The 72089-nt window shown below is 33.8% G+C and overlaps 4 protein-coding genes across 7 annotated transcripts in view; 1 reads left to right on the forward strand and 3 right to left on the reverse strand.

The window, feature by feature from the left end:
* Nucleotides 1-12790: 12790 nt before the first annotated feature.
* LOC115713332 (uncharacterized) lies at nucleotides 12791-13177 on the reverse strand. The gene has a single exon (XM_030641812.1). The coding sequence runs from the start codon at nucleotides 13175-13177 to the stop codon at nucleotides 12791-12793; it is 387 nt and encodes a 128-aa protein (XP_030497672.1).
* A 12545-nt stretch (nucleotides 13178-25722) lies between these two features.
* On the forward strand, nucleotides 25723-30379 carry LOC115712505 (E3 ubiquitin-protein ligase ORTHRUS 2). The gene is made up of 9 exons (XM_030640792.2): nucleotides 25723-26374; nucleotides 26699-27231; nucleotides 27375-27500; nucleotides 27600-27699; nucleotides 27777-27838; nucleotides 27919-28021; nucleotides 28144-28279; nucleotides 28384-28601; nucleotides 29493-30379. The coding sequence occupies exons 1-9, from the start codon at nucleotides 25946-25948 to the stop codon at nucleotides 30072-30074; spliced, it is 2289 nt and encodes a 762-aa protein (XP_030496652.2). The 5' UTR covers nucleotides 25723-25945; the 3' UTR covers nucleotides 30075-30379.
* LOC115712506 (uncharacterized) lies at nucleotides 30231-31754 on the reverse strand. The gene is made up of 4 exons (XM_030640793.2): nucleotides 31031-31754; nucleotides 30877-30947; nucleotides 30646-30744; nucleotides 30231-30533 (listed from the first exon to the last, which is right to left on the reverse strand). Exons 1-4 carry the CDS (start codon nucleotides 31623-31625, stop codon nucleotides 30438-30440), a joined length of 861 nt encoding a protein of 286 aa, XP_030496653.1. The 5' UTR covers nucleotides 31626-31754; the 3' UTR covers nucleotides 30231-30437.
* A 39494-nt stretch (nucleotides 31755-71248) lies between these two features.
* Nucleotides 71249-72089, reverse strand: part of LOC115715113 (ethylene-responsive transcription factor ERF113) — a 3485-nt gene continuing 2644 nt past the window's right edge. For all 4 annotated transcript variants that reach the window (XM_030643922.2, XM_061113298.1, XM_061113300.1 and 1 more), the window contains exon 2: nucleotides 71249-72089. This exon is cut by the window's right edge. In XM_030643922.2, the coding sequence (XP_030499782.2) occupies nucleotides 71462-72089 (628 nt within the window). In that variant the 3' untranslated portion in view covers nucleotides 71249-71461.

Consider the following 72089-nt stretch of genomic DNA (forward strand, 5'->3'; position numbering starts at 1 on the left):
AGGCTTAATTATTAATCTCTAGTTTAATACTAGAAAAAATATACTTAAAATAAATTGTACCAAAATTAATTATTTGAATAATTAATTTCACAATTTATAATATTTTCCTATTTAATATTAGAAATAATAAGTAGTCTAGAAATAACTATCTAGATTATATCTTATTTGACTAAGTATCTTTTCCATAAAATTTGAAAAAATATCTAATTTAAGTTGTATTAGAAAAAAAATGAAGAACTTAAATATTTTCAAATTTAAATTTAATTAAATATCAAAAATTAAGTTGTAACCACTTAATTTGAAAATATTTCATTTTAAGTTAACATTCGAAAAGATATTAACTTAAAAAATATCTAAAATATTCTATTTTAAGTTAATATTCGAAAAGATATTAACTTAAAAAATATCTAAAGAATCTTAATAACCAATGCCTAAAATTACTCAACTTAATTTTGAAATTTGAAATTCAAAAGATATTCAAATTTAAGTTGATTAGTTGTAGATAACTAAATATCAACTTAAATAGGAATATTTAATGAAAAATTTAAATTAAGCTTCAGAAAGAATCTAGATGGTTATAATTCTATATTTAATTAAATACAAGAAAATACACATAGTTTAGCTTAGAATAAAATTCTTTAAACTATGATTTTCTTAAATTAATTTCAAAATAAATGAAATTAATTATGTTGCTAATCAATTTTATTAGGTTAAACTAGTTTAATTAACCTAGTACAGTTATTCAAATCAGGCAAATGGGCCTTCGCAATTGGGGTAGTTCATGTGAGGGGGTGCTGGGTTCAGTATGTCGTACCCACTACTATGGCTCCCAACTCTCACACAAGGCCCAAAAGAGAGGAATTTAACCTTAAAATGAACAACTGTTATTAATTGAATAGGCCCAAAAACTAAATGGGCCTAAATAAAATTTATCAATAACTATGACAATTTATTTAGCAACAACAACCTATATGCATCTATAACGAAATTAAACACATAGGCTCACACAGGCACACTTTGGATGGGTCCTATCATGTTGCTAGGTCATACACAGATGAAAGAAGATTGTAAATATACCTGTTACAAATTATTTACTTGACCAAGGGAGCCATGACTTAAAATCAGATCATTGGATCCGTCAACAAGTTAACCATGGCTATTTGCAATCAAGCAATAATATGTTTTAAAAACTTACAAACAAGCTAAAACACATACTCCTGCAACAAGGTTAGCTGGATAGTTGGATGTAGGATTTATTTAATTTTAAATAAATAATTTCAAAAAATAATTAATTAAATAAATAAATAATTTATTTTCGAAAATTTTTAAAAAAAATTTGAAAAATTTCGAAATTTAAAAAAAAAAATATTTAAAATTAAACCTACAATTTTGAAAAATTAGGTTTCAACCAACCTAAATATCATTTCAAAATTTACTAACTACTTTTAAAAAATAAATGTTATTTTTTAAATAAAAATTAAAAAAAATAAATGAATATCTTTTTTAGATTTTAAATGTAATTTAAATAAATAAAATAACAAAATTTAAAAGTTAGCAAAATATCTTACATCTATTTAAAATTACATGATTATAGTTATCTTATTTTAAATTTAAATAAGGTCAAATTATTTTAAAAAAAAATTAATTTAAAAATTTAAAATCTGGCCTTAAATTTAAAAATAAGATAAGATATAATCAAATTTAAAAATAAGATAAGATATAATCAAATTTAAAAAATAAGATAGATAATTAAGCAAAAAAAAGATAGATATTTACTATTTTTCAAATTCAAATTACACTAATATCATGAATTAAATTTAAAAAATATTAATTAATTTAATTATGATAATTAGAATTGAATTAGGAATAGTAAATGTATATATACAGAACTATACAAAAAATCGGAAGTTAATTTCATAAAAAAGCATGAAAAACGAAGAAAAACGAAGAAATTTCGAGCTGTACGGACGGGATGCTGTGCATACCCGTCCGCGCGCGCAGGAGGGTTACTTGGGCGAGGTTTTTTGGCGGTTTGGGAAATCAGCATGATTTCCGCACGCGTAGGCCTTGATGCTCAACCCCGATTTTTTCGAAACTTCAAAAAATCATAACTAATTCAAATTAAATCGAAATTGAGTTCTGTAAAAAAGTAACTTGCTTAATTTTTTCCATACTATCCAATAAAAATAATTCCAGAAACAGATATTCAATTATTTTTCACGAAAATTTACAAACATCAATCAATCATCAAATAACACTCAATACAACATGATACCATCCAAAACATCAAACAATCGTTTTAAAGTCCCAATTTCTTGCAAGAAAATCAATTACCATGGCTCTGATACCAGTTATTGGAAATTATTTTACCAGGATCTTAGATCTACTCACAAGTATGTTGATTAACACCCTAAATATGAACTTTCTAAAACGATGAAATAAACACATAAAAAGTTTAGGAAACCTTACATTGGGTGCAGCGGAATATAATGACTCCTTCCGTTCAGATATCTAGCCCTTGATTCCTTTCTGTAGCGGAGCATTATTAATATCTGAACCTGGATCTCTTTCTCTGATTCTTTAGTGCTGAAACTCCTTCTTATTGAAAGTATTTCTTCACGATCTTCCTCACTATGATTGAGGTATCACTTGCTGTGTGTGGGCACTACTCTCACACTAAGAATTTCGAAATTGAAGAGGGAAGGGAGAGAAGAAGTGGCGGCTAAAGATAGGGAGAGAGAGAGGCTCAGTTTTTTCTGAATCAGAAGTGTGAAATTTAAGTGTAATTTTCCTAAAGCCTTCACTATCTATTTATAGCATTCCACTAGGGTTAGGTTTGAATTATTTGGCATTAAAATAATGAAAATATCAGTTTAAATTCCCTACAAAAGTGGCCGGCCCTATACATGTGGATTTGGGCCTGACTTTTTGCAATTTTGCAGTTTTCTCTTTTCCGCATCTGATTTTCTCAAAAACACAAATTTTCGAATTCAACCATTTAAATGCCAATTCTAACTATTTAATAACTATAAATAATAATTAAATAATATTGTCATTTATCATATTTATTAATTGACCCATACAAAGTATCATAATTAACAAATATGCCCCTAAAACTCTTTCTTTACAATTTCGCCCTTACTTAGTGAAAAATTTACAAATAGACATAGTCTAATTTGAGAATTATAATTGATTAATCAAAACCAATTATATGAGTCTTACAAGCAATATTATCTCAACTAGTGCGGGGACCATGGGTCTATATAACCGAGCTTCCAATAAGTAGATCAAGAATTTATTACTAAAATTCACTAACTTATTAATTCTTCGTTGAATCCACGCATGGAACTTAGAATTGCACTCTCAGTATATAGAATGCTCTATATGTTCCACCATATAGACACATCATTAGTTATCCATTGTTATAATCCTAATTTGATCAATGATCCTCTATATGAATGATTTACACTGTAAAGGGATTAGATTACCGTTACACCCTACAATGTATTTAATCCTTAAAACACTTAACCACGTATAAATGATATTTCAGCTTATGTGAAATGAGATCTCCACCATTTATTTTCGTTTGGTCAAGCTCGAAGGAGATCATCCCTTACTTACTATTCGCCAGATAGAAGCTATAGATTCCATGTTTATGTTAGCGCTCCCACTCAATTGCACTACCGTGTTCCCAAAATGTACGTATCACCCAGACCTAAAAGTAGGCTTAACTAACAAATCAAAGAACATGAACAGCCTCCTGAGATTGAGCCTAATCATAACAGGATTAAGATCATTTTATCTAGGATCAACTAGGCGATATTGACTTGAATAGATATTACGGTAAGTTTAATAAATCTAAGTCAAAGTTCAATATCGGTCCCTTCCGATGCATACTCCATGCATCCAACCTGAGCTTTACTTTAACCAATGCTCTGGAAAGAACATAGCATTTCTCCAAATGCAAGTAAACTCTGTTGTAGATTATCATATCAGTAAAATCCTGTGTCTGATAAATCTAGGAAACTTTATTCACATAGTCATGTTTACTTTTCAATGTGTTGACAGTACAATAAACAGGATCAGGTATGTGAAAAGGGTTTTAGATGAATTCATACATTATGTACATATAATCATGAAATAAATCATGTGAACCATGCAACATTAAATGTTATTTCTGATTTATATTAATAAGTAAATCTGATTATATTGAAATTAGTTTTATTTAGGGCATAAAACCCAACAAACTCCCACTTGCACTAATATAAAACAAAATGTGCATTTCAAATAATCTCACCACCTTGATATACAAATCAAGTGTAGTAGTAGTAAACTCCTCGTAATAGGATCTGAAAGGTTGAATTAAACACAACCTTTTCTCCACCATTACTCTTCCTTAATCATAAAATCACTGATAATGTGAAATTCCTCTCTATATGTCTACTCTCTTGGGATACTGGATTCTATACCTTTTGGCAACTACTTTTGGTTAATCAGGAAATTAACACTAGTAGTTAAGGCAATTTGGAATGGTGCCAAAAAATGTATAGAACTTTCCTTAGACTGAATAAGTACCTTTCCTGCAACTTTAACATTCAGTCTCTCTCTAGTAGACCTAGAGACTTCAGATAGGTTTTTACACTTCTCCAAAATCACTATTCCACCCCCAGAGTAATCACCATCTTATCAGAAAGATTTTCTAGCACAAAGGCAAATTTCAAAATCTGATATGGTGTAGTCTAAGAGTTTTAAACACACCCTTATAGACTAACATATAGTTCCTCTTCTTAATCTTAAGATTTACTTGATTGTCTTCCAATGTTCTTCTCCTGGATTAATCTGATACCTACTCATTACTCCTACTCAACAGCAGGTGTCTGGTCTAAGGCATACAAAAGCATATCTAAGACCTCTCACTGTTGATTTAAGGAATTCTTTCATGGCTTTATCTTTTCTGGAATAGTTGAGACTTTTCCTTAGATAAATAGAATCTATGCCTAAGAAGTTGTGAAGCTTCTATAGATTGCCATTAGAAAGAAAATGCTTCAGCATCTTACTAAAGTAAGTTGCTTGCATTAGAGTAAGTAATTACCAGGTATACCACAAGCCATAGGTTTAGATAAATTCAAACTTGTAATACCAGGAACAGGAAGTTTTGTTAAGTCCATTGAATAGACTTATTAACTAAAATTTCCTTTTATGTCCTTGTAATAGAAAAATTTAGGTTACTCCATGTGAATGGATTAAACCATAGTTCTATTGGCTTTTCTTCTTAGTTTCTTATCTTGACAATCCATTACTTGTTTAAACTCACAATGGATTTTAATCACTAGTGTCTCCCAAGTCATAAGAAGGTGAGTTCCTAGAAACTCTCCCACTACGACAAGGTACCGTGAATTATGTCGAAGAAAACTAAATGGTATTGATCTCTTCGGTTGTGACAAGACAACAGAGGCAGTGGGATCATCATATGTCAAATAAGATGATAGAACACTTTTGGAATCAAGAAAAATATTTCCTTTATTTGTTACTTTATTTTCAGACTTAGTCATTTTCTTAGAAAAGTAGTATTTGTTTGAACAAACACTTTCTTATCTATTGACAATGGGATGGTCCACCCCTAATCACTTAGAATAGCTAACAAACCATGGTTTACAGTTCTAGCTTTTCTTAAGATTTTGATTAGGTCATCCATGAATCTAGTAATGATTTACATTAAGTATACAACCATTACATCATTCTGAAATTGTATTACCATAGAAGGATTTAGGCAACGACTAGTAACTAATCATTAATATGCAAATCGAAATTTCTGGGGAGGTAAGTTTGGATATAATTCAAAAATCAATTTAATGATCTTTGAACTGCGTATCTACTAACTATTTCTCCACCCCTATCAGTTCGCAAGATCTTTAACCACTTACCTTAATGGTTTTAACCATTGCTAGAAATTAATGAAATTTTTAAATATTTCAAATTTCTTGCTAAAAGGTATAATCTAGAGTTATCGTTTTAAAGAATAAAACGAAAAACCCATATCCACCCCTGAATGTACATCCATCTGCGAATGAGATGAACTACTTTCAGTGGATATAGGCATATAAACTCTTTGCAGAGATTGATCTTTTCAAATCCATTATGAACAAGATACAAATGCCATAGATTAATAAAAATGTGGTTGTGTCGTTTTGATGACTTAGGTTTAGTTACATCAAAGAGTTCTTAGAATAGTGCAAGTGGATCCTGGTCACAGAATGCTAAACTCATATTCCATACAGTTTGAATCCATTGATAGAAAATGGTTATTAAACACTTGGAAAGTGTAACTGTATTGCTTCCTGGAAATAGAAATATAAGAAAATTTCTGTTTGGATTCTAAAATTAAAGTCAAAGACTTAAATTCAACTAAATATAATGAGTAATTCTATCTTGGACCACCACTACTAATATAACTCTAAGTCTGATTTGCCCATACAAGTAGGAGATTTCTAAGATTGAGGATTTATATCAATTGGGAATAGAATTTCAGGATTATAATCATATGTGTCATTTAATTTCTTAAGAGAAAATATAGAATGACATGAAATGATGTATAGACCATTCATCCAATGATATGTTATTGAGCTAATTCGCAATGAATAAGCTAAGAGGAATTAGGATAATTTCATTGTTTAAATAAGAATCCAACGATGCTTCGATTAGCGAAAGTCAAAGTAATCTTATTTATATAATCTTCTTGTTTCATATCGTAAAAATACTAGTCTAAGGTATCATCAATTGATGAACAGCTAGATGTCGCATATACAATATTTATCTTTCGAGATCTAACACTATTATGTATGTCTAATGGTGAAAATCCACTAGGGATTTATCTCATTAGATAAACAAACCAAGTTAGACCAACAATGAAGATTCGAAATTAAACTACAATTTAATAACAGAAAATAACATGGTTCAATATAAATTCATACACAATTCAAAAATTATTAAACATATAGCAAGTAGGAATGACAAGTGAAAATACTAAAACATACAATCCTAAATAATTTCCAAGGTTTCCAATAAACTGATACAGTGTCCTGGTAGGCGAGAGTCAAAGTATCATTCATTGAATAGAGTTGTCAGCTCATCTAAAATAGAAACCATTCTAGTAACCTTTTATTCGATCAAAATAAGAATCTAACGTTGTCCCGGTAGGCGAGAGTCAAGGTTATTCTCATTTTATGAGCTTCCACCATTGTTTCATGTTTTATAAGTTTATCTCTAAGTAGTCACCGTAGGGGAGAGTCTAATAGAGACGAAAACTTACAAAACACTTATCAAATGAGATCTTACGGTGTTAAATGCGTTCAACGAATAACCATCCATAGGGGGACGAAGTCTAGCGTCTCGAGGTTATATTGAAAATATTTAACTATTGTAAGACCAAAAATGGAGATCAAATATCCTAATAATAATAATAAAAAAAAGCTCATTATTTAAAGAGAGTTATATTTTCTTTGATACTTATTTTAATCTATTTATTTTAAATATATATTTATTTAATTAAAATTTCCAATTTAGAATGAAAAATTCTAAATATAAATTTTAATTTAATATTTATAAATTTTACTTAGATGAATATGAAAATAATATGAATTTCTTCCATCTTAGTAATAATTTCCAATAAATATTTAGAAAAATATTCAATTTAAGTTGTTACAAAATTAATTTAAATTAATTTACAACTCAAATTTAATTTTATATAAATATATATTGCATTTCGAAAAATTAAAGTATTTAAGAATACAATTTTCGAAAATGCATGTTAAAATAAAAAATAAATCCTGGAAAAATTATTCTAATTTAATGTTGGCCCAAAATTAATTAATAAAATTAATTTACAACAAAAAATATAATTTTCCTATTTAATTAAATATATAAGAAAAATTTCAAATATTTAAGTATTATGATGAAAATCAACTTAAATATTAATTTTCTATTTAATTAAATACACTAGAAAAATACTTCAAGCAAAAATATCACCTATCTAGATTTTCCTCTGACTAATTAATTCAATTTCTAATAATATACTTTAATTCAATTTATTTTAAATTAATCAATAAATGAAAAAAAAAATCATTGATTTAAGTTGATCCAAAATTAAAATAAATAATTTACAACTTTAATCTATTTTTTAAATAAAATTCGAAATTCCAACATTTAAGAAATGCAACTTCGAAATTTGATTAATAAAATAAAGAAAAAAAATATATATTTTGAAAATTATTTAAATTTAGTTGAAAAAATAAATTTCAACTAAAAATAATTTTCTATTTAATTAAGTGTCATGAAAAAGAAATATTTAAGTATCATGATGAAAATCAACTTAGATATTTAGTTTTCAAATTAATTAAATGTATTAAATTCAAGAAATAAGTAATTAAGTGTGGAGAAGGCTTAATTATTAATCTCTAGTTTAATACTAGGAAAAATATACTTAAAATAAATTGTACCAAAATTAATTATTTAAATAATTAATTTCATAATTTATAATATTTTCCTATTTAATATTAGAAATAATAAGTAGTCTAGAAATAACTATCTAGATTATATCTTATTTGACTAAGTATCTTTTCCACAAAATTTGAAAAAATATCTAATTTAAGTTGTATTAGAAAAAAAAATCTAGAACTTAAATATTTTCAAATTTAAATTTAATTAAATATCAAAAATTAAGTTGTAACCACTTAATTTGAAAATATTTCATTTTAAGTTAACATTCGAAAAGATATTAACTTAAAAAATATCTAAAATATTCTATTTTAAGTTAATATTCGAAAAGATATTAACTTAAAAAATATCTAAAGAATCTTAATAACCAATACCTAAAATTACTCAACTTAATTTTGAAATTTGAAATTCAAAAGATATTCAAATTTAAGTTGATTAGTTGTAGATAACTAAATATCAACTTAAATAGGAATATTTAATGAAAAATTTAAATTAAGCTTCAGAAAGAATCTAGATGGTTATAATTCTATATTTAATTAAATACAAGAAAATACACATAGTTTAGCTTAGAATAAAATTCTTTAAACTATGATTTTCTTAAATTAATTTCAAAATAAATGAAATTAATTATGTTGCTAATCAATTTTATTAGGTTAAACTAGTTTAATTAACCTAGTACAGTTATTCAAAACAGGCAAATGGGCCTTCGCAATTGGGGTAGTTCATGTGAGGGGGTGCTGGGTTCAGTATGTCGTACCCACTACTATGGCTCCCAACTCTGACACAAGGCCCAAAAGAGAGGAATTTAACCTTAAAATGAACAGCTGTTATTAATTGAATAGGCCCAAAAACTAAATGGGCCTAAATAAAATCTATCAAGAACTATGACATTTTATTTAGCAACAACAACCTATATGCATCTATAACGAAATTAAACACATAGGCTCACACAGGCACACTTTGGATGGGTCCTATCATGTTGCTAGGTCATACACAGATGAAAGAAGATTGTAAATATACCTGTTACAAATTATTTACTTGACCAAGGGAGCCATGAGTTAAAATCAGATCATTGGATCTGTCAACAAGTTAACCATGGCTATTTGCAATCAAGCAATAATAGGTTTTAAAAACTTACAAACAAGCTAAAACACATACTCCTGCAACAAGGTTAGCTGGATAGTTGGATGTAGGATTTATTTAATTTTAAATAAATAATTTCAAAAAATAATTAATTAAATAAATAAAAAATTTATTTTCGAAAATTTTAAAAAAAAATTTGAAAAATTTCGAAATTTAAAAAAAAAATATATTTAAAATTAAACCCACAATTTTGAAAAATTAGGTTTCAACCAACCTAAATATCATTTCAAAATTTACTAACTACTTTTAAAAAATAAATGTTATTTTTTAAATAAAAATTAAATAAAAAATTAAAAAAGATAAATGAATATCTTTTTTAGATTTTAAATGTAATTTAAATAAATAAATTAACAAAATTTAAAAGTTAGCAAAATATCTTACATCTATTTAAAATTACATGATTATAGTTATCTTATTTTAAATTTAAATAAGGTCAAATTATTTTAAAAAAAATTAATTTAAAAATTTAAAATCTGACCTTAAATTTAAAAATAAGATAAGATATAATCAAATTTAAAAATAAGATAAGATATAATGAAATTTAAAAAATAAGATAGATAATTAAGCAAAAAAAAGATAGATATTTACTATTTTTTAAATTCAAATTACACTAATATCATGAATTAAATTTAAAAAATATTAATTAATTTAATTATGATAACTAGAATTGAATTAGGAATAGTAAATGTATAAATACAGAACTATACAAAAAATCGGAAGTTAATTTCATGAAAAAGCATGAAAAACGAAGAAAAACGAAGAAATTTCGAGCTGTACGGACGGGATGCTGTGCATACCCGTCCGCGCGCGCAGGAGGGTGACTTGGGCGAGGTTTTTTGGCGGTTTGGGAAATCAGCATGATTTCCGCACGCGCAGGCCTTGATGCTCAACCCCGATTTTTTCGAAACTTCAAAAAATCATAACTAATTCAAATTAAATCGAAATTGAGTTCTGTAAAAAAGTAACTTGCTTAATTTTTTCCATACTATCCAATAAAAATAATTCCAGAAACAGATATTCAATTATTTTTCACGAAAATTTACAAACATCAATCAATCATCAAATAACACTCAATACAACATGATACCATCCAAAACATCAAACAATCGTTTTAAAGTCCCAATTTCTTGCAAGAAAATCAATTACCATGGCTCTGATACCAGTTGTTGGAAATTATTTTACCAGGATCTTAGATCTACTCACAAGTATGTTGATTAACACCCTAAATATGAACTTTCTAAAACGATGAAATAAACACATAAAAAGTTTAGGAAACCTTACATTGGGTGCAGCGGAATATAATGACTCCTTCCGTTCAGATATCTAGCCCTTGATTCCTTTCCGTAGCAGAGCATTATTAATATCTGATCCTGGATCTCTTTCTCTGATTCTTTAGTGCTGAAACTCCTTCTTCTTGAAAGTCTTTCTTCACGATCTTCCTCACTATGATTGAGGTATCACTTGCTGTGTGTGGGCACTACTCTCACACTAAGAATTTCGAAATTGAAGAGGGAAGGGAGAGAAGAAGTGGCGGCTAAAGATAGGGAGAGAGAGAGGCTCAGTTTTTTCTGAATCAGAAGTGTGAAATTTAAGTGTAATTTTCCTAAAGCCTTCACTATCTATTTATAGCATTCCACTAGGGTTAGGTTTGAATTATTTGGCATTAAAATAATGAAAATATCAGTTTAAATTCCCTACAAAAGTGGCCGGCCCTATACATGTGGATTTGGGCCTGACTTTTTGCAATTTTGCAGTTTTATCTTTTCTGCATCTGATTTTCTCAAAAACACCAATTTTCAAATTCAACCATTTAAATGTCAATTCTAACTATTTAATAACTATAAATAATTATTAAATAATATTGTCATTTATCATATTTATTAATTGAACCATACAAAGTATCATAATTAACAAATATGCCCCTAAAACTCTTTCTTTACAATTTCGCCCTTACTTAGTGAAAAATTTACAAATAGACATAGTCTAATTTGAGAATTATAATTGATTAATCAAAACCAATTATATGAGTCTTACAAGCAATATTATCTCAACTAGTGAGGGGACCATGGGTCTATATAACCGAGCTTCCAATAAGTAGATCAAGAATTTATTACTAAAATTCACTAACTTATTAATTCTTCGTGGAATCCACGCATAGAACTTAGAATTGCACTCTCAGTATATAGAATGCTCTATATGTTCCACCATATGGACACATCATTAGTTATCCATTGTTATAATCCTAATTTGATCAATGATCCTCTATATGAATGATCTACACTGTAAAGGGATTAGATTACCGTTACACCCTACAATGTATTTAATCCTTAAAACACTTAACCCCGTATAAATGATATTTCAGCTTATGTGAAATGAGATCTCCACCATTTATTTTCGTTTGGTCAAGCTCGAAGGAGATCATCCTTTACTTACTATTCGCCAAATAGAAGCTATAGATTCCATGTTTATGTTAGCGCTCCCACTCAATTGCACTACCGTGTTCCCAAAATGTACGTATCACCCAGACCTAAAAGTAGGCTTAACTAACAAATCAAAGAACACGAATAGCCTCCTGAGATTGAGCCTAATCATAACAGGATTAAGATCATTTGATCTCGGATCAACTAGGCGATATTGACTTGAATAGATATTACGGTAAGTTTAATAAATCTAAGTCAAAGTTCAATATCGGTCCCTTCTGATGCATACTCCATGCATCCAACCTGAGCTTTACTTTAACCAATGCTCTGGAAAGAACATAGCATTTCTCCAAATGCAAGTAAACTCTGTTGTAGATTATCATATCAGTAAAACCCTGTGTTTGATAAATCTAGGAAACTTTATTCACATAGTCATGTTTACTTTCCAATGTGTTGACAGCACAATAAACAGGATCAGGCATGTGAAAAGGGTTTGAGATGAATTCATACATTATGTACATATAATCATGAAATAAATCATGTGAACCATGCAACATTAAATGTTATTTCTGATCTATATTAATAAGTAAATCTGATTATATTGAAATGAGTTTTATTTAGGACATAAAACCCAACAGTTATCTGTCTCAACCTGTACATTCTGCCATTTTTTATTTTTCACCGAACTGAAAGCTTCCTTGATACCAATGGCTTCAATAGTTTCAGCAGAAAAATCACCTCTTTGGTAACAAGTTTTTGCCTTGACTGTCACGAGCCACAATTCCAAAGCCGTATGAATTTTCTTGTGTAAAAAGGGCGTCATCAATATTGACCTTGATGTTGTTTGATTCAGGTTTAGTCCAAAGCTCAGCACCATCACCCTTGTTCTCAAAGAACAAGGAAGATAGACATGTATTGTCTTGAGCTTTTCGCCAGTGATCAAGGGTTGTACAAGCTAACGCCAGAATCTCAGTATGGGAAGACACTTTTTTGTTCCAAACAGTAGCATTTCTTGCTTTCCACAAAGCCCAGCATAACATTGCAGCACGACATACTTGATCCTCATCAAGTTTTAGGAAGACTTCTTGGAGCCAATTGCCGAATGAGGATGGTAAAGCCATTTTCAAAGTAATCCCCAATGTTCACCAACAATGCGAAGCAAGATGGAAATTTAATAAAGCATGAACATTTGTTTCAGTATGGGAGTTACATACCGGGCAAGAATATGAGATTCTCACATGTTTTGACACAAGTTGGAGGCAAGTTGGGAGACACTCAGAAGTAGCCCACCACAGAAAGTTCTTAACCTTTGTGGAGAGCTTTAGATGCCACAGTTTGCGCTAGAATCCAGAGTTATCAGCTCCCTGGCTCTTCGGCTTACCATTTTGCAAAAGAGTGTAAGCACTTTTCACAGAGAAGATACCTGAACGTTCTCCAGACCAAGACCAGAAATCAGCGTCGGCAATAGGTGACAGTGGAATTCCAAGATTCAGGGTAGCATCACGGTGATTGAATAAATCATTAATGATTTTAGTATCCCATCTTCTTTCCTCGGTTACAAAGAGGGAGTCAACAGTTTGTTCATATAAGGCCAGATGGGATGATGAAACAAACCTGTTAGACGAATGTGGAAGCCATGGGTGGGAAAGAATATTTGTGGTTAGTCCATTCTCAATGGTTTGAAAAGCACCAGCTCGGACCACACTTTGGGCGCCCCAGATGCTATGCCACACGAAGCTGGGATTATTGCCAAGTTTGGCCGAGAGATAATCAGTATTGGGGAAGTATTTTGCCTTGAATACACGTTGTACCAAGGACTTGGGGTGACATAATAATCTTCAGCCGTGTTTAGCAAGCATAGTAAGGTTGAACTCTTGAAGGCATCGAAAACCCATACCACCCTCATCTGTTGAAACAGTCATTCTTTCCCAAGACATCCAAGTAATACAACGACCTTTACTAGATGAAGTCTTCCACCAAAATCTTGCCATAAGCTTCTCAATGTCCTCACAAATGCCTCGTGGAATTATAAAAACACTCATGGCATACGTAAGTAGAGACAGGATGACAATTTTGAGAAGAAATTTCCTTACTAGCACGAGAGAGAAACTTGCCATCCTAACTGTTAAGGCGAGCAATAACTTTATTTTTGAGGAAGCCAAAGATAGTTGATTTGTTGCGGCCAATGATATTGTGTAAGCCTAAGTAGAGGCTACCATCAGAAGCTTCGGCCATTCCAAGAATAGCGCTAATTTGAGACTGGGTTTGAGCATTAGAGTTGGGGCTGAAAAATATAGAAGATTGGCAATGTTGACCTTTTGACCAGATGCAAGTTCAAACTCATGAAGAAGATTAATAGCACCTTGGGCTGCACCACTCGAAGCTTGACAAAAGATGTAATGACCGTTCTAGTAATTTTTGATTAGTAAAGGCAATTAGCACTAATTTTTATTATTTTATTATTATTTGTGAATTAATTTAATTGTGGACTCCAATATTTAGAAATAAATATTAGAGTTATAATTTCTCAATTCCGGAGATTTTATTAAACTCTAGGGGTATTATCTAGCTTATATGTGTAATATGTTATTTTTGTAATTTTTGCTCGGCGACAACGAGAAAAATGCGATGGATGGCTAGATTGATCACATGGGTAAGTTTAGAACCTTATTTCATAGTGGGAAATATTTTAGAGAAAATAAATTATCGGGTTTGAGCGGGGTATGGATTTGACCATTTTACCCCTAGTTTGGTGGAATATCTAAGTTGTAAATAGGAGGGCATTTTAGTCTTTTTCCTTTGGTGAAGGATAGGTGGCAGCCTTAAGAAGTGACACCTAGCATTTTATTTCAGCAAAGAGTTAGCTTTGTTAACTCATTTATCTCATTTTGGGAATTAAAAGAAAAACATCAAAAAATTGAAGAACTCTTTCTTCTCTTCTCTCTCTCTTCGAAGGCAGCAAGAACAAGGGGAAGGGGCTGGGATTTCTTTGGATTTTTCAGCAAGGATTCAAGCTATTGTTAGTGAGGTAAAGCCCTAGACTATTGGTTATTGATTTTCAAGCTTTTAAAGTTAGGTTGAAATGGTGTTTTGGAGTGATAGGAGCTGTTAAGGTTTGAATTGCCTAGGGTTCGAATTTTAGGGTCTTGTTGAGTTGATTCTAAGTCCTAGCTGCTGGTTTTAATTAGTGTTAATGGTTTTATGAAAATTTAAGTTTAGAGTTCAAAGCTTTGAGCTTTAATGGCAAGTTGAGATTTGTTGTTTTGTTCTGTGAAATATTGCCTGGATTTTATTGTTTATGCATTGAATAGGTGCTCTGGAAGGTTTCATGGCAATTGGTGGAAGATTGAGCAACAAATGAAAAGTTTGGGGAATACTGGTGCAAACCGGCTAGCCGGTTTGCAATGCCACAAAAACCGGCTAGCCGGTTTGGCGAGGTTCCGGGCCTTTCATTTTCTCAATTTTTGCCATTTCGATGCCTCGGTTGGGTGTTTCCCCATTTCCAGAGTTAGAATAACCCATTAAGAGTATAACAGAACCTAGGGTTTTGGTTTTGGGTTTCCCGGGATTAGGGTTTTAATCATGTGACTTACCCGGTTTCAATATGTGATTAGGGCATCCATCTAGCACGAGAATTCCGTTCAGGTCGGCCAGCACACTTGAATTCGGAAAACAGGTAAGAACTGTGTATATTGTATGATGTGATTATCTGAATGTGTGTATATGTGTTTGTATATGCATGCTTAAATTATGTTAGGCACTACCAACACTTGTATGAATAAGTTACAGAGTGCATTGGTATAGTGATTATTGTCATTGAGAGTCCGATACAGTGATACCAACACGGGCACGGGAAAATGCCAAGGTGTGTGGTACATCACTCAGTGTTACTCAGTGTTCGGGATAAGCCCTACCAACACTCGTACAGTAAAGTACGATGTGTATGTGGTATAGTGGTTGTACCCTAGTGTTGAACGTTCATACTCATCTGTTAAGCTCTGTAAATAGGTGTATGGGCGCCTATTTACAGGTCGGAAATTATATGATATGATATATGCATTTCTTACTGAGTCTGTTGACTCACAGTTTCTGCTTCCATGTGTAGGTAAAGGAAAGGCAAAGGTTGAACAGGAGTGAACCTAAGCTCGGGTGAGATTGTACATGTCAAGCAGCGCGACCTGGAGTGTTCGGTCTCGGGACATCTGGGAGTTGTATTTTGAAAGTCGTTGTGCGACCTGTAAATTTGTGTATTTTGGAATGTATAGTTTGAAAAGTAAATTTTACAAAGTTTAAAACGGGATCCCGGCACTTGTAAATATTTTATTATATTACAAAGTTTAGTATTTAATGCAAAAATTTTAATTTGACACGTTTTTCGAGAAATTTCTTTGATTAGCAAAGATTGCACAATAATTGAAAAAGCACTCTAGCGTGCCTTAGCATTAGGACGTTACAATTTTGGTATCAGAGCCGCCAAGTTTGTCTACCGAAGCCTGCTATGACATGTACAATCTTCATCAGAGAAAGCTCGGTTCACGGTTTAGTAAGCCCGTACTTGTTTAGTACTTTAAATAAATGTGAATGTGAAAGCATTTTAGGAAGCATATTAGATTTTAATTAATTATATATATATATAAAAAAAAATGTGTTGCTTTCAAGTCTTTAAGAGCGGTGTTAAATTATGACCGCTGTCTAACCTGCCTGGCTTATGGATTCGCAGGCTAAGTCCTATTAAATGGACGCCCCGCGAAATACAAGAAGTCAGGGTGATATGGTTGAGACCGGAGGCGGTCAGAGGAATCCCCAAAATCCTCGTGGTCGCGGCCGTGGCCGTGGCAGAGCTCAGGGTGGTCGCCCTGTAAATCCACCTCAAGCTCCTCCTGATTGGGAGCAAAGATTTGCGGAGATGCAAGATAGAATCCGCCAACAAGATGAAGAGATCCAAAGATTGAGGCAGCAGGGTCCTCCTGCCGTGCCTCCTCAAGTGGTTCAGGCCGTTGCAGTTCCTGCGGTGCCAGCAGAACAACCTGTTGTTGGCAACCGTATGGAGTCGTTGTATGAAAGATTCCGGAAACAGGCACATCCAGTGTTTCTGGGAGGTCCTGATGTGATGAAGGCCGAGCAGTGGCTTTCAGTGATTGAACGCATCCTCAATTTTATGGGAGTGGTTGGAAATGACCGGGTGACCTGCGCCACTTTTCAGTTTCAGGAAGACGCTCTCGTGTGGTGGGAGTTGATAACCCTCACTCGAGACGTCACGCTGATGACCTGGGAAGAATTTAAGGAGTTGTTTAACTCCAAGTATTACAACAAAGCAGTCCGCAGTGCAAAGCGGAAAGAGTTCACCGAATTGGTTCAAACTGAGGGAATGTCGGTTACTGAATATACGACAAAGTTTGACCGGTTGGCTAAGTTGGCAGCGGGAATTGTGCCAACTGATTTTAGCAAGAAAGAAAAATATTTGGCGGGTGTGAGTGCAAAGATTCGTCATGATCTAGTGATTACTACCACTGAAGCAACCACATATGCAGAGATGGTTGAAAAGGCTTTGAGAGCCGAGGGTGCAGTGAAATTCCTTCAAGAGCCCCGGGTGACTCTGAGTGTTGGTGGAACCCCCACTGTTCCTACTCCTGTTTATGGTAGGGATGGTGGTGACTCCACCACCGAGCAGAAAAGAAAAGTTATTCAAGCTTCTGGTGGCTCGGGGCAAAGTAAGCGGTTCCGTGGGAACCAAGGTAGAGGAGGACGCCAGGGTTACTCTTACCCTGAGTGTCCACGGTGCAAGAAACATCATCCGGGAGAGTGTAACCGGAAGACATGCTTTCTGTGTGGCATGGTGGGGCATTTCAAGAAAGATTGCCCCCAGGCAAAGAAAGAGGAGCCGAAAGCTGAGGTGAAACCGGTTCCTGCTCGAGTGTTTGCCATCACCCAAGCTGATGCTGCAGCCAGTCCTTCTGTTGTGACAGGTCAGCTTCCCGTCAACAATTTATTGTTTATAGTATTATTTGACTCGGGAGCTACACGATCATATGTGGCTACAAGAGTAATTGATCTTTTGGGTAGGCCTTGTGATATTTTAGAAAAATGGTTTGGAACCCTAATGCCTAGCGGGGAATTGGTTATCTCTAATAGGCGCATTAGGTCTATGCCGATTAGGATCGAAGATAGGGAATTGAGTACTGACCTCATAGAATTGAAATTAACTGAGTTTGATATTATACTGGGAATGGATTTTCTATCCAAATATTCGGCCAGTATAGATTGTAAGCGGAAAATGGTAACTTTTCAGCCAGAAGGTGAAGATCCATTTGTTTATGTTGGATCAGTTCAGGGGTCTCGGATCCCGGTTATTTCTGTATTAAGGGCTAGGGATTTACTATGCAGTGGTTGTGTAGGATTTCTAGCGGTGGTTTTTGACTCCAGCAGACCTGAAACATTTGGGCCTGGGAAGTCAGGGTGGTAAAAGATTTTCTTGATGTGTTTCCCGAGGAGTTGCCGGGATTGCCGCCACAGCGAGAGATCGACTTTGTAATTGATCTGGCACCTGGAGTCGAACCTGTTTCTAAAGCTCCATATAGGATGGCTCCAACAAAACTCAAGGAGCTTAAGTTGCAGCTTCAGAGGATGCTTGATATTGGGTTTATTCGACCCAGTGTATCGCCCTGGGGAGCTCCGGTTCTCTTTGTGAAAAAGAAAGATGGTTCCCTCAGAATGTGTATTGATTATCGGAAACTTAACAAGCTGACGATTAAGAACAAGTACCCGTTGCCCAGAATCGACGATTTGTTCGATCAGCTTCAGGGAAAGACAGTGTTTTCGAAGATTGATTTACGGTCTGGTTATCACCAACTCTGAATTCGGGAGGAGGACATACCGAAGACTGCTTTTAGAACCAGATATGGGCATTATGAGTTTCTGGTAATGTCATTCGGATTGACTAATGCCCCTGCGGCCTTTATGGATCTTATGAATAGGGTATTCAAGGATTTCCTCGATAACTGCGTTATAGTGTTTATCGATGACATCCTTGTATACTCTCAGTCAGAAGAGGAGCACGAGCATCATCTTCGAATGGTATTACAACGACTTAGGGATCACAAGTTGTATGCCAAGTTCAAAAAGTGTGAATTTTGGTTTTCTGAGGTGTCCTTTCTAGGTCATATTGTTGGAAAGAATGGAATTATGGTTGATCCAAACAAGGTAGAATCAGTGAAGAATTGGCCGAGGCCCAAGTCTGTGACGGAAGTTCGAAGTTTTCTCGGGTTAACAGGGTATTATCGACGGTTCGTCGAAGGATTTTCTAAACTTTCTATGCCTCTAACCGAATTGACCAAGAAAAATCAAAGATTTGTGTGGTCAGATAAGTGTGAAACAAGTTTTCAGGAGTTGAAGCAACGTTTGATAACAGCTCCGGTGTTAGCTTTGCCATCAGATCGAGAAAAATTTGTGGTTTATTGTGATGCCTCCAGACAGGGTCTGGGATGTGTTCTGATGCAAGCTGACAGAGTCATAGCCTATGCCTCTCGTCAATTGAAAGATTATGAGCAGCGTTATCCAACTCATGATTTAGAGCTCGGTGCAGTAGTTTTTGCTTTAAAGATATGGCGACATTATCTTTACGGTGAAAAGTGTGAGATTTATACTGATCATAAAAGTCTCAAATACTTTTTCACCCAGAAAGATTTGAATATGAGGCAGAGAATGTGGTTGGAGTTGGTTAAGGACTACGATTGTGAAATACTGTATCACCCCAGAAAAGCCAACGTTGTGGCCGATGCTTTAAGCAGAAAAGGTCTCGGGCAAGTTTGTACTACAGTTATGATAGCTCCTCAACTAGCCTCGAAAATGGTTAGTGCAAGAATTGAGTTCGTGGTCGGGAAATTACATAATTTAACACTCCAATCTGATCTGTTGGAGAGAATCAGAAAGGCACTGCTGGAAGATCCCGAGCTAGTTAAGGTTCGAGACGAAGTAGTGGCTGGTCGGCCTAGAGGCTTTTCAGTTTCGAATAGTGGAATGTTGTTATATAAAGCTCGAGTGTGTGTTCCTAGTGTTGATGAGCTTAAGAAAGAAATATTGGATGAAGCTCACACCATGCCTTATTCATTGCATCCGGGAACCACCAAAATGTATCAGGATTTGAAACCCTACTTCTGGTGGTATGGGATGAAAAGAGATGTGGTGGACTACGTGTCTAAGTGTTTAACCTGCCAGCAGATTAAAGCTGAACATCAGAGGCCGGCAGGGTTACTGCAACCTTTAGTCCTTCAAGAATGGAAGTGGGAGGACATTGCAATGGATTTCGTAACTGGTTTGCCTAGAACTACGGGGATGTATGATTCGGTATGGGTCATTGTAGACAGATTCACAAAGTCAGCTCACTTTCTACCAGTGAAAGTTACATATTCAATGGATCAATACGCTGAATTGTATGTGAAAGAGATAGTCAGTCTCCATGGAGCTCCTAAATCTATTGTGTCAGATAGGGATCCAAAGTTCACATCGAAGTTTTGGGTGAGTCTTCAGAAGGCTATGGGTACCAAGTTAAAGTTTAGCATAGCCTTTCACCCTCAGACCGATGGTCAGTCAGAAAGAACTATTCAGATTTTAGAAGACTTACTGCGAGCCTGTGTCATGGACTTTGAGGGTTCATGGAGTAAGTACTTGCCTTTAATTGAATTCTCCTACAACAATAGCTACCAGAGTACAATAGGGATGGCTCCCTATGAGATGTTATATGGTAGAAAATGTCGTTCTCCTATTCAATGGGATGAGACGGGAGAAAGGAAGTACTTGGGTCCAGAATTAGTGCAGAGGACCAATGAGGCTATTGACAAGATTAAGGCTCGGATGCTTGCAGCTCAAAGCAGGCAGAAAAGTTATGCTGATCCGAAGCGTAGAGATGTTACGTTTCAGGCAGGGGAACATGTTTTCCTGCGGGTTTCAGGCAGGGGAAAAGTTATTAAATGCTTCGGGAAGAAGGGTAAGTTAAGCCCTAGGTTCATTGGGCCATTTCAGATACTCGAGAAGGTCGGGCAGGTAGCGTATCGGCTAGCCTTACCACCAGCATTATCGGCTGTTCATGACGTATTTCACATTTCCATGTTAAGGAAATACGTGTCAGACCCGACTCATGTCCTGAGTTATGAAGCCCTTGAACTGCAGTCAGACTTAACCTATGAAGAACAACCTGTACAGATTTTGGATAGAAAGGAAAAAGTTCTTCGGAACAAGACTATTGCACTAGTTAAGGTGCTCTGGAGGAACAGTAAGGTGGAAGAAGCCACCTGGGAATTAGAGTCAGATATGAGGACTCAACATCCAGAGCTATTCAGGTTAGATTTCGAGGACGAAATCCTATTAACGGGGGATAATTGTAATGACCATTCTAGTAATTTTTGATTAGTAAAAGCAATTAGCACTAATTTTTATTATTTTATTATTATTTGTGAATTAATTTAATTGTGGACTCCAATATTTAGAAATAAATATTAGAGTTATAATTTCTCAATTCTGGAGATTTTATTAAACTCTAGGGGTATTGTCTAGCTTATATGTGTAATATGTTATTTTTGTAATTTTTGCTCGGCGACAATGGAAAATGCGATGGATGGCTAGATTGATCACATGGGTAAGTTTAGAACTTATTTCATAGTGGGAAATATTTTAGAGAAAATAAATTATCGAGTTTGAGCGGGGTATGGGATTTGACCATTTTACCCCTAGTTTGGTGGAATATCTAAGTTGTAAATAGGAGGGCATTTTAGTCTTTTTCCTTTGGTGAAGGATAGGTGGCAGCCTTAAGAAGTGACACCTAGCATTTTATTTCAGCAAAGAGTTAGCTTTGTTAACTCATTTATCTCATTTTGGGAATTAAAAGAAAAACATCAAAAAATTGAAGAACTCTTTCTTCTCTTCTCTCTCTCTTCGAAGGCAGCAAGAACAAGGGGAAGGGGCTGGGATTTCTTTGGATTTTTCAGCAAGGATTCAAGCTATTGTTAGTGAGGTAAAGCCCTAGACTATTGGTTATTGATTTTCAAGCTTTTAAAGTTAGGTTGAAATAGTGTTTTGGAGTAATATGAGTTGTTAAGGTTTGAATTGCCTAGGGTTCGAATTTTAGGGTCTTGTTGAGTTGATTCTAAGTCCTAGCTGCTGGTTTTAATTAGTGTTAATGGTTTTATGCAAATTTAAGTTTAGAGTTCAAAGCTTTGAGCTTTAATGGCAAGTTGAGATTTGTTGTTTTGTTCTGTGAAATATTGCCTGGATTTTATTGTTTATGCATTGAATAGGTGCTCTGGAAGGTTTCATGGAAATTGGTGGAAGATTGAGCAACAAATGAAAAGTTTGGGGAATACTGGTGCAAACCGGTTTGCAGTGCCACAAAAATCGGCTAGCCGGTTTTTGCAGGGTTCCCTGGGCCTTTCATTTTCTCAATTTTTGCCATTTCGATGCCTCGGTTGGGTGTTTCCCCATTTCCAGGGATTAGGGTTTTAATAATGTGACTTACCCGGTTTCAATATGTGATTAGGGCATCCATCTAGCACGAGAATTCCGTTCAGGTCGGCCAGCACACTTGAATTCGGAAAACAGGTAAGAACTGTGTATATTGTATGATGCGATTATCTGAATGTGTGTATATGTGTTTGTATATGCATGCTTAAATTATGTTAGGCACTACCAACACTTGTATGAATAAGTTACAGAGTGCATTGGTATAGTGATTGAGTCCGATACAGTGATACCAACACGGGCACGGGAAAATGCCAAGGTGTGTGGTACATCACTCAGTGTTACTCAGTGTTCGGGATAAGCCCTACCAACACTCGTACAGTGAAGTACGATGTGTATGTGGTATAGTGGTTGTACCCTAGTGTTGAACGTTCATACTCATCTGTTAAGCTCTGTAAATAGGTGTATGGGCGCCTATTTACAGGTCGGAAATTATATGATATGATATATGCATTTCTTACTGAGTCTGTTGACTCACAGTTTCTGCTTCCATGTGTAGGTAAAGGAAAGGCAAAGGTTGAATAGGAGTGAACCTGAGCTCGGGTGAGATTGTACATGTCAAGCGGCGCGACCTGGAGTGTTCGGTCTCGGGACATCTGGGAGTTGTATTTTGAAAGTCGCTGTGCGACCTGTAAATTTGTGTATTTTGGAATGTATAGTTTGAAAAGTAAATTTTACAAAGTTTAAAACGGGATCCCAGCACTTGTAAATATTTTATTATAATACAAAGTTTAGTATTTAATACAAAAATTTTAATTTGACACGTTTTTCGAGAAATTTCTTTGATTAGCAAAGATTGCACAATAATTGAAAAAGCACTGTAGCGTGCCTTAGCATTAGGACGTTACAAAAGAGATAGCTATCATCTGCGAAAAGTATGTGTGTGATGGAGGGGGCTCCTTTGGCAACCCGACAACCTTGGATGATGCGATTGGATTCAGTAGAATTGATAAGCATTGATAAGCCTTCAACACAAATTATGAAGAGATAAGTAGATAAAGGGTCCCCTTGGCGAATACCTCGAGTTGGAGTAATAGGGCCAACAACATGAATTCCATGGATAACATTATATCGAACAGGGGTAAGACATGACATCATAAGATAGATCCACTTATCATGAAAACCCATGTGACTCATAATGGCCTGTAGATAACTCCACTCAACCCGGTCATAAGCTTTACTCATGTCGAGCTTAATAGCCATGAAGCCTTTTTTTCCATTTGTCTTGCGCTTTAGGTAGTGCATAACTTCAAATGCAATCATTACATTATCAGAGATTAGTCTTCCAGGAATAAATGCACTTTGAGTGGTTGACATAATCTGGTCAGTAATACCCCGCATTCGATTTGCCAATACTTTAGAGACAATTTTATACAACACGTTGCAAAGAGCAATAGGCCACAAGTCATTCATAGACAGAATGTTCTTCTTTTTTAGAACTAAGACGAGGTTGGTTGTATTGAGATCACTTGGAAGAACCCCAGTATCGAAGAAGTTGGTAACCAAGTCAACAATATCCGCTCCAATGATATCTCAGAGCTTTTGGAAAAAATCGGGTCCCATTCCATCAGGCCCAGGGGCTTTATCAGGATGCATTTGGAATAAGGCATTTTTAATTTCTTCAACTGTTACCGGCTGGAGCAGATCCTCATTTTGAATATTATTAGCAATGCCACTAATCCCATTTACCACCAAGTCATGATTAACACCACTAGCAGAAAAAAGACTTGAAAAATAATCTGAAATTACCTTATCCAAGCCAGTATCCCATCGTACCCAACTGCCATTTGAATCTTGAAGTTGGTGGATTTGGTTGTTTCTTTTCCGAGCACTTGCGGAAGCATGAAAATATTTGCTATTTTTATCACCGGCATTGAGCCAATATTATTTTGATCTTTGCTTCCAATATATTTCCTATTGGGCAAGTATCTCAAAGTAATTATTCTTCTCTGCAGCATATTCTTGATAGGAGAACGAATTAGCATCATGTTTTATAGCTGCCATAGCACTTTTGCTCTTCGCCAACCTCTTTTTAAAGTTACATGTGAGGCTTTTTCCCCAGTTTTCAAGAGCCAAACTACAGACTTTAATTTTTTCAACAAGAGACAAATGACCATTCTCTTCCCAGCAAGCCTTGACAATTTGTTTGCACATAGGTTCACGACACCATAAATTTTCAAAACAAAAGTGATGAACAGAGCAACCGTGGCTGCCATTGTTGAGCTCTAGAATAATCGGAGTGTGATCAGAACAAAAGAAGTCAAGGTTAGTAAGAGTTACCTCATGAAAGATAGCTAACCATTGTCGAGTGACAAGAGCTTTATCAAGCCTAATTTCGACAAGACTGCCTGTGTTTCTTCCACGCTCCCATGTGTAAGGATAACCCCGAAGCTCCAAGTCATGGAGTTGGCAATCGTGAAGAGCAGATTGGAAACCTTCAATGAGAGAAGAAGGGTAGGCATGTCGGCCTCTCTTCTCAGCCTGGTTAGCAATGTTGTTTAATTCTCCGATAACGCACCAGGGCAGTTGCTTTCGGCAGAGAGAGACCTGAGGAGATTCCAGGTTCTCGATCGGAGATTGCGATTCGGTTCTCCATAGAAGTCGGTCAAACGCCAAGGATGTATCCCAGGAAGGCTGATACGAATGTCAATATGGTTATGAGAGAACCTAAGGAGTTGGGCCTCATCAACCACTTTCCAAAGAAGAGCAAGCCCACCTGATCTACCTTAGGCATCAACATTAAAAGAAGCTTCAAAACCCAAACGTTTTTGAATTTTATCCACAACATCTTTCTTGCATAAGGTCTCACATAAAAAATACAAATTTGTGTTTCTTTTGACAACAAATGTCTTTAAGGAATTGTTGGGTCCGTGGGTTCCCAAGCCACAACAATTCCAACTTAATATACTCATAATGATTGGTGGGCCTGGACATCACCAGGACCCACTATATTGCCCTTTTTTGACTGCCCATCAGCTGACTTTGGAGTAAAGAATGAAATTATGTTTAAACTTAGAGCATGAATAAACTTTAGCCATTAAGGAAGAAAATTAGGAAAAATCTTGATAAATGGAAAAAAGAAAAAATGTGAATAGGTTAGATGCACGGAATAGATTATAAATTATAATTATTAAAGAAATAAAGAGAAGAAAGGGAGCAAATAAGGGAATAACAGATAAATTGTTTTTTTTTTGGGGAAAACTAAAAATAAAAAAAAGAGGGAAACCTTATGAAATTTTTCAAAATGCCGCCCATACAAATCCCCACAGTTTCCTAATCCTATTAAAATCCTACCTTTTCTCTCACACTTCTCACTCGCTCAATTTTTAACTCAGTAGTACTGACTACTCTCTCTTTCTCTGTCCTCCTCAACCACCATCATGGCTGATCTCCCCTGCGATGGTGATGGCCTTTGCATGGTCTGTAAGATCAAGCCTTCTCCTGATGAGACCCTCCATTGTCACACCTGCGCCACTCCATGGCATGTCGCTTGCCTCTCTTCCCGCCCCGAAACCATGGGGGAGGCTCTCAAATGGGAATGCCCCGACTGTTCGCCTCTCTCTAATCCCGATCCCGTTCCTAAACCAATCGCTTCTTCTTCTGACTTGGTCGCTTCCATACGGATCATTCAGGCCGATACCTCGTTGACCGAGCGGGAGAAGGCCCAGAAACGTCAGCAGCTCATGTGCAAGCGCGAACAGGATGGACCAGCCGATGGCGGACCTCCCAAGACCAATGACCTACTTGAGCTTCTTGGGGGTAATCTCAACTGCTCTATTTGCATGCAACTGCCCGAGAGACCTGTTACGGTAGGCCTTTTCGTCTTTCTTCTTTTCCTAAACTGAAATGTTTCGAAAAGAAAAGAAAAGTCCAAGCATTCAATGTTTTGTCTTTTTCGGATTCATTGAGATCATCAGTTACATGTTTGGGGCTTAGTTTTTTTATTTTATTTTATAGTTTTATAGAAAACCCAAATGAAGGAAATGCTTGTTTTTGCCTTTTGATTTCTTCATTATGAGGATTATGTAGAAAATTGCTGCTTAGGGTTCTTTGGTGGGTGTGTGTTTTTTTTTTCATAGAAAGAGGGGTTGGTATTTGGTACAAACTTATGCGTAATTGCTTTGTGATTTCAGACACCATGTGGCCACAATTTTTGCCTCAAGTGTTTCGAGAAATGGGTTGGACAGAGGAAACGCACCTGTGCCAATTGCCGGTGCCCAATCCCAAACAAGATGGCAAGCAACCCCAGAATCAACTCTGCGCTTGTCATTGCAATCAGAATGGCCAAGGCTTCAAAATCCAATGCTGAAGTGGGGCAAAGCAAGCCCCAACATTTTATCCACAACCAAGATCGCCCAGACAAAGCTTTCACAACTGACCGTGCAAAGAAGACTGGCAAAGCTAATGCTTGCAGTGGAAAGATCTTTGTGACAACGGCTCCTGATCACTTTGGGCCTATTCCTGCAGAAAATGATCCTGAAAGGGATCAGGGTGTATTGGTTGGTGAGTCCTGGGAAGATAGGATGGAGTGCAGACAATGGGGTGTCCATATGCCTCATGTTTCTGGAATTGCTGGGCAGTCTACCTATGGCTGCCAGTCAGTGGCTCTCTCTGGTGGTTATGAAGATGATGAGGATCATGGCGAGTGGTTTCTTTACACTGGGAGGTATTTGCTTTTGTGACTGTTGAATTTATTGTATTTATAAATTCCATTGCCAAGGTTCTTAAGACTAGGAAAACTTATTGTTGTTTTCTTCTAGCTTTAATGTTAAGACTTCTAATCTCCTGCTTCCCAATTGTAATGTACAGTGGTGGGAGAGATCTTAGCGGCAATAAGCGGACAAACAAGGCTCATTCTTTTGATCAGAAGTTTGAAAAGTTGAATGAGGCACTGCGACTTAGTTGTCGAAAAGGCTACCCTGTCCGAGTTGTGAGGTTTGTTTGTGCTTAATTAATCCTTATCTCTTATATTCATTCTTCTTGGTATTGTATTAGGACAACTGCTTTCCTTTCTCTCAAATTTCTGATTGGCAGGTCTCACAAGGAGAAGCGATCAGCTTATGCCCCAGAAGAGGGAGTGCGATATGATGGAGTTTACAGAGTTGAGAAATGTTGGCGCAAGAAAGGAGCACAAGTAAGATAATGCTTGTCATAATTAATGTAGTAGTGTCGTTATTTGTTTATATAAACTGATAATCTCTCTTGTTTTAGGGCCATCTTGTGTGCAGATATCTATTCATTAGATGTGACAATGAACCAGCTCCGTGGACAAGGTCTGTTAATAGTCATCTTTCCCTCTAACAGCCCCTTTCTCTACAACCACTAATTCTTATTTTTTCAAATGATCTTTCAGTAATGATCACGGGGACCTTCCAAGGCCTTTGCCTGCAGTACCAGAGTTAAAGGGAGCAATTGATCTAACTGAAAGGAAAGAAGCTCCTTTCTGGGACTATGATGTAAGTTAAAAGCAGTTAAAATTTTATGATATTTCTCCTCTCATTAAAGCTAATTACATATTAACATTTTATTTTGGTCAAAATAAGTTAGTTATTTATAAACTTGTTATCATGTTCCATAGGAGGAGAAAGGTCGGTGGATGTGGAAGAAGCCTCCGCCGCCTAGTAGAAAACGCATGCATTCTGATTGTTCTGGAATTCCAAGGAAGAGATCTAAAAAAGTTAACAAAGCATCTGCAAGAGAAAAGCTTTTGAAAGGCATTATTTTCTAACTGACAAATTTCGAACGTTTGGAATCATCTTTGAGGGCTTATTATATGCTTTTATTGGTACAATTACTGAACAAATAGTTAAATGTGCAGAGTTTAGCTGCCAAATTTGCCGGCAAGTGATGACTCTTCCGATCACTACCCCTTGTGCTCATAACTTCTGCAAAGGTTGCCTAGAGGGTGTATTTGCTGGTCAAACTGCTGTGGAGCAGAGGACATGTCAAGGCAGAAGAGCACTGCGGGCTCGGAAGAATGTTATGAAATGTCCATGCTGTACAAATGACATTTCTGACTTTCTTCAAAACCCACAGGTAATGTTGATTTTTAGGTTGCTGTTGCAACTGTTGATACACTATTGTTTCACTCCAATATTGAAAGAATTAGAAAATATGAATCTTATCGATATCAAACAAAGAATTGCAATTTTTTCAAGCTTTTCAAGACACTTGGATATCTCCCTGAGTAAATTTTACTCTTTACAGTACAAATCAATTCCTAACCCCTTTGGATTAATCAACCTCACTTTTCATACTAATTCATCTTCACTGTTTTAAGCTAACACATTTGAGCATCTCTAATAGTAATAACTTTTAAAGGTGCTAAAAATCTCTATGTCATTCAAATATATAGTATTTTTTTTTATATCTTTTTTACATAATTTTTGGTACTCTTCTAAAAACACTTTAATAGTATAATAATTTTTAAGAATACTATAATTATGATTTCATATATTATTATTTAATATATTATATATTTTAATTATAAATATTGTCACACTAAATTTTTTTATAAAAGATAGTATTAATGCCACATCAACACAATTTTCTATGATAGCACTTCTCCAATGTTATAGCATCCAAATAAGCAATTTACATCCTAATCAATTAAGAATTTAACCATTGGAGATGCTCTTAGGACTATTAGGATAGCTCACGTAGAAACATTCCATCTCAACAACTAAGAATTTGCCAACTCAGCCTCCATAATCCTAATCAATTATATTTAAGAGACCTAACATTCTGTACCAAGTTGCCATTCTTTGTGTCTTGTTCACGCAACTTTGTTGCATGGTTACTAAAATAATCACATGCATGGCTATAGGAGAATACTTGAGCATTTTGTTAGGAAAATAGCTGAGTCTTTGTTTGCAGTTCTCTATTAGTTGAGTATTTGTTTTGCTCATATCTTTATTTCTTTGGCAGGTTAATAGAGAACTAATGGGTGTCATTGAATCGCTGATGCAAAAAGAAGAGCCTGAAGAGAGTGCTGAGACATGTGAAGAGGTAGCTGCCGAAACAGGAGAAGAGTTTACCGTGGGGGCACGAGATGAAGAAGAGGAAAAGGAAGAGGAAGAAAATACTTTGAACCCTGAAGCTGAGGAAGAGAAAGAAACTGTTGGCGATTCCATGAAAGATGTTAAGACGTCCTCTCCCAAGAAACCTACTGCTACTAATGAGAAGCAGACAGACCTTCTGATGAAGGTTGAGGAGCCTCAACCACAAGCATCCCCAAATGGAGAAAACAAAGCTCAAAGACAGAATTATAAGCGCAACAAGGCTGAAACTGTTGGCAATCCCACAAAAAAGGCTAAGACATCCTCCCCCAAGAAACCTACTGCTACTAATGAGAAGCAGACAGACAGTCCAGTTAAGGGTGAGAAACCACAACCAGAAGCATCCCCAGAAGAAGAAAGCAAAGCCAAAAAACAGAATTATAAAAGCAAGAAGGCTGAAACTGGAGTTGTTGGAACACCAACCAGAAGGAGCACTAGGGTAAAGCAGTAGCTGCAAAATTTTAATTTTTTCTTTTTTTTTACTGAGAAGCTGCAAATGATTTGATGCATCATTGAGCTTAGCTTAGTTCCCTTTTTGAAATGCTGATCAAACATTTAAGCATTTTCTTTCGGCTTTAAAGATTACCCATTGTGTATTTAAGTTATCTTTTCAAAAGGGTCTAGTGCAGTACAAAGCACTAGGCAACCACAGATTACATTATGTGAGAAGAAAAACAGATTCCTATCCATTTTTTAGTTTGTAATGTCATGCAAAATGAAACATCCATGATTATTTACATATTATTCTACAGAACAGTACAGTCCTGTCAACACATTATGCATTTGGACTTATGTTTCTTTCTTTTTGTTCTAATTAAGAATTTTGCTGCTCAAGCTTCTCGATCAAAGCTACTTTCTCGTCTTCCGGAAGGGAATTGAACATAAAGACGGATTTGTCACCAATATCATCCTAGCAAAGAAACAATAAACACCACAAAAGTTTTATAATTTATGAAGAAATGTAAATGAGTTTTTACCAAGTATAGTTATTAGTTATAGATAGGTCCTTAGGTAGCTACTACCTTAATTGGCTGAGAAAACTTCCTTCCAGCAAATATAACAAAAAGTATCATCCAAGCTCCAAGCAGAGGAAGTTTCACTCCATCGTCCATCAAACCACTCTGCGTTTCAAATCAAAAACCAAGCTCATCCAATGCATTGTTTCATTAAAAGGGAAAAACAACCCTACTTGAACACACGCAATTCTTTTCGTTACTATACACAATTAAGAATCAAAAGGTTGAAATACGAACCAGGTGGCCAAGAAGAAGAGTTGGTATTATAAAAGTGAGAAGTCCAGCTTCTAGCTTGCCATAACAGAGACCTATTCCATCCATTGAATCCAATCCAACATCATTATGAAAAATGACCCAAATAGATAAATAAAAGAGATGAGTTTAGTTTTACCTTCCTTGAAGACAAGGCCAGTGAGGGCTGCAAAGAGTGGGCCCACAAGCCAGACAGCAGAGGGGTTGTGAACTACATACTGGACCAGCCCTTGCCCAGAAGGCTTAGCCAAGTTGGTGTATGTGAGCAAGGACCCAACCACGCCAAGCCCCCAAAATGCTTGAAGAGTTCGCTTAATTGGGGTGACATATATATGAATCAAAGCCAAAGACAACCCAAGTCCAGCACCACCCACAATGTAAAACAGGTCAAGATTGTGGTGTATGAATTCCCCGACCTGATTTTCTTCAGGCAAGAAAGCTGTGGAGGCTGCCCCAACAAAAGAGGCTGCAGCTGTGACCAGCCCAGAACGGTAGGATATGACCTCTCTAACGTCGGTGGAATCGACGGACCAAGGACCGTAGATTCCTTGGAAAACAGGAGTAGAAGTAGGAGTAGTGTTAGAGGTAGCCTTACATTTGAATATGGGTTTTCGAAAGCGGCGATTAGCAGCTGTGGCGGTGGATAATCTAAGGTTGTACTTGGGTGTAGGCACCACTATAGCTGCGGTGGTTGTGGCATGTAGATGCAGCACTAGTCTTGAAGATGCCGCCATTTTTAGAAGTACTATTACTACTTTTTCTTTCACTTCAATTCAGCCATAAGACTATTATCCTTTGTTTTGTTTTAAAAGAGGAAAAGAATAATATATGAAATCAAAGTTGAAAAAAAAGAGATTTAATTGAAATTGTTGGGAATCATGGGGTTCGATCTCAAAACCAATTGGCTATGGGAGGAGTAGCCCATTCCTCTTATATATTCTATTTTCTTTCCACACATTAGCAACGTGGGACTCTCTAACATCCCCCTCAAGATGGTAGCTATTTTATTTGCTCACCATCTTGGACAACTCGATCATAAGTGGCTCTTTTTTGGCTCACTATCCCTGATTACAGGTGGCTCTTTTTGCTCTATTTTTTGGATCGGTATTTTTGGATTTTTGGTGGCTCTTTTTTATTTTTGGCTCACTATCCCCGAATCACAACTGGCGTTTTTTGACTTTGGCTCTTGGATCAATTTTTTTTTTGAATTTTTGGTGGCTCTTTTTTTCGGCTCTACTTCGATCGGTTTATTTTTTGGGGTTGAATAGTCGCTAGAGATTTTTTTTTTGTTTTTGCTCTGATACCATGTTGGGAATCATGGGGTTCCATCTCAAAACAAGTGGCTATGGGAGGAGTAGCCCATTCCTCTTATATATTCTATTTTCTTTCCACACATTAGCAATGTGGGACTCTCTAACAGAAATTAACAAAATAAAATGTAAAAGAAAAATTGGGAAGATAATAATGAAGCGCTGTTTTTATAATCTTAGCTTGAATATATAAAAATATAATTATTTTTTTTAAATAATAATAAAAATTGGTGAAAAAAATAAAAAATAATAATAAAAGTATACATTTTAAATTTAATTCTATTTATATATTTTAATTTTAATAATTACACCCCACCCGCCTAAATTATTTGTACCGTAATTCTTGAAATTATATAGGTTTTGATAAATTGGTCTTTAAATTTTATTTTTTAACAAATTAATCCTCAATTATATAAAATTTAACAAGCTAGTCATAAGCCAATTGATTTTCAAACTTTTATTTTCTTAGAAATATAAAGTCTTCACTTTTTAATTATGGTATTTTATTTATTTATGTATTTAATTTGTATTAATTTTAAATATTTTTATGTTACCTTATCAAGTTAAAAATAATATATATTTTTCATTGATATATATTTTATTAATATTCTAAAATAAGAAAAAAAATTAAAATATTATTTTTAATATACTGAAATAAGAAGAAATATATATTTTATTTATATGTATTTTTTTTTTAAAAAAAATCAAGATATATTATAAATATTATAAAACTATAGATACATGTGAACTAATAATTTATCTTTTTATAAATAATACTTATATAAAATATTTTCACGATTGAATAACTCATCCACACTAAAAGAAAATATTTAGAATAGTTAACGTACATGAACAAAAAAAAAAACAAAAAAAAAACAACTATATATAAGTTAATAAAGGTTTTTAGATTCTCTAATTGTTTTCCCTACCATTAAAGAATATTTCTTCGTAAATAAAAAAAGTTAATATAAAATTTATTTATATATGTAGTAAAATATTATTTTGTAGCTAAAATAATATTTCTTTTATAAACTACCAAGTAATTTATATTATAACATTAATTTTTAACTTCTACTCATTAGCAAATTCATGAAATTTTACCACTATTGGTGTAAAATATATGAATAAAGCATATTTTAAATATTTTGGTAAGAAATTAAATATTGTATAATATATAAATACTCAGAAAATAATAAATAAACAAATAAAATATATTAATATAATTATTTTTATCAACGTATTAAAATTGAAAAATAAAATTATTTTAATTTAACACAAAAAAATAAATTAAAATAAGTAAAATAGTTTGGGGACCGATTTATCAAAAAATAAAATTTAAGGACCAACTTACTTATCTATATAATTTAAGGTCATACGGTACAAATAAGTCTACAATAAAAAATCTTTAAAATTAATTAACTCCTTTAAGATTAAAGAAAAAAAACTGCTCATTCGGTTTGTGTAAGCTCACTATTTATTCCTTAGCAACATTTAAATTTTAAAAGGATTTTGATTTTTTAGCTATATATTTAGCTCTATTGTTTTTCTTTTGATAAAGTTTCACCTCTATTGTTGGAACTTCTCAAAGTTTTTGAGTTCCAACACAGTTAAGATTGGGCTTACTTGTGAAAACAAAAGATCAGATATGAATGATATCCCAGATCCTCTTTTGGATTGGACTGAAAACTCGATTATGAGGTGAGTTTCTTTTTTATTTTTGAATTAAATCTTCTTTTCTTTTTAGATATTCATATGAGTTATGAATTTTAGAAATATCTTTTCGAACCCAAAATCTTTAAGCTAACGAAATTGATCAAAAATAAAGAAAATAACAATGAAGATTTTTACGTATTTAGAGTGTTAATGAGCCTTAGTGCACGAGCCAATATTAATACTTGAAATCTAAAAAAGCCTAAGGTGGCGTTTGGTAAGAGGAAATAGAATGGAAAGGAAAAAACTTTAATTTTATTCTTTTGTTTAGTTTTATTTTAAAGTATTGAAATGTTATTCTTATTCTAGCTATATTTTTATTACTTCAAACTAAACGCCACCTTATGTGTGTTTGTTATGTGAGTTTGATTTGGAGAGAGTAGAGTTAGAGGGAGTAGACTTGGAGGCAGTGGCGGACCCAGAATTTAAAGTGAGGCGGGACGTATTTTTTTTGATGGAAATTGAACCATTGACCTCTACCCTATATATAATTTAACTTAACCATTGCAGTAATGCCAATATTATGTCTATAAATATTATATTTTATTATAAATATATATCGTAACTTTAAATTGCATATATATTTTTTTCCTGATTTTTTTTCAGGGGGTGACTGTCCCGCCTCGCCTCCATGTGGGTCCGCCCCTGCTTGGAGGAAATATGAAATCTGTGTGTTTGAGGGGATTAGCATTATCACCATTTTAATTTAAAAAATGAGACCTTCTTGGAAACACAAATCTCTTGTCATTAAAATTTGATTTAAATTTTACATTCTCATTTCTATCAAGTCTAAACCTCATACAAAACGCCCTATTAAGATTTATAAGAATGTCTGAACTTTAAACTTTGTCAGAGAAATTGAGGAATGATTTTCTAACCCCATTGCATGAAGGGTTTTTTTTTTTTTTGTGTGTATATTTATAGTGTTTAGGGCTCTTGCTTATTAGCCCTTGCCCACTGATGAGGTGATTACAAGTAACATATTAATATGGGCTTATCTGGTGAAGCCTGACCCATGAGGCGCACGATGTATGTTGATGTGGATGCCACATCACGTTGACAATAAACCGTGTCTAATCTTTGTGGAGAATAAAGACACATTAAATGTTTGATTGCCAATTACAATAGTTCCATATTTAGGAAGATATGATCTTCAGACAAGATCTTTAGGAGTTAATTTTGATATCTTAGGATCTTATAATTAATGAGAATGCTTCTGAGCTGGACATCTGAATGCTCGTTGTTTACTTCTCGAGATGTCATGTTCAATGTCTTCCAGATGTGCGCTATGCTGTAAGAGTATCTCGCCTGGACGAGCCTTCTGTCTTCCACCCAAAAAGTATGTTCTTGCTAATGGACTGTTGGAATTTATTTTACCAGGATCTTAGATCTACTCACAAGTATGTTGTTTAACACCCTAAATATGAACTTTCTAAAACGATAAATAAACACATATAAAGTTAAGAAAACCTTACATTGGTTGCAGCGGAATAATGTCTCCTTCCACTCAGATCTCTAACCCTTGTATCATTTCTGTCGCAGAGTATTATCAAGATTTGAGCCCGAATGTCGTTCTCTTTGTGTGTGATCCTTCACAGTCTTCCAATCTATGATTGAGGTACCACTTGCTGTGTGTGGCCACTACTCTATCACTGAGGGTCGAAATTTAGAAGAGGAAAAGAGAGAGAGAGGTTGGTTCGGCTATAGAGAGAGAGGGAAGGCTCAGTTTTCTGAAAAAGTAATTTTCTGACAGAAAAGGTTATTAAAACTTATTATTTGACTGAGCCATCACTTTCTATTTATAGGCAACTACTAGGTTTAGGTTAGTAATTATTTGGCATTAAAATAATGAAAATATTAATTGGAAAATCTTGCTTAAGTGGCCGGCCAAGGTGTGTAATGGGCTCCACTTGGTTTTTGCAGTTTTCACAATTTTTATTTCTATTTTCTCAAAAACGCTAATTTTCCAATTCTAACCATTTAAATGCCAAAACTAATTATTTAATAACTAAAATAGATGATTAAATAATATTATCATTTAATTTAATTATTAATTAGACACATAAAGTCTATTAATTAATAAATAAACCTAGAATCTCTTTTCTTTACAATTTCACCCCTGCTCAGTGAAAATTCACAAATTAGACATAGTCTAACTTTAGAATTATAATTGATTAATCATGAATCAATTATTGAGTCTTACAAGCAGTATAGTCTCAACTAGAATGGGGACCATGGATCTATATGCTGAGCTTCCAATAAGGGAATCGAATTTACTAAGTAAATCCCTACTTATTAATTCTTCGTTGAATCCACTCTTAGAACTTAGAATTGCACTCTCAGACTTATATAGAGCATATTATATGTTCCACGATATAGATATGCTATCTCATTTAACCATTGTTATAATCTTATTGTGATCAAAGATCCTCTATATAGATGATTTACATCGAGATGGGATAATTTTACCGTTCTCACCCCTCAACGTATTTTGCCCCTTAAAACACTTAGCTACCTGTAAATGATGTTTAGTGATCTAAGAATTAGTCACTTAAACAAGAGCTCATCCATTTACTTCTATTTAGCTAAGCTCGAAGGGAATCATCACTTGACTTCTATACACCAGTAGAAGCTATAGATTCCATATTTATGTTCAGCACTCCCACTCAATTATACTATCATGTTTCCAAAATATACGTATCACCCTGACCCAAAAGTAGGCTTAACTAATAAATCAAAGAACATGAATAGCACTCCTGAGTTGAGCCTAAGCATATCAGGATTTAGATTCTTTTAATCTTAAGATCAACTAGTGATATTGACTTGGAAAGATATAACGGTAAGTTTATAATATCTTAACTAAGTTGCAATATCGGTCCAGTCCAATGTATACTCCATACATTCAAAACTAGTATACTTTACTAATGTCCTGGAAAGAACATAACACTTACTCCAAGTGTAAGTACACATCATCGCTGATTATCACATTAGTGTAAATCCAAAACACTGATGAAACAGAGACTTAGTCTTTTGATTCATATTTTCACAATCACATTCCACTGTGTTGACGATACTGTAATTGTGAATAAACATATGAACTGGACTTAACTGATTTTGTGTGTAAATGTAATAAACATATTAAACCATTAACATGTAAAATTCATGCAAACATAAATCACTTCAAATTTCTTATATTGATAACTAATCAGATTGTAAAGGATTTTATTTAGGGCACAAAACCCAACATGGACTTGATCCATTATTCTGATTGGTCCCGCTGTTGGGCTTCAAATAACTAAATTGCATTCAATGTTGGAATTCCACGTGTCCCCATCTAGAAACACGGATAATATTTACCACTAGCTTCCGTAACTCTAAGGGTTGTAGAAGCTTGCACTCTTCCTCGGGACAGGTAGAGGCTAAAAGGCAGAACTTTTAAGAATTCCATACTGATCTTGTTTGTGGTTGACAACTCTCCATTTTTTGAAATAGAGTAACACGTGCGGAATTGTATCATCAGTTTGTGGAGGTAAATTTTATTGATGGCATGCATGTGGTTAATCTTGGTGAGATGGCAGTTGATTACATCAACACAAGTCTCAAAAAGAACATCATCATTCAAATTTTCTTGATACAAAACATTTCATTAAATGTCCAACTATCAATTTTTTCCCAATCCGTTGATATTTTTTTGGTTTTTCTTGAGCGTAATCATGGCCATTAATCTAGAAATATGCGGATTGCCATTTTTTTTTTGTATAAATATGGTGCAAACATGTACGTTCACCACTTTCACCCAAATTTCAAACCGAGGTTGAACCTGCAAAGAGAAGATGACAATGAACAAGATAACACTGAAGCATTACATCGATCATTGTATTCATCTTCTTCTTCAGATTCATGAGTGAGAGAATCCAGGAGCACCACCCCCAGTTCTAATTGGCGATTCTTCACTGTCATCAAGAATATTGGATATCGATACTGAGATAGATAAACTTATTAGTCAAGTTTGTGCTCTTCAAACTACGGTCGCACATCTTGATTGACCATCCATATCATAGTTTTCTTTGACACCTTCTTTTGACGCAAGGATTCATTCTTCGGGGCCTTTGTTTTCTTCAAAATTTTCATCATCACCTAGTTCTTCACCAAGTAAGCTTCTTTCTGTACATTTCTTAAATCTTGATAAATGTCTAGGTTTAGTATTCTGCTTGATAGTCCCATGATTGCTTTATGTTGATGATGAACAAAACTTAGGCCTTGGACTGATTCTATCTTCATTGTAGAATAAGAGCATTTCGCACATTGTATCTATAACCACGAGTAGATTCTGTGATTGTAAAATTCTACCCTTTTTGAGTTTTGATTGAAAATAGCTACGTTATTAGCAATAGGAATGACTGAATTCTTTCCTTCTATTCGAGACCTTTTATGGTTCCAAATGAAACTTTGTTTCCTCTTTCGATTGACCTTATGTGTTGCCGATCTGATCGTCCAAAATTGATACTCTTTGAGAGTTTTATTTTTGCATGTAGAGTCTGGTGGGGACCTCTCCAAGCAGTTATAGAGGAGGACTCTCCCGTAAATGTAACATTGGTAAAATTGTTCGAATTCGGAGTGATCATGGTAAGGAATATGAGAACTCTGTATATGATGATTTTTGTAAGTCTACAGTTATAAGTCATGAATTCTCAGCTCCTAAAACTCCTCAACAAAATGGAGTTGTTGAGAGAAAGAATCGAACTTTACAAGAGATGGCAAGAGTGATGTTAAATAGCAGGAAGCTGACAAAACGATTGTGGGCAGATGTTATAAACACAGCTTGCTATACAATAAATCGAGTGTTTATTCGTCCAGGTACTTCCAAAACATCTTATGAAATTTGGAAAGGTAAGCGTCCAAATGTAATTTTCATGTCTTTGGATGTGTTTGCTATGTTTCAAGAGATCGTGAGCATATTGGAAAATTTGATGCTAAAAGGGATGTTGGTGTGGTATTTAGATATTCCACAAATAATAAAGCCTATCAGGTTTACAACATGAGAACTCAAACTGTTATGGAATCAACTAATGTGGTTGTTGATGATTTTAAATATTTTTAGAATTTTCCACAGAAACCAAGATAGATAGTTTTCTGGATACTCCACCAGAAGCAGCAAATGTAGATTATGATGCAGCATACTTGAATTTTGAAGAAGCGAATGTCGAATCTGCTGATGCAAGTGAAGCAGATGAACCAGAACAGCCTATCTCGCTTCATCCAAACATCATTATTGATTCTATGCAGAAGGAACCCAGCACCAGAGTAAAATTGGATCATTCAAAAGATCTCATTCTTGGAAGTCTTGAAGAAAACATGGTAACAAAAAAAAAGGGTATGTTAATTTGATTTGTTTTCTTTGTTTTATCTCACAATTTGAACTGAAAAATGTGAAAGAAGCCATGACATATGAAGAATGGCTCAATACAATGCAAGAAGAACTTAACCAGTTTGTCCGCAACAAGGTTTGAATTTTGGTTCGAAGACCAAAAGGTATCAATGTGATTGGAAAAAAGTGGATCTTTCAAAATAAAAGTGATAAATTCGGTACAATTGTGAAGAACAAGACTCGATTGGTGGCACAAGGCTATACACAGGTAGAAGGTATTGATTTTGATGAAACCTTTGCTCCAGTAGCAAGATTATAATCTATTCTTTTGCTATTGTGTATTGCTTGTGTTCTTGATATCAAATTGCATCAAATGGATGTGAAGTCTGCCTTTTTGAATGGGATTTTGAGTGAGGAAGTTTATGTTGAGCAACCAAAGGGATTTGAAGATCCTCAGTTTCCAAACCATATTTATAAAGTAGAAAAAGCTTTGTACGGTCTAAAACAGGCTCCCCGTGCCTGATTTTAAAGGTTAACTCAATTTTTAATTTCTCTTGATCATGAAAGAGGCAGTGTAGACAAAACTCTTTTCATCAAACACATAAAATCTAACTTTATCATTGCTCAAATTTATTTGGATGATATAGTGTTTGGGTCTACATCTAACCATGAAGTGCATGTAACGCCCTAATGGTAAGGCACGCTACAGTAATTTTAAATTGAAGTGCTATCTTTGCTAATCATGGAGTTTCCTTGAAAATCGTGTCAAATTAAAACTTTTAGTGTTAACTATGAAATTTTATAAATTTTATAAAAATATTTACAAGTGTCGGGATCCCGTTGATAAATTTTTTACAAAATATTCAGAATACAAAAGTCAGGTCGCACAGCGACTACAAAATGATAACCCAGATGTCCCGAGACCGAACACTCCAGGTCGCGCCGCCATACATGTACAATCTCATCCTAGCTCAAGCTCACTCCTGTTCAGCCTTCGCCTTTCTTTTACCTACACATGAAAGTTGAACTGTGAGTCGACAGACTCAGTAAGAAAAACACATAACATATCACATAATACCGACTTGTATCTAGGCGCCCATACACCTATTTACAAGGCTTAACAAATGAGTAAGAACGTTCCATACTAGGGTACTACCACTGTACCACATACACTTTGTACCAACATTGTACGAGTGTTGGTAGGGATTATTTCGTACCCTGAATACCATTAAGTGTTATACCACACACCCCCTATACTTTCCCGTACTTGTGATAGTAACACCGTAATGTACTCTTTAAACAATATACACTATACGAATGGACTTTGTACCATTTCCATACAAGTGTTGGTAGTGTACCAACCATAACAAGCATGCATATACATTTCACACATACATTCATTTGCATATATATCACATATTATACGCTGTTCTCACCTCTTTCCTGAATTCAAGTGAGTTGGCCGACCTGAATGGAAAGTCTCGTGCTGGATAGATGCCTTAATCACATAACATAACTGTATAAATCACACGTCAAAATCCTAATCCGAGAAACTCGAACCTCTTTGCTACTTGACATCTCTCGGACGGATCTTTTAATCCTATGAAGGATGCTTGAATTCCATTAAGGATGGAGAGTCCTAGAGTGGCACTCTTTGCTACGTGACATCTCTAGGAAGGATCTTTAAATCCTATGAAGGATGCTTGAATTCCATTACGGATGGAGAGTCCTAGAGTGGCACTCTTTGCTACGTGACATCTCTAGGACAAATCTTTAAATCCTATGAAGGATGCTCGAATTCCATTACGAATGGAGAGTCCTAGTCTTTGCTACGTGACTATTCGAGGACAAATACTTAAATCCTATGAAGGATGCTTGAATTCCATTACGGATTGAGAGTCCTAGAGTAACACTCTTTGCTACGTAACAATTCTAGGACAGATCCTTAAATTCTATGAAGGATGCTTGAACCCCAATACGAATTGAAAGTCCTAGAGTGACACTCTTTGCAACGTGACAATTCTTGGTCGGATATAAGAATCCTAACTAGTACATGCCCTATTTGTGGCAAAGATTCATGCTACATGATTACCTTGTAGATACAAAAGACAAGGAAAAACTTAAATCCTCCATCCGAATAAAACATCCCATCCAATGAAAATGCAGTGAATGATACTCATAATCCTACATCAATAAACAACGATAAACAAGCTCAACATATAGAATAAAGTGGTGCATCAAAGAGGTCTAATACACATCAAAAAAGCTCAATCCATAGAGCAAAGTCCTACATCATGAAGGCTTAGTTCACTGAACACAAATCCACATCAAAAGAGCTCAACATAAAGCATTACACATAAAATCAAAGTCCAAAAAATGACAAGGTTCCCATCATAAATAAGACAATACATCGCTCAAATAAAATGAACATACAAGAAGTAGAAATAACACACCAATGAGCCACCTTAGAATCAACCGGAACTTCAATGGTACCTTTGTCAAACTCGGCAACCTAATTGCAATCTTCTTCAGCCTCGAGAACACCAGTGTCAAACTCTGAAACATTAGATTCTTCATCACCAGAGGTAACTAAATCAGGAAAAATTTTCCTATAAACTTCTAACTCCTCATCTACCTTCCACGTAGTAGACCTACCTTTTTTAAAATTTGTGAACAACTCTAGGTGAGCTTTACACATAGCTTTAAATGCAATGTCATCTAGCTGAGCATACAAACCAGCTGATTTCTCCTTTTCATTTGCAAGCTCTTTATCAGTTTCTTCAATCTTCTTCTGTAAAGTGTTAAGCTTTTCAATGACCCTCTTGTTTTCCTCCTAAAGTGCTTTGTTAAACTTCTTAAGGGCGGTGTTCTCCTTGTCAAGCTATTTGCGATCTCGACGAATAAAAATCGCATCGGAAAGAGCCTGTCAAGAACAAACAAATATTAGAACAAATAAAAAACCTCAATAAGAAAGAAGCTTCGAAAAGAAACTTACTCGATATATTGAAGAGACCAAGTCATCAAAAGATGCAGCGTGTCCAAGCTCATGCAAATGCCTCTCATCTAGAGGACTCAAGAGAGCCTCAACATGTCCTTCAATCGTAGACGGATTCGAGTGCACACAAACATTTATTGGAATAATAGTGCCCTCTTCATCGTCGCTCCCCAAGTCGACTTTACATCTCTTATTTGGATCTTTCCTGGTATTAGTTTTTCGAAGTGACAACACCCTTCGGAGACGCAAAAGCGCCTGAACGCCCCGTAATTGATGATTGCCCCTTGGAACTAATTTTCTGAGTCGTGGCCTTCTTGGCTCTTGCCAAAATATCGGAAGAGGACGACATTATGAAAGACATCCTCTTAGTGTACTGGTTTGCTAGAATCCGTTCTTCCTCTATTAAATGAGTAAGAATAGAAAACTTGGCACCAGTAAACTCTAAAGCTCGCTTCAGTAAGAAAATAGAGATCCGACCACTCGGTTGAATAAGGAAATTACCTTCTATCTGCCCCTTGACTTTGCTCCAAAGAAATCTTGAAGCCAAATCTTTTTTCGTTCAACAATTTTTTCCACCACCTATCCTCCTGAGAGATTGCAAAAATCTCCCACAGCTTTTGCTTGTTCTGGGATGACAAAGAAGGAACGGTCCTTGATTCTCCACCTACAACGGAGAAATGCAAATTAATTAGAAACACAAGAATCACATACAAAATGAAAGATGCCAAAAAATATAATGGCCTAATGTGTGGCACCCACCTAACTGTTGGGTTTTATGCCCTAAATAAAACTCATTTCATATAATCAGATTTACTTATTAATAAAGATCAGAAATAACATTTTATGTTGCATGGTTCACATGATTTATTTCATGATTATATGTGTATATAATGTATGAATTTTTTTTAAGTCCAGAACATATGAGTTGGTTAAAGATTATAGTGTTGTCAGCACAGTGGAATATAATCTTTATTATATGTTCAAAAGTAGATTCCCTGATTTGTCAGAACACTGGATTTAGACTGACATGGTATAATCAGCGATAGGTATTCTTACACCTTGGAAAAGTGTTATGTCCTTTCCAGGACATTGGCAAAGTTTACCAGTATCGGATGCATGGAGTATGCATTGGAATGGACCGATATTGAACTTTGAATTAGATTTTGAAACTTACCGTAAACATCTATTCAATTCAATATCATAAGTTGATCCTAGATCACATGATCGAAATCCTGATATGGTTAGGCTCAATTTCAAGAGTATTATTCGTGTTCTTTGATTTGTTAGTTAAGCCTAATCTTTAGTCTGGGCAATACGTACATTTTGGGAACACGGTAATGCAATTGAGTGGGAGCGCTAACATAAATATGGAATCTATAGCTTCTATTTGGCAAATAGAAGTAAAGGATGATTTCCTTCGAGCTTAACCAAACGAATATAAATGGTGGAGATCTCATTTCACTTAGTTGAAATATCATTTATACAGGGTTAAGTGTTTTAAGGATAAAATACATTGTAGGGTGTTACGGTAATCTAATCCCTGTACAGTGTAAATCATCTATATAGAGGATCATTGATCACATTAGGGTTATAACAATGGATAACTGATGACGTGTCTATATCGTGGAACATATAGAGCGTTTCTATATGACTGAGAGTGCAATTCCAAGTTCTAAGTGTGGATTCAATGAGGAATTAATAAGTTAGGGAATTTACTTGGTAAATTCGGTTCGACTTATTGGAAGCTCGGTTATATAGACCCATGGTCCCCATACTAGTTGAGGCCATACTGCTTGTAAGACTCAGTTAATTGATTTTAATTAATCAATTATAATTCTAAAAGTTAGACTATGTCTACTTTATGAATTCTCACAGTTTAAGGATGAAATCGTAAATAAAAGGGTTTCTAGGTTTAATTATTAATTAAGAGACTTTGTATGTCTAATTAATAATTATTTTAAATGACAATATTATTTAATAATCTATTTTAGTTATTAAATAATTAGTTTTGGCATTTAAATGATTAGAATTGGAAAAATGGCATTTTTTGGAGAAATTGAAATAAAATTGAGGAAACTGCAAAATCCAAGTGAGGCCCATTTCCCTCTATGGGCCGAGCACTCCCTTTGTGTTTCCCAATTATTATTTTATTTTTTAATTGTCATGTAATTGCTAATCAAAGCCTAGCTATAATAGGAAAGTGGTGAATCACACTAAATAAGGCAGTTAATCAATTACACAGTAATTAAGGAAACTGTTTTATTTGGAAAGTTGTGCTCTCTCTTCTCCCTATATATAGCAGCCCTTGTTCTCTTCTCTTGCACATCATATGTATGATCAGCCACGAAATTGAGAGAGAAAAAGAGAGAAAAATTCGAAATCCTTGTGAGATGAGTAGTGCCCACACACATCAAGTGGTATCTCAATCATAGTATGGAAGCCTATGGAATTTCTGCATCAAACAAGGAGAAAAGAAGATCCAGGTTCAGATCTTGGTGATGCTCTGCTACAGAAAGGAATCAAGGGCTAGAGATCTGAACGGAAGGAGTCATATTATTCCGCTGCACCCACTGTAAGGTTTTCTAACTTTATATGTGTTTATTTTCATTGTTTTAGAATTCATATTAGGTTGTTAATCCAATATACTTGTTAGTAAATCTAGATCCTGGTAAAATTAATTCCAACACTAACACCCTCCAACTAGTAGAGAACCTATCAGCTCCAGGTGTGAACATTTCTTCTCCATGGAAGAAACAATAAAATTCTTTCCAATCCCGGTCCGCGGATTTCGGTTTCCAAATTAAAAATTGGTCCTCATTTCGACTTACTATACCTCCCATTTTCTTTATCATATTCTTTTACGGTGTAGAGAGCATAAAATTCTACTAAGTCAACACTCATCTCAAATACCTCAGAGAACCTCTCAATACAATATCCAAGAAATAGGCATCAGTTGGCTAGGAGCAATCTGATACTAATTCAAGATTGACGAAACAAAAGGTGGAAAAGGAAACCTGAAGCCTCAAAAAAAGGTATACGAATACATGCCACACCAATTAGGAACATCCCAGTCTATTCGTTCCTCCCTCCTAGGTAGCCTCATTTTTATATTACGAGAAATTCCATAAGCCAATCTCATTTGAGCTAGGAGTGGAACCATCAATTTAGAGCCAAGATTAATGCGTAAAATACTCTGTGATTTACCTAGGAAACTCGGTCCATCATCCTTATTCACTAATTGGGCTAAGGCATAACCTATTACTAGGAATTCCTCCCCATCCACCGCTTACCCAATTGCATCATGGTCGTCTACATCCTGACCATAGTACTCTTCTGCGACGGTGACAGGAACGAGAGACGAGGCATCCGAAACCTCTCGATCAAAATCACCATCCATGTCCGTAAGGACCACAACCTGTCAGCGACCACTATCAATATCGGAATGTGCTGATCTAACAACCATATACTAGGGACAAAGAATAAGGGATACCCCCTTTCCACTACTCAATGTAAGTAACAATACTATTAGAAAATATCGTATTCCCACCATCCACCTACATAGAGATAAACTCCCTTTGGAATTCCGTAATTTCGAGATGAATACATAGCTTGGGGTCTACACTTTTTTCTATTTCAATAATCCTAAAATGGATGAGGAACACAATAAGCACATTCTTTGTTACTCAACAATTCAAGGACGGATACAAACACTCAAAAAATACATTTCCCTATTTAATATTTTATCAAATGCCCAATCCAAAATTCCTAGTCCAAGCCCACAAACACATAAAATTTATTTATTTATTTAATTTTATTTTCTTTTTCCTATCATGTTTATAAAAAAAAACTATTTTTCTAAATACAAAAATAAAGCTCACCCCTATATATATACCCACCAATACACACTATGAACTCATTTCACTACTAGTTCTCAAGTATTACAACAATTGTAAATTACTTAGTCCATATACACTATTTAGATTTTATCCATTATTATAAACGAAAATCAAAAACATTAAGAACAATGCTCCTCCATTTCACCAAAATCCTAAAAATGCTTGTTAGGCTATTTTTAGTCTAAGTTTCGGGTCACATTTTATAGTTGTTTTTCTTTTTTATTATTATCTTTGGAATAGAATTATGCTTATTTTTTCTTTGATTTCATGTTTCTACACTTGGGATGTATAAATTGGACAAATTTCGGAAAACAGTGATCTATAAAATAGAGAAAATTTTGAAAGAGAATAAAGCTGAAACTTTAAGCCTGAATTCGACTATGTTCTGATCAGATTTTGGACAAAGTCAAAACATAAAAGTTTTAGATCTCTTTTTTATCTTTCCAACGCATCTTGAATCAGCTCATTTGGAGTTTGTATGAGAAAGTTATGCCCATTTTACTAAAAGAGATCGAAGCAGAAAATTCCATCTCGCCGCGGCGAGATTTCCATGGCCGCGGCCATAAAGTCTGGGCAGAAACGTGTTTTTTTGATGCAATTCTGGCCGCGGCGAGCGTCCGTACGGTCAGAGGTATTTTTGTCCGACGAACCCTAAACATTAGTTATAAATAGAAAACTACGATTGGAAGTCAGGGGAGGCGATTTGGAGACCTAAAACACAACAGAAAGCGGCAGGAAGAGCATAGTAATTCAAAGTGAAGATCCAGAATCAATCCACCAACATTTTCTTTCTCTATTCCTCTTTAATTTATTTATGCTGAATATTGCTATAGGAATGGTTATGGATTTATTTCTGAACTAAATTTCCCATTTAGGGAGGATGATGATTGTTGTTTAATGTTTTTGCCTAGTTAATGTTTAATTGCCATTCCTCCATTCTTGATTGTGAAATTATCTATATTTGTGTTTAATTCCATGTGTAAGCTTGATCACCTTCTGCATGTTCTATGATCTCAATTCAAAATCTGAAAAGTGAGAATTGAGAATGCTAAAATTGGATAATCGATGTTCTATGTGAAGCGAGAGTATTCACATGACTTATGTGACAAGTAGATTATTGCTTAATGCTGATTTCATGTTAGTTTAATTAAGAGATTAATTAGAGAACATTTGATTTAGAACCTAGAAGATCTGAAAAGAGTTAGGTTAATTTATAATCTGTCATTCACTTCAAGAAAAGGATAGCAATTAGGCATTAACAATTGGGTAAACAAACGACAGGATTCTCCTCCCTATTATCTCATCTTGCTAAACTTTCAATTGTGTTATTTAAGTTTTCTAAATTATTTTCATTCTTTTTAAATCATAAATACTTTTGATTTGTCAAATAAAATTATAAGTATAGTTTAGTAGTAATTAATCCAATTCCCTATGATTCAACCTCATTTGTGTGAGTATACTGCTTGATTGCGTACACTTGCGTAGTAATTAATAATTTTGGCAACAATGATATTCTAAATCCATTCAAGTATTTATCAAATCCAGAAATTTATGTTAAAGTAATGAGGAAAATATGCATAAAAGAATAATTAGGAAATCAAACAAGTCAACAAGACTCACATGTGAAAGATGAAACGGTCTTCAAAACACCTTCAGTGCTGGCACTCCTTTTTTCCTTCAAAACAAATGAAATGGAAGAAAGAAAACCCTTTCAGCTTAAATCAATTAGAGACCACGTGCCTCTGTGGCTGAAGTAATCAAAATGAGAGCTCCAAATTTTAGGTAGCATCAAGCCCATTTAACTTATTCTTTCAACAAAAAAAAAAAAATCAAGGCCCATTACTTTGTCAAAACAAATATTGGATTGAAAACATCACACTTATACATTTGTGAATTGTGACGTCATTAATGCATAAAGTTCCATTAGCAAACATTACATATTATTATTATTATTATTATTATTATTATTATTATTATTAAGAATATCATATTAACTATTATTATTTTTAACCACATATTATTTATTTCACATGTATACTACTCATTTAAATTACTCCTAATGCAAACTCAATATTTATATATTCTTCAAGTCAATCAATGCAAAAAAAAATATAAATTATCATTGATACATTTATTCAATTTTTTTCCAGTTATCTATACAACTACTCTTCAAGTCAACTTCACTTGACTCAAAGAATAAGGGACAAACTGTATTGGCCAAAAATTGCACTAGGCCCAAATGCCCATTACGACCCAAATCAGAATTACAATCCTTCAAAACTAAGTAAGTAAATATAGCCCAAAATACATTGGGCTTTAGCTAAAATACAAGGCCCAAACGAACTGAGTAGTTACAAGACCAATCTAAGGCAAATGATATAACTGAACCATAAGAATCGATCCTTCCTCCTGGAAAAGGGGAAGACCACTTCCCACGTTCATTCTTTAGAATGGGTGAATTTAACCATCACTCATCTCATCTTCACTCACTGAACACTCACCCAAGCATTCACGCAATACATTACTATTATTATTACCAGTCCTTCTCCATCACTCTACGGTGGAAATATACGTTTTCTATCTTCTTTATTTACATTCAGATATTCTTTATTTGAATTATTTACAGACTTGATTGGCGGAGTCCCTTCGGCTAGCACCATCCTGGTATCCCAAGGTCTTAACGGTCCTTTTTCCTTTGTTCTACAAGTTGTCAGTGTCCGCGATCCTTCCATTTTGATCATTGTAGATTTTACCCTCTACAGGTATACAATGTAATTTCCTCAAAAATAAGGGTCTCTAAAGCCCATTGTTGTAGTAGTTTGTGCGATTTTTTCTATTATTTTATTGTAGTTTAATTGGACCTCCTTTCATGTAAAAGAAAAGCTCCCTAGCTCATTGTACACACTTTCCTTCCTCTCTACAAGGTCCGAGATTCTCTCTTTTCATACTTTCTCTCTTTAAAAATTGGAAAGTGAAAGATTCTCTCTTTTCATATTTTCTCTCTCTAAAAATTGGGAAGTTAAGCTATACACGTAGTTATTTATTTTTTTTTTTTTTAGTTCTCTTGTACGGCAATCAGCTTTTTGTGATATATAATAAAATTTCTGAGTAAACGTAGCTTCATTACCTTCGGAATAAAGGGAGTGAGCTACTATAATTATTGTATTTTTTTTTTTTTTAGTTTTTGTTCATATATTTATTGACCGCTACCGCTTATCAGTTAGTATGTAGTTGATCACTTTTCAGTGTCAACAAACACAAATATTTTTCAAATGTGGAGCCTCTTAAAGATGAAATAGCTCTATTAAGCAAAGATTAAAAAACAAATAAAATAGCTCTACTCTTTTAGTTTTCTTTCTTCTTCTCCATATTATGGTGAAGAAGTATATTTTAACTCTTGTGTTGTAGAAGTCTAATAAGTATGTGAAATTATATAATTTTCATAATGGGTGGAGAACACATGGCAGAAGAGAGAGTAGGAGACAATCCCTTCCTGGTAATATATTTAGTAAATAATGTAATGATTAAAAATAGCCGCAAAAATTGACATTTATTTAGAAGGTAAGGAAGCCGAAAGCAGAAGCAGCAGCACAATACGTCTTGTCCAAGTCACTAAATACAAACAATTTGCCATTTTCATTCATTTCCATGAATTAATGCAAATTGCAAATTTTTGATCATAAAATGATGAAAAGGTGCAAGAGCCAAGTGGGAGTTCACGCCAGACCAAAATGAAGTTTCATATCCCTTTTGCCATTAACAACAACAATAACAATAATAATTTTTTGATACTTTTCTTGTCGTTTTCTCTGATGATCTTTTACTTTTGGATCTTCTTTTAACTGAAACTTTGTTCGACAATTGCTTACTACTGATTTAGCATGCGTAATCCTTTTCGTGTACTACACTACACCAATTCTCAAATCGATTCTTTTGCTTATAAAGTATTTATTTATTTTTTTTTAAAGTGAAAATTTGGCCAATCTAATCGTCTTTTATAAATAATAATTCAAGTGTTTTAGTGTAAAAACTCGATTCTGTCTATTTTATTGTTGTTGTTGTCACGCACACACATAATAATGTTAATAATGAAAGTGAAATCGATGCCATGATTTCTGTATCTTAAAGTAAACATATGCCAATGCCACTTCTAAAAGTTGATTTATCATTTCACTACCCATGCACATCTCTTCATTACTTTTCATTAATACAAATAGTATATAATTTTGATTAAATGAAATCCCTTACTCCATTTTACTTATCTTCATGTTTTCCAATTTTAATTAATATATATCGTATATAATTTTGTGCACAATTTAATTGAAATATATCTTTAGTATTGGTTGAAAAGTAGGAGTGAAATTTGGGTAATTAAGTATAAATAAGCAAATATTCCATTATTCGTTTGACATATACTCCTCTATATGCAATGCAATCTTATATGATTTGACGACGTACGACTAAGATTGAGATGTCGATGATGATATGATATGATTCTTTGCAGGAATTTTTTAACAGAATTATTCATTACGATTAGGACATTTATTCATAATTATAAGGGAAAAAATTATGAAAACGAGCGTGCATATATATCACTAATTTGAACCTATTTGTTTTTCTTTCAAGACCAAAATCGTCCAATGAATATGCTTTTGGACTATATATAAATAAGAATCTCATTTTTAGTTACTTAAAATAAGCTAAAAATGATTGGTTTAGTGAGTTTTAGCTTTTTGTATATATTCAATTTGCAAATCTCCACCCCTTATCGCTACTTTATTTTGAGCAAATATTTTATTTTACTTTTTGTATTTGATTTACTTAATGAAGTGACACTTTCCAAACAAACTCAAACTAGTCTTCTTCTTCTTCTATTTTCTTTTTTAAAAAATTTAAAAAATATATATTTTGAATATCAAAATTAAACTTAAACTCGCTTAGTTATTAAAAGAATATAAATTTTGAATTTATATATAATCTTTGGTAATTCAAGAAAATAAAATTATATAACCTCATTTGAAAAGGAAAAAAAAAACATAAAGAAAGAGAGGATATAAATATGGTTGGATGAGTTCATTTTTTGAAGACACACTTCCCATTTTAGTTAAGATTTGTAATTAAATAGTGTGGTCGAAGATGTTCTAATTAGGTGTGTTATCAGTATTTCTAGATGCCTGCTACATGGCAATCTTGGAAGGGTGCCATTTTGAACTATCTGCAATTAGTATGTACTTTCCACTTGTTGTGGTAATTTGCACACGCAAGTGCACGTATCATGACAAGTGGTAAACTCACCAAGAGTGAGGTCGATCCCACAAGAATTGTAGTTAAGTACGTTAAAATTAAACTTTTACTTTTATTTGGTTGAATAAAAAATTAAAAAAAGGATTAAAACTAGAATATAAAAACAGTGCAAGAATAAGCAATTAACTAATAAGGAAATTAACAGTTAATAAAAACAAGGGCTTTGACTTCAATTGTTTCTATTGATTATGGCTTAATATGATTATATCTCTATTATCAATTTCTATGCAATAACAGGTTTATTAAGGTAATTTATAGTCTTCTCAGATATATAAATCTCAATCACATGCAAACTTTCTACTCTCATGATAAATTTAACATGCAACAGGCATTAAACACAGAAACCCTGTAAGCTATCTAAACTATACAGGTACTCTTGTCCTATATCGAAATTCAGTTCTACTTCACTGTAGCATAATCGACACTCACTTCTCAAATCTCGTATCGAAATTATAAAACAGTTAATTAATGGCCAGACAATTAAAAGTAATTAAGCACGAATGAAATAGAATACATAGAAATTATGGAAAAAATAAATCATATTAAAACCATAAAACAATGTCAAACAACATCCATCTAAACCCTAATCAAGTGTTTAGCTACACATGCTCATGGAAGCAAAATCACACATATTAACTTTAAGAAAGAGAAGAAGATAGAGAATAAAATAATGTTGAAAACCCTCTGCAGAATGCCTCCAGTATTGACTTTTGTCTCTGAAATTCGTACTCATTTTTCCCTTCTAAATTGCTTCTTCCAAAACTATTGAACTCCACTTCTTTTATAGCCAAAAAATTATAAAATAAAATAAAAATCGCTGAAAAAGAAAATCTATTCTGCTTAGGATTAGAAGGGGTGGTGAGTTTTCTACTGCATTGACTGATAGTATTTTGGCCATAACTCTCTTGATATTGCTTGAAATTAGACGATTCAAGATGTTCTGGAAAGATAAAAGAGAGATCTAGAACTTTCATGTTTTGACTTTTTCTAAAATCTAATTAGAAGATAGTCGAATTCAGGCTTGAAGTTTTAGCTTTATTTTCTTCCACAATTTTTTCTATTTTATATATCATCTTTTTGTGAGATTTTTTATCTTTTCTTCATCTTATTCCTTTGATATTTTCTAATATTTTTTTATTTTCAATATGTAAAAATAAAAAATAAAAAGCGTAGAATTGCTCCAAACAAGAGTAGAACTAAATTAAAAATATACTAAACTTAATCTAAAATCAATACTAAAAATAACCTAACATTGGCCAGCCAGCCCTATTCTTAAGGTCTGGCTGGCACATGAAACCTCATTGGTCGACTAGGGTGTGGTTCGGCCAGTGTTCCCTTGTTGTCTATTTCCTGCTTGCTTGATCTTATTTGACTGCTTGGAACCCTTGACAATTGGCATGTCGTGCAAGGTGACTTTGTTCACCCATTGATAAGTTGTATTCTACATGGCCTTAGCTTTGCCTATGTGGACATGCCGTGTCAAGTGGGCAAAAATTGGGATGACATTTTCCCCAAGTCCTTGTGTGAACATCTGTATAGATAAGGACTTTTCAACTCTAGCCTTAACTGGGCAGATATGCCTAGTTAGATATTTGACTCTTCAGATGACTCATCTTTATGATCATTATGGGGATTTAAGTTTTGGCTGCACACTTTCCTATTTTTGAATTGTTGGTCTTCTTTGACTTTGCATGGTTATTTTTATGGAGAAATAACCACCCATTAAGTTTTTTGGGGGAAAAATGTTTCAGAACCTATATAAGGTTCAATTTTCCTTCATTTTCATTTCACTTCATCCTCACACTATCTCTCTCTCCTTCGAACTCTTTGTAAGAAAAAGAGAAAAAAGCCTTATCATCTTCCTCCTCAAACCCGATTGTAAAACCCTAACTAACTTAGGCGTATTACGTGATTTTTAAACGTACTGTGCAGCTCGTTGCTAATCAACGAGGTTTATGGAAAAACGTGATTAATTAAAATTTTGCTTTTTAATTAAACTTATAAAACAATATTACAAAAGACTCGGGATCCCGATTATAAAATTATTTACAAAAAGTTTTAACTGTTTAACTGTTACATAAAATAAAGGTCGTCTAACGACCAGTTACAAAAATCAGCCTTGCTGTCCCGAGGATCGTACGCTCCAGGCCTAACCGCCCCGACATGTACAATCTCATAAGCTCGCTCACGGTCCATCAACTTTAGCCTTGCCTTTACCTACACATAAACGTAAACTGTGAGTCGACAGACTCAGTAAGAAAAGCATAATAATACTCATACATAATTCTAACTGCCGTGTCCAACACGATACTGAGTCCCGCTACTGCCATGTCCAACATGGTACTGAGCCACTACTGCCATGTCCAACATGGTACTGAGTTTTGAACGTTCACAGGGACGGTACTATTGACAAGTATCCTCCTGATCGGTCAAATCGGTCATACTCCGGCTGCTGGTCATACTCCAGCCTGTACCGACGGGATAGGTCAATAGCACGGAACCACCAACCAAATGTCAGCCTGATCGGTCGAACCGGTCATACTCCGGCTGCTGGTCATACTCCAGCCTGTACCGACGTGACAGGGTTGGATGGTTCGAAGCCTATAAACATAACTAATGTAATCTAACAGGCTTCCTACATGCACGCTAAACATGTAATCTACATATGCATACTGTTATACTAATCTTACCTGGATTCCGATTTCAGGTGTGTCGGTCAACCTGACTGGAACTGAAGCTGAGTGGCGGATTACTGGCTCCTAAACCATAAAAATCACAACGCTATAAGTGACACGCTAAATCACTTCCCGGGGACTTAAACTAGGAACTAAAAGTTTCCCTATCGATAAAAAGCATGGCAATACCCCTTAAAACATAAAAACGAGGAAAAACACGGGTTCTGAAAAATCCCCAACCGGTAGACCGGTTGCCCAACTGGAATTCCGGTTCTGGGAAATTCAGGACCCCCATCCGGAATTCCGGTTGCACAACCGGAATTCCGGTTCCTCGCAGGAATTTTTCAAAAATTCCTAACTCAACCAAATCAAACCCAATTTATTCCAAACCTTCCAGACCTGCTCTAAATACCCCAAAGAACAAATCTAAGGCATCAAACTAACCTAGAATTCACAAATACACAACTTGCCATTAAAGCTCAAGCTTTGAGTTCTAAACTCAAACTTGAGCAAATCCCACAAACATGCAATAAAACCTGATTAATTATACTTAAATAAGCATGAATAAGCTTCTGAAAACAAGCAAGAACAACAGCAACAACATAGTAACAGATTACACAACATTCCTTCATAAATCATAACTTTTGCATAGAAACTTAAAGCTTTGCACAACCTATCTAACATGCTTTCAAAATCACTTAAACAACCCTAATCTAACAAGCTTAAACTCAGAAACAACAACCAGATTTCAGCAGCAACAACAACAAATAATCAAGCATGCATTTCATCAATTTTCATAAAAATCTCAAGAAAACAAACTAGAAAAAGCTAGACAAGAATTACCTCAATTAAGAACACACTAACTAGCTGAAAATCACTTGAAAATGAAGAGGAAAAATCTGTTGGAAATTTATTTTACCAGGATCTTAGATCTACTCACAAGTATGTTTATTAACATCCTAAATATGAACTTTCTAAAACGATGAAATAAACACATATAAAGTTTAAGAAACCTTACATTGGGTGCAGCGGAATATAATGACTCCTTCCGTTCAGATATCTAGCCCTTGATTCCTTTCTCGTAGCAGCATTATCAATATCCGAACCTCGGATCTCTTCTCTCGAATCTTTGATGCTGAAACTCCTTTGCTGATGATCTTTCTTCACGATCTTCCTCACTATGATTGAGGTATCACTTGATGTGTGTGGGCACTACTGTAATCACTAAGGATTTCGAAATTCTCAAGAGGGAAGAGAAGAAGTGACAGCTAAAGATAGGGAGAGAAGGCTCGTGGTTTTTCTCTCGAAGGAAAAATAGAAAATTTAAGTGTAAATTTCCTGAAGCCTTCACTATCTATTTATAGCATTCCACTAGGGTTAGGTTTGAATTATTTGGCATTAAAATAATGAAAAAATCAGTTTAAATTTCCTACAAAAGTGGCTGGCCCTACACTTAGTGGATTGGGCCTTGCTTTTTGCAATTTTGCAATTTTAACACCTTTTGTATCTGATTTTCTCAAAAATACCAATTTCCTAATTCAACCATTTAAATGCCAATTCTAACTATTTAATAACTATAAATAATTATTAAATAATATTGTCATTTATCATATTTATTAATTGAACCATACAAAGTATCATAATTAACAAATATGCCCCTATAAACTCTTTCTTTACAATTTCGCCCTTACTTAGTGAAAATTTCACAAATAGACATAGTCTAATTTGTGAATTATAATTGATTAATCAAAACCAATTACATGAGTCTTACAAGCAATATTATCTCAACTAGTGGGGGGACCATGGGTCTATATAACCGAGCTTCCAATAAGTAGATCAAGAATTTAGCACTAAAATTCACTAACTTATTAATTCTTCGTTGAATCCACGCATAGAACTCGAATTGCACTCTCAAGATATAGAATGCTCTATATGTTCCACCATATAGACACATCATTAGTTATCCATTGTTATAATCCTAATGTGATCGATGATCCTCTATATGAATGATCTACACCGTAAAGGGATTAAATTACCGTTACACCCTACAATGTATTTATTCCTTAAAACACTTGACCCCGTATAAATGATATTTCACTAATGTGAAATGAGTACTCCACCATTTATGTTCGTTTGGTCAAGCTCGAAGGAGATCATCCTTTGCTTACTATTCGCCGTATTTAAGCTATAGATTCCATGTTTATGCTAGCGCTCCCACTCAATTGCACTACCGTGTTCCCAAAATGTACGTATCACCCCGACCTAAAAGTAGGCTTAACTAACAAATCAAAGAACACGAATAGCCTTTCAAGATCGAGCCTAATCATATCAGTGATTAAGATCATTTGATCTAAAGATCAACTTAGGCGATATTGACTTGAATAGATATTACGTAAGTTTAATAAATCTAAGTCAAAGTTCAATATCTGGCCCTTCCGATGCATACTCCATGCATCCAACCCGAGCTTTACTTTAACCAATGCTCGGAAAGAACATAGTATTTCTCCAAATACAAGTAAACTCTGTTGTAGATTATCATATCGCAAAACCCTATGTCCGATAAATCTTAGGAAACTTTATTCACATAGTCATGTTTACTTTCCAATGTGTTGACGACACAATAAACAAGATCAAGTATGTGAAAAGGGTTTCGTATGAATTTATACATATGTACATATAATCATGAAATAAATCATGTGAACCATGCAACATTAAATGTTATTTCGATCTATATTAATAAACAAATCGATTATATTGAAATGAGTTTTATTTAGTGGCATAAAACCCAACAAACTCCCACTTGCACTAATATAAAACAAAAAGTGCGTTTCAAATAATCTCAACACCTTGATATGCAAATCAAGTGTAGTAGTAGTAAACTCCTCGTAATAGGATCTGAAAGGTTGAATTAACCACAACCTTTTCTCCACTATTACTCTTCCTTAATCACAAAATCATTGATAATGTGAAATTCCTCTCTATATGTCTACTCTCTCGGGATACCGGATTCTATATCTTTGGCAACTACTTTTGGTTAATCAGAAATTAACACTAGTAGTTTAAGGCAATTTGGAATGATGCCAAAGATGTATGTAACTTTCCTTAGACTCGAATAAGTACCTTTCCTGCCTTTAACATTCAAATACCCTCTCCTGTAGACCTGTAGACTTCGCATAGGTTTTTACACTTCTCCAAAATCACTATTCCACCCCCGTAGTAACCACCATCTTATCGTAAATATTTACTAGCACATAGGCAAATTTCAAAATTCGATGTGGTGTAGTCTAAGAGTTTTAAACACACTCTTATAGACTAACATATAGTTCCTCTTCTTAATCTTAGGATTTACTCGATTGTCTTCCAATGTTCTTCTCCCGGATTAATCCGATACCTACTCATTACTCCCACTCAACAACAGGTGTCCGGTCTAAGGTATACAAAAGCATATCTAAGACCTCTCATCGTTGATATAAGAAATTCTATCATGGCTTTATCTTTTCTGGAATAGTTAAGACTTTTCCTTAGATAAATAAAATCAATACCTAAGAAGTTGAGAAGCTTCTATAGATTGCCATTAGAAAGAAATGCAGCCAAAGATCTTACTAAAGTAAGTTGCTTGCATTAGAGTAAGTAATTACTGTGTATACCACAAGCCATAGGTTTAGATAAACTCAAACCTATAATACTAGGAACAGGAAGTTTTGTTAAGTCCATTGAATGGACTTATTAACTAAAATTTCCTTTTATGTCCTTGTAATAGAAAACTTTAGGTTACTCCATGTGAATGGATTAAACCATAGTTCTATTGGCTTTCTTCTTAGTTTCTTATCTTGACAATCCATTACTTGTTTAAACTCACAATGGATTTTAATCACTAGTATCTCCCAAGTCATAAGAAGGTGAGTTCCTAGAAACTCTCCCACTACGACAAGGTACCGTGAATTATGTCAAAGAAAATTAAATGGTATTGATCTCTTCGGTTGTGACAAGACAACAGAGGCAGTGGGATCATCATATGTTATATAAGATGATAGAACACTTTTGGAATCAAGAAAAATATCTCCTTTATTTACTACTTGTTTTCAGACTTAGTCATTATCTTAGAAAAGTAGTATTTGTTTGAACAAACACTTTCTTATCTATTGACAATGGGATGGTCCACCCCTAATCACTTAAAATAGCTAAGAAACCATGGTTAACAGTTCTAGCTTTTCTTAAGATTTTGATTAGGTCATCCATGAATCTAGTAATGATTTACATTAAGTATACAACCATTACATCATTCTGAAATTGTATTACCATAGAAGGATTTAGGCAACGACTAAGAATCAATCATCAACATGCAACTCGAAATTTCGGGGAGGTAAGTTTGGATATAATTCAAAAATCAATTTAATGATCTTTGAACCGCATATCTACTAACTATTTCTCCACCCCTATCGCCCGCAAGATCTTTAACCACTTACCTTAATGGTTTTAACCATTGCTAGAAATTAATGAAATTTTTAATATTTCAAATTTCTTTGCATAAGGTATAATCTAGAGTTATCGTTTTAAGAATACAACGAAAAACTCATATCCACCCCTGAATGTACATTCATCTGCGAATGAATGAACTACTTTCAGCGGATATAGGCATATTAACTCTTTGCGCAGATTGATCTTGTCAAATCCATTATGAACAAGATACAAATGCCATAGATAAAAAAAATGTGGTAAAGTGTCTATTGATGACATAGGTTTAGTTACATCAAAGAGTTCTTAGAATACCGCAAGTGGATCCCGGTCACGTATCACCTAACTCATATTCCATACGCTTTAATCCATTAATAGAAGATGGATATAAACACTTGAGAAAGTGTAACTGTAATGTATTCTGGAATTAGAAATATAAGAAAATTTCTATTTGGAATCTAAAATTAAAGTCAAAGACTTAAATTTATACCAAATATAATGAGTAATTCTATCTTGGACCAAACACTACTAATACAAACTCTAAGTCAGATTTGCCCATACAAGTAGGAGATTTCTAAGATTGAGGATTTATATCAATTGGGAATAGAATTTCGGGGTTATAATCATATGCGTCATTTAATTTCTTAAGAGAAAATATAATGACATGAAATGATTCATAGACCATTCATCCAATGATATATATGAAAGCTAATTCGAAATGAATAAGCTAAGAGGAATTAGGATAATTTCGTTTAAAATAAGAATCCAACGATGCTTCGATTAGCGAAAGTCAAAGTAATCTTATTTATATAATCTTCTTGTTTTATATCGTAAAAATACTAGTCTAAGGTGTCATCAATTGATGAACAGCTAGATGTCGCATATACAATATTTATCTTTCGAGATCTAACACTATTATGTATGTCTAATGGTGAAAATCCACTAGGGATTTATCTCATTAGATAAACAAGCCAAGTTAGACCAACAATGAAGATTCGAAATTAAACTACAACTTAATAACAGAAAATAACATGGTTCAATATAAATTCATACACAATTCAGAAATTATAAACATATAGTAAGTAGGAATGACAAGTGAAAATACTAAAACTTACAATCCTAAATAATTTCCAAGGTTTTCAACAAACTGATACAGTGTCCCGTTTAGGCGAGAGTCAAAGCATCATCCATTGAATAGAGTTGTCAGCTCATCTAAAATGATAACCATTCTAGCAACCTTTTATTCGATCAAGATTGGAATTCAGCGTTGTCCCGTTTAGGCGAGAGTCAAGGCAATTCTATCTTATGAGCTTCCACCATTGTTTCATAATTTGCAAGTCAAGTATGGTCGCCACCATTAGGGTGATCCATACCATACAAAACACTTACAAACTACTTATCATGCGAGGTTAAACGGTGCGAAATTGCTAATGAACGTTCCTCCATTAGGGAGGATTACTCACTAAAACAAACGCGGTGTAAAACCCACAATGGAGATCGAATATCTTAATAATAATCAAGCTCATTATTTAAAGTGAGTTGTATTTTTTTTTTATTCTCTTTATTTATTCTATTTATTTTAAATATATATTTATTTAATTAAAATTTCCAATTTAGAATGAAAAATTCTAAATATAAATTTTAATTTAATATTTATAAATTTTACTTAGATGGATATGAAAATAACATGAATTATTTCCATCTTAGTAATAATTTCCAATAAATATTTAGAAAAAATATTTAAGTTGTTACAAAATTAATTAATTTACAACTCAAATTTAATTTTCTATAAATATATATTGCATTTCGAAAAATTAAAGTATATAAGAATACAATTTTCGAAAAATGCATATTAAAATAAAAAATAAATCCTGGAAAAATTATTCTAATTTAATGTTGGCCCAAAATTAATTAATAAAATTAATTTACAACAAAAAAATATAATTTTCCTATTTAATTAAATATATAAGAAAAATTTCAAATATTTAAGTAGATGATGAAAATCAACTTAAATATTAATTTTCTATTTAATTAAATACACTAGAAAAATACTTCAAGCAAAAATATCATCTATCTAGATTTTCCTTCGACTAATTAATTCAATTTCTAATAATATACTTTAATTCAATTTATTTTAAATTAATCAATAAATGAAAAAATCATTGATTTAAGTTGATCCAAGAATTAATTAAAATAATTAATTTACAACTTAATCTATTTTTCAAGATAAAATTCGAAATTCTAGCATTTAAGAAATGCAATTTCGAAAATTGATTAATAAAATAAAGAAAAAATATATTTTGAAAATTATTTAAATTTAGTTGAAAAATTAAATTTCAACTAAAAATAATTTTCTATTTAATTAAATGTCATGAAAAAGAAATATTTAAGTATGATGATAAAATCAACTTAGATATTTAATTTTCAAATTAATTAAATGTATTAAATTCAAGAAATAAATAATTAAGTGTAGAGAAGACTTAATTATTAATCTCTAGTTTAATACTAGGAAAAATATACTTAAAATAAATTGTACCAAAATTAATTATTTAAATAATTAATTTCACAATTTATAATATTTTCCTATTTAATATTAGAAATAATAAGTGCTAAAATAACTATCTAAAATATCTTATTTGACTAAGTATCTTTTCCACAAAATTTGAAAAATATCTAATTTAAGTTGTACTAGAAAAATCTAGAACTTAAATATTTTCAAATTTAAATTTAATTAAATATCAAAAATTAAGTTGTAACCACTTAATTTGAAAATATTCCATTTTAAGTTAATATTTGAAAAGATATTAACTTAAAAAAAAATATCTAAAGAATCTTAATAACCAATGCCTAAAATTCCTCAACTTAATTTTGAAATTTTGAATTCAAAAGATATTCGGATTTAAGTTGGTTAGTTGAAGATAACTAAATATCAACTTAAATAGGAATATTTAATGAAAAATTTAAATTAAGTTCCGTAAAAGAATTCGATGGTTATAATTCTATATTTAATTAAATACAAGAAAATACATATAGTTTAGCTTAGAATATAAAATTCCTTAAACTATATTTTTCTTAAATTAATTTCAAAATAAATGAAATTAATTATGTTGCTAATCAATTTTATTAGGTTAAACTAGTTTAATTAACCTAGTACTACCATTCAAATCAGTGCAAATGGGCCTTCACAATCGGGGTGGCTCGTGTGAGGGGTGCCGGGCTCAAGCATGTCGTACCCACTTCTATGGCTCCCAACTCTCACACAAGGCCCAAAAGAGAGGAATTTAACCTTAATAAGAACAACTGTTATTAATTGAATAAGCCCAAAACTAAATGGGCCTAAATAAAATCTATCAATGACTATGACATTTTATTTAGCAACATTAACCTATATGCATCTATAATAAAATTAAACACATGTGCTCACACAGCACACTTTGGATGGGTCCTATCATGTTGCTAGGTCATACACAGTATGAAAGAAGATTGTAAAATTTATCGTTACAAATTATTAACTTGACTATGGAGCCATCGTATCATTGATTCGGCAAAAAGTAACCATGGCTATTTGCAATCAAGTAATAATAGGTTTTAAAAACTTACACATCAGCTAAAACACATACTCCCGCAACAAGGTTACGGATAGTTGGATGTAGGATTTATTTAATTTTAAATTAAATATTTAATTTCAAAAATAATTAATTAAATAAAAAAATAATTTTTCTAAAAATTTAAAAAAAAATTTGAAAAATTCGAAATTTTTTTTTTTTTAAAAAATTAAAATTTAAAATTAAACCTACAATTTTTGAAAAATTAGGTTTCAACCAACCTAAATATCATTTCAAAAAAAAAATTTGCTAACTACTTTTAAATTTTAAATGTTATTTTATAAATAAAAATTAAATAAAAAATTAGAAAAGATAAATAAATATCTTTTCAGATTTTAAATTTAATTTAAATAAATAAAATAACAAAATTTAAAAAAATTAGCAAAATATCTTATATCATTTAAAAATTACATAATTATAAATATCTTATTTTTAAATTTAAAATAAGATAAGATATAATCAAATTTTAAAATAAGATAGATTTTTAAGCAAAAAGATAAATACTAATTCTATTCGAATTCAAATTACACTAATATCTTGAATTAATTTAAAAAAAATTAAATTAATTCAAAATGATAATTAGAATTGAATTAGGAATAGTAATAGTATATATACAAAACCATACAAAAAATTCGAAGTTAATTCCATTTAAAAAGTATGAAAAATTGAAGAAAAAGGAAAAATCCGAAACTGTACGGACAGTTCTCATGATCGCGAAACTATCAAGATGTACCCCGATTTTGTCAAATCTTCAAAAAATCATAACTAATTCAAATAAAATCCAAATTGAGTTCTGTAAAAGGCTAACTTGCTTAATTTTTTCCATACTATCCAATAAAAATAATTCCAGAAACGAAATCACAATTATTTTTCACGAAAATTTCACAAACATCAATCAATCATCAAATAACACTCAATACAACATGATACCATCCAAAGAACATACAAACAATCGTTTTAAAGTCCAAATTTCTTGCAAGTAAATCAATTACCATGGCTCTGAGGCCAGTTGTTGGAAATTTATTTTACCAGGATCTTAGATCTACTCACAAGTATGTTTATTAACATCCTAAATACGAACTTTCTAAAACGATGAAATAAACACATATAAAGTTTAAGAAACCTTACATTGGGTGCAGCGGACATAATGACTCCTTCCGTTCGTATATCTAGCCCTTGATTCCTTTCTCGTAGCAAAGAGCATTATCAATATCCGAACCCGGATCTCTTTCTCTCGAATCTTTGATGCCGAAACTCCCTTTGCCGATGATCTTTCTTCACGATCTTCCTCACTATGATTGAGGTATCACTTGATGTGTGTGGGCACTTTCATCGTAATCACTAAGGATTTCGAAAGTCTCAAGAGGGAAGAGAAGAAGTGACAGCTAAAGATAGGGAGAGAGAAGGCCTCGGTGTTTTTCTCTCGAAGGAAAAATAGAAAATTTAAGTGTAAATTTCCCCGAAGCCTTCACTATCTATTTATAAAGCATTCCACTAGGTTGTGTTTGAATTATTTGGCATTAAAATAATGAAAAAATCAGTTTAAATTTCCTACAAAAGTGGCTGGCCCCTACACTTAGTGGATTGGGCTCGCTTTTTGCAATTTTGCAATTTTAACACCTTTTCGTATCTCGATTTTCTCAAAAATACCAATTTCCTAATTCAACCATTTAAATGCCAATTCTAACTATTTAATAACTATAAATAATTATTAAATAATATTGTCATTTATCATATTTATTAATTGAACCATACAAAGTATCATAATTAACAAATATGCCCCTATAAACTCTTTCTTTACAAGTTCGCTCTTACTTAGTGAAAAATTCACAAATAGACATAGTCTAATTTGAGAATTATAATTGATTAATCAAACCAATTACATGAGTCTTACAAGCAATATTATCTCAACTAGTGGGGGGACCATGGGTCTATATAACCGAGCTTCCAATAAGTAGATCAAGAATTTAGCACTAAAATTCACTAACTTATTAATTCTTCGTTGAATCCACGCATAGAACTCGTAATTGCACTCTCAAGATATAGAATGCTCTATATGTTCCACCATATAGACACATCATTAGTTATCCATTGTTATAATCCTAATGTGATCAATGATCCTCTATATGAATGATCTACACTGTAAAGGGATTAAATTACCGTTACACCCTACAATGTATTTATTCCTTAAAACACTTGACCCCGTATAAATGATATTTCAGCTAATGTGAAATGAGTACTCCACCATTTATGTTCGTTTGGTCAAGCTCGAAGGAGATCATCCTTTGCTTACTATTCGCCAGATAGAAGCTATAGATTCCATGTTTATGCTAGCGCTCCCACTCAATTGCACTACCGTGTTCCCAAAATGTACGTATCACCCTGACCTAAAAGTAGGCTTAACTAACAAATCAAAGAACACGAATAGCCTTTCAAGATTGAGCCTAATCATATCAGGATTAAGATCATTTGATCTAGGATCAACTTAGGCGATATTGACTTGAATAGATATTACGGTAAGTTTAATAAATCTAAGTCAAAGTTCAATATCTATTCCCCTTCCGATGCATACTCCATGCATCCAACCTGAGCTTTACTTTAACCAATGCTCTGGAAAGAACATAGTATTTCTCCAAATACAAGTAAACTCTTGTTGTAGATTATCATATCAGTAAAACCCTATGTCTGATAAATCTAGGAAACTTTATTCACATAGTCATGTTTACTTTCCAATGTGTTGACGACACAATAAACAGGATCAAGTATGTGAAAAGGGTTTCAGATGAATTTATACATATGTACATATAATCATGAAATAAATCATGTGAACCATGCAACATTAAATGTTATTTCTGATCTATATTAATAAACAAATCTGATTATATTGAAATGAGTTTTATTTAGGGCATAAAACCCAACAAAATCACCCTTCTTGCTGCCTCAAATGGCCGAAAAGAGAGAGAGAGTTTTCTTTGAGAAAATGTAATTTTTCTAAGTTTGGAAAAAAATGAAATAAAAGCCATATAATCCCATTTTATTCAGCCAACAATTAACAAATAAACATTTCATTTTCAATAATAATTCCACTAGAAGACAAAACACTAAGGGGGCAAAAAGACCATTTTGCCCCTCCTCCATAAAATCACATAAATCATACTAAAGGGGTATTTTTGGGAAATTCTAAATTCCCGGCCAATCACGACATTCCCAATGTCTAAAACCCGTCCCCAAACTACTAACATACTAAGTTGTGATTTCTACTGAGCCAAACGCCGAGTTCCAAAATACCGGGCACCGGAAATGCAAAATATGAAAACTACTGAATAACATAACCATGCATTTCTGAATTCCATAAATAACAGTATAATAAATTATTTAAATAGCTATAAATAATTTCATAAATAATCATAAACAACTGCTAATTTCCAAATTAACTAAGCGGGCTTTACAACTATCCCCCCTTAAAAGGATTTCGTCCCCGAAATTTAACCTGAATAACTCTGGATATTGAGCTCTCATATCTGACTCTAGCTCCCATGTGGCTTCTTCCACCTTACTGTTTCTCCAGAGAACCTTGACCAATGCTATGGTCTTATTCCGAAGGACTTTATCCTTTCTATCCAGGATCTGCACTGGCTGTTCCTCATAGGTCATGTCTGGCTGTAGCTTAAGACTCTCATAACTGAGTATATGAGAAGGATCTGAAACGTATTTTCTCAACATCGAGACATGGAATACGTTGTGAACTGCTGATAAAGCTGGAGGCAATGCTAACCGATATGCCACTTGACCTATCTTCTCGAGAATCTCGAAAGGTCCTGTAAATCTAGGGCATAACTTGCCTCTTTTCCCGAAACGTTTAATCCCCTTCATCGGAGATACCCGTAAAAACACATGTTCCCCTACTTGGAACTCAACATCTCTGCGTTTCGGATCTGCGTAACTCTTCTGTCTGCTCTGTGAGGCAAGCATTCTAGCTTTTATCTTCTCTATCGCCTCATTGGTCCGCTGAACTGACTCTGGACCTAGGTATTTCCTTTCCCCTGTCTCATCCCAGTGGATAGGGGATCTACATTTCCTACCGTACAACAGTTCATAGGGAGCCATCCCTATTGTACTCTGATAACTGTTGTTGTAAGAGAATTCTATCAACGGTAGATACTTATTCCATGAGCCTTCAAAGTCCATAACACAGGCTCTCAACATGTCCTCCAATATTTGAATTGTCCTTTCGGACTAACCATCTGTCTGAGGATGGAATGCTGTACTGAATTTTAGCTTTGTACCCATTGCCCGTTGCAAACTTTGCCAAAATTTGGAGGTAAACTTCGGATCCCTGTCCGAGACTATAGTCTTCGGTACCCCCATGAAGTCTTACTATCTCTCTGACGTATAGTTCTGCCAACTGATCCACTGAAAATGTTGTTCTAACCGGCAGAAAATGAGCAAATTTCGTAAATCGATCCACCACTACCCAGATGGAATCAAATAAACCCGTGGTCCTAGGTAACCCGACCACAAAATCCATCGCAATATCCTCCCATTTCCATTCTGGTAGGGTTAAAGGCTGCAACAACCCTGCTGGTCTCTGATGTTCAGCCTTAATCTGTTGACAAATGAGGCATCTCGATACGAATTCTACCAAATTCTTCTTCATACCGCTCCACCAGAAGTACGGTTTCAAATCTTGGTACATCTTGGTGGTGCCAGGATGCAGAGAATACGGGGTAGAATGAGCCTCTTCAAAGATCTCATTTCTAAGTTCCCCGCTGCTCGGAACACAAACCCTGGCTTTATGTAAAAGCATCCCACTGTCTGACACTGAAAAGTCCTTGGCTTGACCAGCCAACACCTCATCTCGGATCTTTACTAACTCCGGATCTGTCATCTGAGCGACTTTTACTCTTTCCAACAGATCAGATTGCAGTGTTAAGTTGTGAAGCTGACCTACCACAAACTCAATGCTGGATCTAACCATATCCTCTGCTAGCTGAGGTGAGATCTGAACCATACTAGCTACTTGCCCGGGACCCTTTTTGAGAAAATCAGATGCAGAAAAGATAAAACTGCAAAATTACAAAAAGTGAGGCCCAAATCCACTTGTATAGGGCCAGCCACTTTTGTAGGAAATTTAAACTGATTTTTTCATTATTTTAATGCCAAATAATTCAAACCTAACCCTAGTGGAATGCTATAAATAGATAGTGAAGGCTTCAGGAAATTTACACTAAAATTTTCTATTTTTCCTTCAGAGAAAAACTTGAGCCTTTCTCTCTCCCTATCTTTAGATGCCACTTCTTCTTTCTCTTCCCTCTTGAATTTTGAAATCCTTAGTGTATGAGTAGTGCCCACACACAGCAAGTGATACCTCAATCATAGTGAGGAAGATCGTGAAGAAAGACTTTCAGCAAGAAGGAGGTTTCCGCATCAAAGATTCAGAGAAAGAGATCCAGGTTCAGATATTGATAATGCTCTGCTACAGAAAGGAATCAAGGGCTAGATATCTGAACGGAAGGAGTCATTATATTCCGCTGCACCCAATGTAAGGTTTCCTAAACTTTATATGTGTTTATTTCATCGTTTTAGAAAGTTCATATTTAGGGTGTTAATCAACATACTTGTGAGTAGATCTAAGATCCTGGTAAAATAATTTCCAACACATAACCATGCATTTCTGAATTCCATAAATAACAGTATAATAAATTATTTAAATAGCTATAAATAATTTCATAAATAATCATAAACAACTGCTAATTTCCAAATTAACTAAGCGGGCTTTACACCGATACTTCAAGCCCCTTAAATTCTTAAGGTTTTCAATTTCTTTCGACAGTCTGACCATTCCCTGAGCATCTACAACGATCTTCATCAATGGGTAAGTCTTAAAATCTCAATTTCTCATTATTTTCTTGAATATGTTATTGATGACTTTAAGTTTTTTCAAGCTTTTTGAAATCTTTAATTCTCACATTGTAATGTAGTCTTTTTTACATTATAATCCACTTTATAGCTTTATGATGCATAATGTATGACTTCTTGATAAAAAAGATTGGATTTTGAACTCCATTTGGATTCTTGGCTCTTCGAGTCACGAAGAACATGAAGAACATTGTTACAATTTTTGAAAATAGAACTTTTGATTCTCAGGAGCCTCTGGCCGGCACACAGGGTCTGTTCGTGACCCTTGCTGGTTCATGATTTTAGTTTACGACCCTAGCCGGTTCATTACTTTGAACCCCATACTTGGTCGGTTCATGGTATGTGGTTTAGTGTCATTAGGTTGGCCGGTTTCTTGTCCATACTTAGTCTTTGTAAGGACTTTGTATGGCTTCTTGAGCCCATTCCACCCTTATCTAGTACTTGATTCCTTTAGGAACTCTGTATGGCATGTCTTAGGTAGAGTCTATCTCGACCAATTGGTGGCCTAAACTCAATGTTTGTTTAATTTTTTACACCTGAATCTTGTACTTTGTTGATTAATGGCTTTGTACATTAGGGTTGTCTAGCTAATACCCTTAAGTTTAGTTGACCCATGTCTTGTCTAAGTCTTTTCATTTTGTCCAGTTGTTCACCTTCCTCTACCTTTTTTACACAGATGAACTCGCGTGACCTTTGGGGAGTTGACAACCAGATTGAAGAAGACTTACTCAGTCTTCTCTATGAAGACCATCATCTAGTCCAGACAACTACGAGCGAATAAGCGGTGAGTTCTATGGTCGGTTCATTGGAACTGAACTAGAGGTGGAGGAAGTTCCTCCCCAAGTCATGGAATCATATTGTCTGAGATGGTGTGCTTGACACGTTGTCCACTGGATGGGCAACTCTTACAGTTAGAAATCTTCCTACAGTTGAGGTTGTTGTTTCCGTCACCAGACACTCTGAGCCATATGTTGTTGGAAGTTATTTTATTAGGATCTATATTTACTAACATGCATATTTGATTATAAATCTATAATCTAACATCCTAAATATGAATTCCCTAAAACAATGAAATAAATACAAAAAAAGTTGTAGAAAATATTACATTAATGGCAGCAAAATTATATGAATCCTTCCGTTCAAATCTCTAACTCTTGATCCAATCTATTGCAGAGTAAGATCAAGATCTGAACCTGGATTCTCCTTCATTTGATAAAAATCTACACAATCTTCCACACTATCTTGAGTATTGCCTTGAATTGTGCGGGCAATTACTCAATTACTATAGGGTTCAAAAATTTTGAGAAGAAGAAGATGATGATGATGAATTTGAATGATAGAAAGAGCTCTCTTTATTTTCTATTTGTCTGACAAAAATAGTCAAAATTAGTTTATGAAAATAAGAGTTATATTATTCTATTTATAGGGTTGCTTTTAGGGTTAGGTTTTGAATTAAAATGAAATTAAAAAAAAAAAATTAGCTTTACTTGACCCATCATGGTCGAACCTTAGTAGGCGTAGTGGATTTCAATTTTACCATTTTATTGAAACTTATCTTTTTTTCTTTTCACAAATTTCATCTTTTTATTCTAACTTTATAAATGTCAATTCTATCTATTTAATAATTATAGTCAACTATCAAATAAAATTATCATTTAATTTATTTATTAATTGGACATTTTAAAGTTTCTTAATTAATAAACAAACTCTGAATTCTCTATTAATTTTTTTTTATTTTTTTATGCATTTTAAATTTTATTATTATTTTTATTTCTATTTAAATTTAAATTTTTATTCTTATATTTTTATTCTTACCAACTAAATACAATATTTAAATAATGAATGAGAAGTATTTCTAAAATGAAATTTGATATTAAGATGTATTTGAACAAGTGCCATATACAACTCAATAGACAAACAGTAGTAGTTGTATGTTGATCATATCATGCATTCCCATCAATTAAGGAATTTCATGAAAAATGGATTGAACGACTATGCCTACAAGAGACTGAGACTTTATTAATGCCTAAATCACAAAAAGTAACAGGTATTGTAATTTGTAAATAAGTGTATAGTCAAAAGTACATAAATCTACTTTGTACCTACATTTGAATTTATTTGTTCGAAAGTATTAAAAATTATATTGGCAACAATTAATTGAAGCGCGCTGTATATATTTTTCACATATTTATTCCCCCAACAAGTTTATACCAAAACAGAATATTGAAGCTATACAAAAAGTGGTAATTCGTGTTCACGTATTAATTATTGTGTGTCGTGTGAGAAGGTAGTAAATGCTAAACTGATCAAATTAATCACCTATTTAGTAATTATGTTCAAAACTAAAACTATATATACGACATGTTTAACCTGTTTTATATATTGGATCTAATTTAATTTGGGATGTTATTATTTTTTTGGAGTTAAGATATCAACTCAAAAATAATTTATTTTATTAGGTCTCCATACATATTTTATAGTACATTTTGATTTCGGGCCTCACGCAATTATTTAACAAATATTGTAGGGTAAGATAAAGTATATAGAGTTTCATCTTAAATTGGAAATGATTGAGTAGTTCATGTATCTTATATATAATAGAGAAATGCTAAAGGGTACCAGTGGTGTCTAGTACCTTCCTATGTGTCAATATCGTTATTGGTACAATTAAGTATCGGGTCCCATATAATTTAATATAATAGTTTTAAGGAGTATCGCTAGCCAATCGCAACGCGTAAGTATAACAAATGACCTTTATCGAAAAATTTGTGGGTGTACATAGAGAAATTTGTGAATTTTTTAAAACTGGTCAAAGATCCTAACACTAAAAACTAACATACATTAGTCGAAAAAGAGTCAAACGAAGGTTAAAAGTGAAGGCAACAAAAGCTTTTTAATAGTTTTAATACTATATTAAAATTTAGGATGAAAGTGAGTGTATTGTATGCATAAAATTACATCTTAAAATCAATTGAAAATGATAGAAATATATATATAGTATTATTTTTCTACACAATACCAATATAGACTATTTCTAATCGAACCGCTAACCAATACGTAATAGATGCTAGATATATATAGAGGGGACTTATTAATAGCAATGCATGCACATCTCTGGCATAACAAAACACACATATATAAAAATAATGATATATAACGCAACAATAAATTTGTTGATGGTTTAAACAATTGCTCAAAAGAAAGATGATGACACCATCATACCAGCTTCAAACTACGTAAAGATAACATAAGATATTATAAATTTATATAAATATATATATATATATATATATGTATATCTGGACCGGTACTAGACTGGACAAACGAAGCTAGCTAGCTGTCAAAGTCTTTGCGATGGTGATCTTCCGGCGGGAGCTGTTTTGGTTGGTGGTCGAACGAGGAGGAGGAAGAAGAAGTGGACAAAAATGATGATGATGAAGAAGAAGATGATGATGAGTAGTAGTAGGGAATAGGTGGTGGAGGATGAATTGGTTGATTAAAAAGGCTTGAAGAGTGGTAATCGAAATCAACATCATTGCTAGAAAGAAGTTGTGCATAGTGGTACAAGTCTCGCCCAAAAGCAGCTTCCGAAGATGGCGGCGGCGGCATTACTGAACCAGCTGCCTGATATTCATGATCATGTTGTGGTGGCGGCCGTACCACGTAAGCGTCGCCACTAAGATAAGCCGAATGGCTGTGTTGTTCTGGCTGGTGCTTGTTGATATTGATCATGTTGTCATCATTACTATTATTTATATTGGTTTGAGTTTGAGAAACTCTTTCAGGGAAGTTAAGCTTAGCTTTGGTGCCTTTGAATTTGAGAGCTGCTTTGTCGTAAGCAAGGGCAGCGTCCTCAGCAGTGTCGAAAGTGCCCAGCCAAACTCTGGCTGCCTTTTTTGGATCTCGTATTTCCGCTGCCCATTTCCCCCACGGCCTTTGTCTCACTCCTCGGTAGTGTCTT

The sequence above is a fragment of the Cannabis sativa genome, chromosome 4, assembly GCF_029168945.1.
Source record: "Cannabis sativa cultivar Pink pepper isolate KNU-18-1 chromosome 4, ASM2916894v1, whole genome shotgun sequence".
Classification (NCBI taxonomy): domain Eukaryota; kingdom Viridiplantae; phylum Streptophyta; class Magnoliopsida; order Rosales; family Cannabaceae; genus Cannabis; species Cannabis sativa.

Excerpts from the sequence above, each read along its gene's own strand:
- LOC115713332 (XM_030641812.1), bottom strand. The coding sequence starts at position 13,177 with ATGGCTTTACCATCCTCATTCGGCAATTGGCTCCAAGAAGTCTTCCTA.
- LOC115712505 (XM_030640792.2), top strand. The coding sequence starts at position 25,946 with ATGGCTGATCTCCCCTGCGATGGTGATGGCCTTTGCATGGTCTGTAAG. Across the intron at positions 26,375-26,698 it reads TGCCCGAGAGACCTGTTACG|ACACCATGTGGCCACAATTT; the intron begins GTAGGCCTTTTC and ends TTGTGATTTCAG. Across the intron at positions 27,501-27,599 it reads TACCCTGTCCGAGTTGTGAG|GTCTCACAAGGAGAAGCGAT; the intron begins GTTTGTTTGTGC and ends TCTGATTGGCAG.
- LOC115712506 (XM_030640793.2), bottom strand. The coding sequence starts at position 31,625 with ATGGCGGCATCTTCAAGACTAGTGCTGCATCTACATGCCACAACCACC. Across the intron at positions 30,948-31,030 it reads TGGCCTTGTCTTCAAGGAAG|GTCTCTGTTATGGCAAGCTA; the intron begins GTAAAACTAAAC and ends TGGATGGAATAG. Across the intron at positions 30,534-30,645 it reads AGTTTTCTCAGCCAATTAAG|GATGATATTGGTGACAAATC; the intron begins GTAGTAGCTACC and ends TTTCTTTGCTAG.